Source organism: Rosa chinensis, chromosome 7 (genome assembly GCF_002994745.2).
Source record: "Rosa chinensis cultivar Old Blush chromosome 7, RchiOBHm-V2, whole genome shotgun sequence".
Classification (NCBI taxonomy): domain Eukaryota; kingdom Viridiplantae; phylum Streptophyta; class Magnoliopsida; order Rosales; family Rosaceae; genus Rosa; species Rosa chinensis.
The window spans coordinates 57,133,820-57,205,099 of record NC_037094.1 but is presented as its reverse complement, the minus strand read 5'-3'; the positions used below and the strand labels follow the sequence as shown (position 1 = coordinate 57,205,099).

General features: G+C 42.4%; 6 protein-coding genes, 1 long non-coding RNA gene and 1 pseudogene across 7 annotated transcripts; 4 read left to right on the top strand and 4 right to left on the bottom strand.

The window, feature by feature from the left end:
- The first annotated feature begins 23,885 nt into the window (after nt 1-23,885).
- On the top strand, nt 23,886-24,446 carry LOC112175317 (putative ripening-related protein 1). The gene has a single exon (XM_024312991.2). It carries the CDS (start codon nt 23,886-23,888, stop codon nt 24,444-24,446), a length of 561 nt encoding a protein of 186 aa, XP_024168759.1.
- Nucleotides 24,447-28,274: 3,828 nt separating this feature from the next.
- On the top strand, nt 28,275-40,960 carry LOC112178245 (putative disease resistance protein RGA3). The gene is made up of 3 exons (XM_040511530.1): nt 28,275-29,487; nt 29,620-29,819; nt 40,790-40,960. Exons 1-3 carry the CDS (start codon nt 28,275-28,277, stop codon nt 40,958-40,960), a joined length of 1,584 nt encoding a protein of 527 aa, XP_040367464.1.
- Nucleotides 40,961-47,420: 6,460 nt separating this feature from the next.
- On the top strand, nt 47,421-47,948 carry LOC121048867 (kiwellin-1-like). The gene has a single exon (XM_040511981.1). It carries the CDS (start codon nt 47,421-47,423, stop codon nt 47,946-47,948), a length of 528 nt encoding a protein of 175 aa, XP_040367915.1.
- Nucleotides 47,949-48,773: 825 nt separating this feature from the next.
- Nucleotides 48,774-50,643, bottom strand: LOC112179894. Its single transcript, XM_024318382.2, has 6 exons — nt 50,640-50,643; nt 50,358-50,531; nt 50,140-50,247; nt 49,904-49,973; nt 49,707-49,805; nt 48,774-49,566 (listed from the first exon to the last, which is right to left on the bottom strand). The coding sequence occupies exons 2-6, from the start codon at nt 50,498-50,500 to the stop codon at nt 49,474-49,476; spliced, it is 513 nt and encodes a 170-aa protein (XP_024174150.1). The 5' UTR covers nt 50,501-50,531; nt 50,640-50,643; the 3' UTR covers nt 48,774-49,473.
- LOC112179893 lies at nt 50,512-53,191 on the bottom strand. The gene is made up of 9 exons (XM_040511529.1): nt 52,974-53,191; nt 52,616-52,828; nt 52,437-52,528; nt 52,244-52,357; nt 51,712-52,158; nt 51,440-51,613; nt 51,049-51,318; nt 50,640-50,931; nt 50,512-50,531 (listed from the first exon to the last, which is right to left on the bottom strand). Exons 3-9 carry the CDS (start codon nt 52,524-52,526, stop codon nt 50,512-50,514), a joined length of 1,407 nt encoding a protein of 468 aa, XP_040367463.1. The 5' UTR covers nt 52,527-52,528; nt 52,616-52,828; nt 52,974-53,191.
- Nucleotides 53,192-54,186: 995 nt separating this feature from the next.
- LOC121050802 lies at nt 54,187-54,784 on the bottom strand. Its single transcript, XR_005803937.1, has 3 exons — nt 54,628-54,784; nt 54,420-54,525; nt 54,187-54,299 (listed from the first exon to the last, which is right to left on the bottom strand). It is a non-coding gene; the product is annotated as an uncharacterized LOC121050802 (long non-coding RNA).
- A 704-nt stretch (nt 54,785-55,488) lies between these two features.
- LOC121050682 lies at nt 55,489-57,135 on the bottom strand. Its single transcript, XM_040511528.1, has one exon. The coding sequence runs from the start codon at nt 57,133-57,135 to the stop codon at nt 55,489-55,491; it is 1,647 nt and encodes a 548-aa protein (XP_040367462.1).
- A 4,950-nt stretch (nt 57,136-62,085) lies between these two features.
- LOC112179892 lies at nt 62,086-62,631 on the top strand (annotated as a pseudogene).
- Nucleotides 62,632-71,280: the final 8,649 nt, after the last annotated feature.

Genomic DNA, 71,280 nt, shown 5'->3' with positions numbered 1-71,280 from the left:
CTTGTCTGATGCAGAAGAAGGGGTCTGAAGCTTTTGATGCCGGATCTGATCTGGAGATGATTCGGCTAAGTCAAAGAAGAAGACACTGGTCGTTCTTTGACAAACGCCTAGGATGCAGACAAACGATGATAATAACGTCGTCAAGAGGTGAAAAACCCTAACAATGGGGTTCTAACTCCTCAAATTTGGGAAAACTGAAATTAAAAACAAAGAGACAAAGTCCTTTCGGATCTTATCTCTGATACCAAGTCAAATGAACAAAGTTGAGAGAATGAATTTAAGATATTTGATTCATCTCACAGTGGAGGTATATAAAGAGAATTACAAGAATACAAATGACTTACGTCTCTATTGTCTACCACACATAGAACAGGCAAGTACTAACTACAATACAATCAATATAATTACAATATATTTCATCCCTAATATTGTACCATGACTCACGCTAACAAAAGTGTGCACTGTAGTCTCTCAAAGACATGTCATGCATCAGTTGTTTCTAGTTCTAGCTCTACTTTGATCCCTGAAGCCTTGTGTAAAGCAAAGAGATTGCATACCCTCAATTTCCTGTCGTCAAGAGACAATTATGTGGAAGCCATTCCAAACATACTAGCAACTTTTAAACACCTCAGAATGCTGAACTTCAGTGATTATGGAATTAAGAGGCTCCATCGAGAGATTGGTGGGCTAATATCTTTATCTTTCAAATACTCTCCTAGAGACGATGCCAGCGACTATCTGTGATCTTTGCAATCTGTAGACACTGAATCTATCAAGTTGTAGTGAGCTCAAGGAGTTACCAAGAGGTACTACCAAGTTGAGAAATCTGAGACATCTTAACATAGATGATTGTCCAAGACTTGCTGGCATGCCTCCATCAATGGGAATTTTACAACAACTTCAAACTTTGCCAGTATATATCGTCGGCCGCAACTTTGAAACTTTTATTTTTCAGCTCTCATCAATGAATCTACGAGGGAAGTTAAAAATCAAATGTCTGGAGGTGGCTAAAATTCCATTTGGGAACAACATGATTAAAGTGTGGATGAAAACTAAAGAGTTTTATTCATTGGAACTGTTGTGGCAAAATGATTATGGGGGCAAGCTAGATCAAAACAGATCTAGGCAAGCTGGTAGGCAAGTTGATGATAAAACTGATTTTACTCTGGTAGATTCTTTAACTGTATCTCTATTTGTAAGGATGTTGTCAATAAATGGTTATTCAGGAACAAAGTTCCCAGATGAGATGAGTTGGTCTCAGAAACTTGACTGAGCTAAACATAATCAACTGCAGAAGATGTGGAAGTCTACCTCCACTCTGCCAACTTCCTGTTCTCAAGATCCTCAACATCCAAGGAATGTATAATGTAGTCCACATTGTTATTGAATTATTAGGTCAAAGTGACAGACCCTTTGCTTCTCTTAAAGAGCTATCCCTCATAGATTTTCTTGAGTTTACTACTTGGAATAACGTGGATTCTACATAAGCATTTATAGGCCTTGGCAAAGCAACCATAAGAAATTGTCCATTGTTAAAAGCCATGTCATGGCTTCCATGCGTTCAATACTTGGAGCTAAAGAAATGCCATGAATTGGAAATGAGGTCAGCATAAGAGCTTAAGTCACTGTCCACTCTTGTTATTGACTTCTTTCAAGAGTTGAGATTTACACTAAAGAAGTTGCTGTAGAACAATTCAAGTTTGATGTCATTGATAGTTACATCTTGTCCAGTGCTTCGTTATATTCCTGAAGATCTGGAGTACCTCACTGCTCTCAAATCACTGAAAATTGGGTGGTGCAATGATCTAGATACTTTGCCAGGAGGATTGAAGAACCTGACTTCATTGGAGAACTTGGAAATCATCGAGTGTCCTAACTTAATCTGTTTCCCGGAGGAAGGCTTCGGTGGCTTGTACTTACTTCGTTCCTTCTCAATTAGAATTCTCCTCGCTTAACTTGTTTGCCTATGGGGATGAAAAACCTCACAGCTCTTGAGAGCCTCACCATTATGTATTTGGATCTAGTTCATCTGCTAGATTCCATTGAAAGCCTCTCAGCACTTAGAAGCCTGACCATTTTTAGCTGTCAAGAGCTTACATCACTACCAGAGGGACTGCAATATAGCCACAACTTACAAATCCTGGAAATTCATAGCTGTTCAAAACTCATGGAATTTCCAGAGTGGGTGGAGCATATTGTTTCAATCTTGTCTTTGGCAATTTCGGATTGTCTAGAGATAAAATTGTTGCCTAAAGGTCTACAATGTTTCAGAGCGCTCCACCACCTATCTATCAGAGACTGTCCTAACCTTAAGAAGCGCTGCGAGAGGGGAACTGGTGAGGACTGGCACAAGATATGTCATATCCCCTATGCATATATTGGATCATCAGCATTGCAGCAGAGGCAAGACATTGCATCCAGCTCCCAAAATCCTTAGGTAGAAAAATCTCATTGCCAATTTAATTGAATATTCTCATCCTTGAGAACATTGTAATTCAGAAGCTAACAAATCTTTCTTCTGTTTGTTTTCTTGTGGCTTTTGCAGTCATCTAGAGAAGCGTGAAGCCTAGCTACATCAAGAAAACAAAATCTTGGATTCCAATTGATCTTTTTTTTTTCCCTAATGGTCAGCTCAGAGGAACCAATTCAGATAAGTATCAGATTGGTTTTGCATGATCTGGTTTTGCCAGGTGGTTACCCATCTATGTTCCATAGTGAAACTTTTATGCTTGCATTGCTATGACTATTGACTTCCACAACTGTGCTAGTCATCTGCTCAAGCTATCTTGCATCTTTAAGATTCCTTAGTTTGGTTTATATTTTCAGTTGATTTTGGCTGTTTTTCTGGCTTTGTGTTAGTCAGTATACGTTTTGTTTAACAAAGCACTTAATGGTTTTCTGTTGCCTGTTTAGTTGTTTTTTGTGTTGGGAGATCTGCCTCTTTTTTTTTTAGGTGAATGAGGTCAACATTTTATTGAAGTAAAGCAAAATTAAGAAGTACAAAGTTCAGCTGCTATTACAGCAGTAAGAAAAGAAGGAACATGATTGAAATCCAAGGATACTCCTAAAGTACTAGCTTGAGCAGCCACCAAATGTGCTGCCATGTTGCCTTTTCTATTGACATGAGTAATGTGTACATTAGGTAAGTCAGCCAATTGTACTAGTAAATCCTCATAAACACGTCCCAACAAAGAAGAATTAGAGTCCCCTGCAGTAGTCAAGTGTTGTTGCACAACCAATGAATCTGTTTCCAAAATCACAGGCTGAGTAACTTGCTCCATAATAAACTCCACTATACATTTACAGGCAAGCAGCTCAACGTGCTCTGCTGACAATAACCCAACAAGTGGTCTACCAATTCCAGTTAACAAATGTCCAGTAGCATCCCTGAACACCAAACCGGTGCCCCCTGTTTTGGTCTGCGAGTTGAATGGCCATCCACATTTTTTTTACGCAACCACTCGGATGACACCTCCATTTTGTGACCGTTTCACTCGACCTTGCTACTGCCATCCTCTTTTGGTTATGAAAAACATAATCATGTAGTCTGGAAGTGGCTAATAACACCACATCACTAGCATTCTTGGTCTTTCCATCCCAAACTCTACAATTTCTCTCCTTCCATACACTCCATAATAAGAAAATTAAGAGTGAGAAATGAGTAGCATCTAACCTTGTCGAGCAATAATTAAGCCAATCCAAAGCTGTCAATTCATCTGTTGCCGATGTAAAACAAGTCTGCCTCAGTATTAAATTGGATCCAACGATAACCCTCGAGTAAGAACAGTTTCTACACAAATGTAGTATTGTTTCATCATTGTCATCACATAGCACACAACTTTGAGATTCAATCTGAACTTGTTTAGATGCTAGGCGATCCTTTGTGGGTAGTATATTCTGACATATTTTCCAAATGGTCACCTTAGCTATATTTGGGATCTTAGCATGCGAAATCTTTTTCCAAAAGCAAGATGTAACATTCCCCAAAACATTTGCCCTCTCTATAGAATTAGAATAAGCAAAACGGTAAGCAGTTTTAACCGTAAAATTGCCTCTACTCTCAAGATTCCAAACTAGCCTATCATCAATTGGACGAGTAGACAAAGGAATTGCAAGAATAGCTTCAGCTTCAGTCCCATTAAACAAAGCTCGAACCCTTTCCTCATGCCAAACACCTTGTGCCCTCATCAATTCGTTAACATTCAAATTGTCATTTACCTTAATCTGCGCAGCATAAGCAACAAAATTAGGCAGACCTGGTACCCAAGCATCTGACCAAACATTAACCTTAGGCCCCGATCTAATTTGCCAATAGGACCCTGACTTGAGCAACTCTCTCGTAGCAAAGATACTCTTCCAAGAGTAAGAAGGAGCAGTAGCTGACCAAAAAGAGCCCTTTGGAAAATACTTGGCCTTGTAGACTCTAGCTATAAGTGAAGCCGGAGTTGAAATAATGCGCCAAGCCTATTTTTCCAACATTGCCAAGTTAAACTTAGTCAAGGTTCGAAAACCTAAACCTCCTTCTTCTTTAGGTAGGCAAAGAGCATCCCATGCTTTCCAATGTATTTTTCTTTTATCCTCGATGCTTCCCCACCAAAACCTAGCACACATTTGTTCTAAATCTTCACAAAAAGTCTTTGTCAGTTGGAAAGCACTCATAGCATAAGTGGGCAAAGCTTGAGCGACCACTCTGATTAATATGTCCTTCCCCACACCGCTCAGCATCTTTCCTTGCTAACCTTTTAGTTTCTTGGCCAAATTGTCTTTGATATATTGAAAAGTTGCCGTTTTCTTTCTGGCAACATAAGTCGGCAACCCCAAATATCGTTCATGTGACTCTACAACTTCCACTCCCAACAAAGAAGTCACTTCTTCTTGCAAGGAACATTTTTTGCTAAAAATAACATAACTTTTATTAAAGTTCACCAGCTGCCCTGAAGCCCTCCCATATGTTTCAATGACATCCTGAATCTCATAACTAGCTTCAAGGGATGCCTGAGTATATAGCATACTGTCATCCGCAAATAATAAGTGATTAACTGCAGGGGCATCATTACAAACCTCAATACCAGAGAGTAATCCTAACTCTTGCTTATTTTGCAGAAGTGCCGAAAAGCCTTCAGCACCAATTAAAAAGAGATAGGGTGATAAGGGATCTCCCTATCTCAATCCTCTACTAGGTAACACATAACCTCTAGGCTTGCCCCTGATCAAGAAGGAAAATCTGACTGAACAGACGCACTGCATTAGCAACTCAATCCAAACTCTACCAAAACCAAATCTTTCCATTACTTTCCTAAGAAATAACCACTCCATCCTGTCATATGCCTTGCTTAAATCTAACTTCAAGGCCATAACTCCCTCTGCACCCTCTCTTTTATTGTGTACAAAATGTGCAACTTCATTTGCCACTAGAATATTGTCAGTGATTAAACACCTCGGCACAAAAGCATATTGAAATGGAGATATAATTGAAGGTAGAATTCTTAAGCCTATTTGCAATAGCCTTTGAGCAAATCTTATATATCACATTGCAAAGAGCTATGGGTCTCAAATCTGCCATTCTTTCCGGATTGCTCACTTTGAGCAAATCTTATATATCACATTGCAAAGAGCTATGGGTCTCAAATCTGCCATTCTTTCCGGATTGCTCACTTTCAGAATTAAACAAATATGGGTAAAGTTCACTTGCTTCAAAAGATTACCAGTATGTAAAAAATTCTGAACAGCTTTTGTTACATCCTTGACAATAGTATCCCAATAATGTTGAAAAAACAATGGAGGCATTCCATCTCGTCCTGGGGACTTTGTAGGTTACATTTGGAATAGTGCTTCACGTATTTCTTCTTCTGTATAATTCCTACAAAGTTGAAGGTTCATTTCCTCTGAAACACAGGGCTGAATGGCTTCCAAAGTATGGTGCATGGCTTCCATATCAATTGGAGATACAATGAACATCTGTGTAAAATAAGAGGTCACAATTTGTTCCATTCCCTCATCATCATCACGCCAAACCCCATTCTCATCATATAGGCCGTGTATCACGGTGGAAAAATCCTATGTTGTTGTCACCTTCCTTCAACCACTGGATCTTTGCTTTCTGTCTCCAAAAAGCTTCCTCCTCAGAGAGCAGAACACGTAGCTTATCCATTAGGGTTTTCTTCTCCTCCTGGATAGTCACTGTAACTGTTGCATCCATCAATTCTTCTAGACGGGTTCTCACCCCATCATTTATTGCTGTCTCACTCTGAAGGTTTCTCTTTGCCATTTATCTAAGGCCATTCGTGTATTGGTAATCTTCTTGGTTACTTGGAACATAGGTGCCCCAGAAAAGTCAGCCTACCATTTCTCCTTAACCAAAGAATCACAATCAGCATGTTGAAGCCAGAATGATTCAAATTTAAATCAATGACGTCGAGGTCGTTTTGGTATTGGGGCTGTACTCACATGGAGTAATATTGGAACATGATCTGACTCAGAAGGAGGCAGCTGAATAACTTTTGCATAACCAAAAACATCACACCAAGAGGGCGTACAAACAGCCCTGTCTAACCATAGATGTGTCTCAGAATTCCACCATGTTGCCCTAGAACCCTGAAACCCAAGATCCAACAACTCACAATAACTTAAAGCCTCTCTGAAACCTCTCATCTGCCGTTCAGCTCTTGAAGGCCCATCAATCTTCTCTCCATTGTTGAGTATTTCATTGAAGTCCCCGATTATAACCCAAGGGATAGAGTCGAGATCACTGAGATCCTTCAACAGCTGCCATGATTTGTCACGCTCAACCGTGCGCGCATACGTACCCATAGAAACCAGATAATCTCCATCGCGGCTCACCTGGTCCACCGCGCACCTCCGCATCAATATGATGCGCAGAATTTGTAAGGGGTTGAATATCCACCTCCGCACACCAAAACAACGCCAACCCTCCTGACTGACCATCACTGAGGACCTCTACAGAATGAGGAAACCCTAGCGACAACTGCAACGCTTGGAAGTCTTCCTTCCTACTGATCTTTGTCTCGCATAGAAACACAATTTGGGGACAAGTCTGGGTAATCAGATCCTTCAACGCCCTTACAGTCACATCATTGCAGATTCCCATGCAATTCCAGCTAATAATATCCATGGTAATGGCACTCGTGACTTTCTCTTTAGAACCCTAGAAAGCAAACCCTAGCAGAGCAGCTAGGTCAGGATAAAAAAAAAAGTGATACTCAACCGATTATTGATGGATACCTACCTCTTTGGTTCAATAAATCTGATTTACCAAAAGAGCAGCTTGAACGAGACGGCAAAATAGTGTCTTGCTATGGTGACTAATTTCTTATCCCTGGGTAGCCTGGACTAGCTTTTATTTCTTTAACACAGAGCTTTCCACTAAGGGTTTTTTTTCCCCCTTGTTTGGTCAACTACCTAGTATTCTCTCAGCTTAATTTCTTTTGCCACATTTATAAGATAATCTAATTTCATTCATATATATATATATATATATATATATATTTCTGTGTTCGTTTATTAATTTTATGAAAAAAAACTCTCCCATCACCCCTTCCCCCTTCCCACCTTTTTTTTTTTAAAAAAAAAAAAACCCCACCCCATTCCCACCCTTGATGGGGCTCGAACTCTTGACCTCTTATATATGAGACCAAAGCCTTACCACCCCACCAAACACACACACCCTCCCCCTTCCCACCTAGGTCATGGCAGCTCACATGCCAGACTGACTGGATAGTGAATAACTAAATATGAGCTGTTGTACAACGGAACCAACACTATTCAGATGTCACAGTCAGTTTCCACATTTTACTTGCAACTCCAGTAGCTCACTGGAAACTTCAAAGATTTGGTGTCTGCAAATGTCAGAGATCCCATATTGAGGCTGGCATGGTCTCAATAAGAATTACTCAACTGAGATTCGCTTATCATTCGGCACATCATAAGTTAGGAAAAAGTTCATAATGATTCCATCAAGTTAGACGTGGTATTGGCAAGGAGCTTCAGTTACCTTTGTGACATAACCCAATTTTTTGTATGGAACTTGTTGCACTGGAATTTGAATTTATCATTTAATGAACCATACCCGAAATTTAAAATGCCTTGTGACATTGGGGTCTTCATAGACAAACTAAGAAAGTGGTACCACGCTTTCAATCTTAAAAGTACATATTAAAATGAGTATATACAACACGTAGATTAGGTTTGAAAACTTAAATGGACCATACCTGGAGTTAATTAAGCAAACCTGCACACCTTGTCAACACAGTTCATCTGTTTTCGGTGACAACTTAGAAGTAAATGTCAAAAAGATTGAATATATTACCTGTTTGAGCCCAAAAGTAAGTTTGGCAAAATCCTTTAGTGGGTCTGAGCCAGTGGGCCGATACTTGCGGCCCAAAATGGGATTACATGGACTTGGGTCGTGATGCTGCTTATCCCGTATCTCATAAGGAGATATCATCATTAATTGCATGAAGATTTGAGCGCTCAGAAGGGCGCGAAGATATATTTGCACTTAATACGTGCGTATCCTACTGCTCGCATCCAGCGATCACGTCTAGGATTCTAAAAGGCAAAATGTTTCTCTGGCCGATACTTGCCTACATTCTAGCGGCGACAGAGGCGGATAACATTAATTATCGCTTACGATAGATATCAAAACTATTAAGAGTTTGGATTTGATTCAAGGCCAATAACTGTGGCCTAAAATATAGTATTTCATTCCTATTTGGACAATGAATCTGCAATAGCCTATATATAGAGGCTAAAGACGATACAGAAAGGGACCGATCTCTCTCAAATCAATCAATCCCAGCGATTACAAAGCCTCCCCGGAGCAAACCCCAACCTCGTTGAAACCCGGTGACCGTCTGCCAGTCCTAGTCTCCTTGCGAGCCGACTGTCAGCCTCACCAGTTCAACCCGGCGACCGTACTTCCAGTCCCAGTCTCCCCAGGAACCGACTGCGAGCACAACCGCCACTGTTACTTCCAGCGAAGCAAGGGTAACGCCCTCGCACCCAGCGAAGCTAAGGTCACGCTTTAGCGAACCCGTGTTCCTCTCAAACTTCCCAGTGATTGCTCTGCTCGGCTTTCAAGTTGAGTATCGATTCAGTGAACGCAAAGAGACCACAACCAAAGCCCTTACCCGCGTAAGGCAAGAAGTCCTTCTCCGGAAGGCAAGAAAAGAACCCTGTGACGAGGTTGGTGCTCTCCTCGTCCACAGCGCTTGAAGAAGAAGTCAGGTCACGGGACTACCCCAACGACTGCACCCCGCGGTGCTGGCACGCCTGCGCAACCACTCGCCCAAAAGAGACTGTTTGCACACCAGCTGGTTTTGGAGCCAAACATTTTGGCACGCCCAGTGGGACAACAAACTAGGGTTTCTTTCTGAACGCAACCATTGGGAAGCCCAGCAATAACCCTTATCAAAAAGGCTACGCTAGCTGCCCAAAGCATAAGACCTCCAGCTACAGATCGCATTCTCGTGCGGACTGTCGTGGTCTATCTGAGGAACAAGTAACGCAACGATTCTCTCTTCAGACTCAATCATCCGGTATGTCAACTTCTCAAGGTGAGAATCGCTTGACCGCAACTGAAGGTCAGAGCGTCAACACTAATCAGGCTAGCGAGCCTGTTAATCCATCCACTGTCCACGCTGTAGTGGAAGCGGAAGAGGCTTTTGTTTCGAAGCCTATCCCGGAGGGAGCAACCGTCGATGAGACTATCGCGATCCTTATGGAGAATGTCGATAACCATCGCAAGAAGATGGACGCGGATCTAGCCAGAGAAACCGCGAAATCAGAAAAGCTCCTCCGCGAGTTTGAACAGCGCATGACTCTTTATGCGGAGAATACCAGGCAGCAGGTCACACAGACAGAGAGCGCCTTGAAAGCGCAAGCTATAACTATCGCTGCCGCACAAGATGAGCGTCATAAGACAATTCTGAATGCTATAGCGGATCATTCCAAGCAAACCACATCGAACATTGCTGATCTCCGCAAGGAAGGGGCCAACTTGGCAACTGAAGTGGCTATGCAGAGAGCTGAATTGAACCATGCGAAGGAGGTGATGCACACGGCTTTAGGAGACCCTAATACCATCCTTGGTTCTCTTGGCCAGTCGTCCGGTTCAGGCAAGTACGTGCCACCAAATCAGCGCGACAAGGCCAACCAGAATGTCGGTTCTTCGTCGACGATGGCTGCTACTACTCCATCGAAGAACAAGGAGCAGGCCTTGGTTATTCCTGGCGGTAAGGAAAAGGTTGCTTCATCAGGTGGACAGGCTGCCAGGAAGCATCAAGCCTCGAAAGGTACAGGAGCTGCGTCAGAACCTGTGACTTTAGTCCAGTATGACAGTGACGGAGCGGAAATAACATATCAAGAACTGCCAGGAAGCTATTATGCGCTCGACCAAACTGGCACTCCGGTCAAGATAACCGCTCTGTCAAAGGAAGAAATTCTTCCTGCAGTGACTCTCCCGCCAAAAACGGCTACCCGCACTGTACATGGCGGGGAAGGACCAACAATAGTAAACCAGGTAGCCCCTGAACAAACTGCTCACCGAGCTTTGGTGATACCCCCTCCACCTCCGGGTCCGGATTACGTGAGACGGGACGAGGTGGAGGAGATGATCAGAATGGCAAACCCTAGGGCCCAGCCAGATGGAGTGTACGAAGGACCTTTCCCGCCAAACATCATGCTCGCACCTTTCCCTCGAGGTTATAAGAACATTATTTTTACTACTTTTTCAGGGGAAGACACGGAAGATGCGGCCACTCATCTGGCCAGATTTAGGGTGCAATGCGGCCAATATCAGAACGATGACGTCCTCAAGTGCAGGATCTTTGGTACCTCCCTATCCGGCGCTGCCTTCAGATGGTTCTCTAAACTTAGGCCAGGGACAGTGGCAGATTGGCCGGCGATGGAACTACTTTTCCGGGCAACTTTTGGGAATATTGAGCCTGAGGTAGATCTGGCCTCTCTTACTCAGATGGCCCAACAGCCCGCAGAATCAGCAGTCTCTTATCTTCAGCGCTTTCAAATCCAGAAAGCCAAACTGAACGTCATTCTGCCCGAGAAGGAGTTGGTCAAGTTGGCGGTTAAAGGCTTGGAACCCCGGCAAAGAAAGAAGCAGCATGGCAGCATGATACAATCGATGGGGGAACTCATCACAGAAGTGGGCAGTTTTGAGCATCTCCTTCGAGAAACAGATGCAAGGAAGAACGCTTCTAAAGGAACATATGTGCCCGGTAAACACCGTACGGTAGCGGCCCTGAGCTACCAGCCGACCACTTACGACCCTTATTATCACCGCGGTACGCCAGAGATGAGCCAGGACGATGAAGAGGATGAGGATAATGATATAGCTGCCTATGAACTGACTGGGAAGAAAAGCTCGTCTTTGAAACAGTTGAAGATGTCCAAGGAGCCTGTTAAGCTCAAGTCGATGGCTTTCACTAAGCCGGAGTTCACGGCATATACCTACGATGCCAACAAAGCGCACGAGATTCTCGACGAAATGATTGCTGCGAAGATGGTAAAAACTGATTTTGGGCCGTTTCCGCGGCCAGAGCAGTTGAAAGGAAAGAAATACTGCAAGTTCCATAACCTGTGGAACCACAACACTGCGGACTGCGTAAAACTTAAGGACCAAATTCAGGTATGGCTTAATAACGGTAACTTGCAGGTCGAAGCTCCAGTCACCGCGACGGCACTAGTGGATGTGGACCCCTTCCCTAATACTGGGGTTAATATGGTCAACATAGACTGGAACAGAAAGCAGCAACAGAAACCGACACTGGATTTGGCCACAAGCGAACAGGGTTATAAATCCGCCGCAGGTGAGGCACCTGTTAAGGATAAAATTGCGACAACCAACCAGGCCTCACCTGTGTTTCTTTGTTCGCGATGTAAAGAGGAATGTGGTATCCAAACGCCACATGAGGAAGTTGAGCAGACATTTCGCTTTGGTTCTCTACCACCAGTCAAGTGGACTTCCCCATCGCGGAACTATCAGCCTACCAGCCCGAGGGAACGGGGGAAAGTGACACCACCTCCTCCCAGAGATTCCAATTTATTCCTGAAACTAAAAGCAACCGCGAAAGAACCAGAGCGGGAAAAGGTCAGAAGTGACTGCAAGGATGTTTTGACCAAGCCCTATATACCACCTGCAGCAGCTAATCCCATCAAAGAAGGTAGATGGTACACCAGGGAAAAGGGGAAGGCAGTGGAGATTAGCCCGTCCAGAAAGAGGAAGCTGCAGCGCCGTTTCGGTGAAGCCAAGCGCACTCTAGAGGCCTTAGACCAAGGCCTAATCAAACCTTCCCAATTGGTCAAGTCGCCTGAACGATACCAGAAAGAGCTTGAGGCACTGGCCGCTAAACCACTGAGACCTCTCCGTGGTCTTGACAAGCAAACAGATTCGCTAATGGGAGCTTCAAAGCCCAGTGTGTTTTGCAGGATTACTAAAGAGATCTCACCGCCGCCTACCCAAAGGAACAGCACGCCAACTCGGCGACCGCACGTTCGGCGCAGACTCTCTCATGAAGCACCGGCGGTCAAAGCTTCAGTCTTCGACAGACTGGGGGGCAAGGACAGAGTGGTTAGCACTTTGCAATGGCGACCTAAGAAAGTCCAAAGTGTGGTCATTTCCGCCCCAGAAGAATGTAGGGAACCGGAAAACCCTAAGCCGTTGGTAATTGAGCAAGAACTCGAATCACAAGGGCCTGAACACTGTCAGGTAAAAGGCCTTACAGAAGAGTCGCTGGTAGATCGCTTGGCTCGGCAGTTCCAGACTGATATCCCATTGGAAGAACCCAAGATTGATCTGGATGTCAACATGGAGGGGACTGAACCAGATAATTTTTCTTGCAACATGGTTTATGTGCTCCCCGCGAGATATGCCTTGCCGGTCGCTGCCCAGTGTTGCGTGGAGGAGACAGAAGAAGAGGGTGCGCAACCATTGCAGGTCGCGTCCGCAGCCGCAACTCCGGTAGAAGACGGAGATTTACCAGAACCAGCGGGGGTTCCAGACAAAAGGTTGCTCATGCATTTCTCTAAGCCAACACCAGCCATGGTCCAACACATGCGGCCGCTATACATTACGGCAGATATCGGTGGTGTCAAAGTCAGCAAAATCATGATTGACACTGGAGCGGCCGTTAATGTTGTCACTACTCGGACCATGCACTTGCTTGGAATCAAGCGGGAGAAAATCCAATCCACATCTCTTGCGCTCAAAAACTTTGCAGGAACTGTCACCAAAACCCTAGGGCTATTGTTCTTGCGTATTAAAGTCGGCCCAGCAGAGGGAGTTTATGCTTTCTTTGTGACGGATTGTTATGCGGCCTACAGCGCCATTTTGGGCAGGGATTGGATCCATCGGAGTTGCTGCGTTCCGTCGACACTTCACCAAGAGTTGGTTATGTGGAACAGAGAGACAGACACGGCAGAAGTGGTCCCAGCAGATCCCCGTCCGTTTCCAGTCTCCGCAAATTATGTAGATGCCAGATACTATTTGGAACCTATCACTCCATTGCAGGTTAGTGGCATCGACGATAAGGGCCGCCCCACAGGGGTGACGGCCTCTGAACTAGCACAGTGGGGTCTCACGCTCGCAAAAGAAGGCTTGGAGCGGCCCGGCCATGCTGTGCCCAAACCATTAACTGATTAATGGATTACGACCTCACTGAGGAGGGAATGGAAGCCTTCCACTCGATACACGAGCGGTTGTCATCATACATGGTGGAAAAAGAGGCTTACGATCGCATCGCGACCTTAGAGGTCGTCAATGAAGAACTTGCTAATCCGGAGGATGACGAGGACGTCCACATTCAGCTCGCTCCGGCAGCGCTGGACGATACACCTCCAAAGGTTAAAGACCCTACAGAGAAAGTCAACCTGGGTACGGTAAGCGAGCCTATGGAAGTTTCCATCAATGCTTACCTAGAGCCTAACGAGAAACAGAGGCTCATCGAATTATTGCTAGAGTTCAAAGATTGCTTTGCGGAGAAGTATGAGGACATGCCCGGCCTGTCACCAGACTTGGTTTGTCATCAATTACCAACTCTTGCTGAAAAGAGGCCCGTCAAGCAGGAGCCTCGACGAATGAACTCCGAGACCCAGATCTTGGTAAAGGAAGAGGTAGAGAAAATGCACAAGTCAGGCATCATACGGGTGGCCAAGTATAACCAGTGGCTATCTAATATAGTGCCTGTCCGGAAGAAAAATGGCAAGATAAGAGTCTGTGTTGACTATAGAGACTTGAATCTCGCCACACCTAAAGACGTTTACCCCATGCCGGTCGCGGATATGTTGGTGGACGCGGTGGCGGGCCATGAGCTGTTGTCCTTCATGGACGGCACTGCGGGATATCACCAGATTCCGGTCGCTGAAGAAGACAGACACAAGACTGCTTTCCGCTGCCCTGGCTTCGCGGGAGTGTTTGAATATGTAGTCATGCCTTTTGGCCTGAAGAACGCCGGTGCGACGTATCAAAGAGCCATGAACCTGATCTTCCACGACATACTTGGAAAGGTGTTAGAGGTATACATTGATGACGTAGTCGTCAAGTCTCAGAAGCGAGGGGATCACATTGCGGATCTCAGGAAAGTGTTTGAGCGCATGCGCCAACATAAACTCAAAATGAACCCGGCCAAGTGTGTGTTTGGAGTGTTAGCCGGAGACTTTCTGGGGTTTATAGTCCACCAGCGAGGAATTGAGGTCCCCGAGGACAAGGCAAGCGCAGTTATTCATGCATCTCCCCCACGGACGAAGAAGGAATTACAGCGTCTTTTGGGTAAGATTAACTTTCTACGGCGTTTCATCTCTAATTCTGCAGGGAAAATCCAGCCCTTCTCACCGTTGCTGGGACTACAAGGACAGAATGAATTTGTGTGGGAATCCAAGCATCAGGAGGCTTTCGACAGTATCAAGGCCTATCTAGCAAACCCACCAGTCTTGGTTCCACCTAGACCCGGAGTCCCGTTGAAACTGTATATCTCAGCAGCCGCCGCCTCCATTGGTAGCCTGCTCGCTCAGGACGATGAGGACGGTATCGAGCACGCTGTATTTTATCTCAGCCGTGTACTGACAGATTGCGAGACAAGGTATACCCCCATGGAAAAGCTGTGCTTAACCCTATACTTTTCGGCGTGCAAGTTGCGACATTACATGTTATCCTTTACTACTTGCATCATCGCTCAGACCGATTTGGTCAAATATATGTTGTCCCGGCCTATCTTGAGAGGCCGCATTGGCAAATGGGTATTGGCACTTTCAGAGTTTTCGCTCCAGTATGTACCCCAGAAGGCGGTCAAAGGGCAGGCGATCGCAGATTTTCTAGCACATCATCCCCAGCTAGATATACCCGTACTGAAAGAGCTAGAAATTGCCTGCAACGCCACGACTCGACCAGATAAAGCATGCATTCCTGAATACGAGGTCTAGTATCAGGCTACTATTTTTCTACAACCCTGGGTGTTATTCTTTGATGGCTCAAGGACAGATACTCTGGCCGGCGCAGGGATTGTTTTGGAGAATCCTGCCGGTGACCGTTTCTCTTATTCTTTCCAGCTCACGTTCCAATGTACTAATAATCAGGCTGAATATGAAGCTCTTATCATTGGACTCGAAGTCCTGTTGGAAATGGGCGTCCGGGACGTTCAGATTCGCGGAGATTCTCAGCTCGTGATAAATCAGCTTCTGGAAAAATATCGCTGTACGAGTTGGCTGCTCCTCCCCTACCTGAGTCGCGCCATTGAGCTTCTGGACCAATTTACAGATGTTGGTATGGAACATATACCACGCGAACGTAACTTTGCTGCCAATGAGCTCGCTCAGCTGGCTACGGGCATTAGCTTGAAATACGGAGTGCGCGAGCGCATTCTGAAAGTTGAGCGCCGCACACTACCTTCGTGGCTTGCTCGCCCTGATCCTCCAGATGATCCCGTGGTTGCGGTACTCGAGCCCATTGATGTTGATTGGCGGATCCCACTGATTGAATACCTCAAACGACCAGACTCCAGCGCTGATAGGAAAATTCTTTTCCTCGCATTGAATTACTTCCTTAGAGGTGATGAACTACGCAGACGTGGCGAAGATGGTATAGATTTTCGATGCGTCTACGGTCGCGAAGCCAAAAGATTGATGCGCGAGGTGCACACGGGGATATGTGGATCTCATCAAGCCGGACCTAAGATGCGTTGGCTCCTCCGACGTCATGGTTATTATTGGCCCAGCATTTTGAAGGATTGTATTGCATTCGCCAAAGGCTGTGCGGATTGTCAAGCACACGGTCCTGTCCAGCATGTTCCTAACATCCCTATGCAACCTATCATTAAACCTTGGCCTGCACGAGGCTGGGCGCTGGACTTGATTGGGATGATCCATCCTCATTCTTCCCTACAGCACAAGTTTATCATTGTCGCCACTGATTACTTCACGAAATGGGTTGAAGCAGAACCTCTAAAGGAGGCCTCCGGCACTACCATTCGCCAGTTTATTTTCCGTAATATTCTCTGCAGGTTTGGCATACCTGAAGTGCTGGTGTCGGACAGGGGGGCAGCATTCATGGGAGGCCCCGTTGAAGAGCTGGTGAATGACTTTGGCATTCAGTTCACACATAGTACTCCGTACTATGCTCAATCTAATGGTCAGGCGGAGGCGAGCAACAAGATAATCATCACCTTACTGAAGAAGATGTTGGTGGAGAATCCTCGACAGTGGCATGACACTTTGCACGAGACACTTTGGGCCTATCGCACTTCGAAGCGCAACCCCACCGCCACGACGCCGTACGCGCTTATGTTTGGACATGACGCTGTCTTACCATTAGAAATTAATGTGCATTCCTTACGAGTCCAAGAACAGCATCATTTGATTGGTGAGGACTATGTTCAAGCAATGTGGCAGGAGCACGAAGACTTAAGCGAGCAGCGCTTGGCCGCTTTGGACAATTTGGTGATGGACAAGCAGCGTATCGCCCGCGCCTATGACAAGAGGACGCGGGGTCGCAGTTTCAAAGAAGGTGACCTCGTTTGGAAGGCCATTTTACCCCTGGGTGAAAAGGTCACCGGTCGCGGTAAATGGATGCCGCGATGGGAGGGACTCTTTGTTATCCACCGAATATTGGAGCGCGGTGCTTTTCACCTCAAAGACATCGACGGCGCTATCCATCGCAACCCTATTAACGGTCGGTTTTTGAAAAAATATTACCCCAGTGTCTGGGAGTTTGACGATCCTCCCGACTCTGTTTTTACTCCGACTGGGGGGCAACCTTAATCTTCATCGGCTCGCAGCGTTATGGTTATTCGGCCTTTTCTCTGTGGCCTTTCTGTTTTGTTTCTGCTCCCCGCTGAACATTGGGGGGCAACATCTCAATATCTATTAGGGCCTACACAAGAGGCTTCATTTTAAGAACCTATACAAGAGGTTTTGTTTATGATTATAGTCCATGTTATCAGTTACTAGGTTGTTATTCATGATCTTGACAAAACATGTTAAGAATAAATACAAGGGCCTATACAAGAGGCTTTCATTTTGGATTATTTTTGCTTTTGCGTTTGTACAGATTTTTGAGTAAATCGAGCATTTTTATTCATAAAGTGGCTTCGCGGCCAGAAGCATACAACAGAATAGAGCAATACAGGTTCACATGCGAGCTACAGACATGAAAGTTTAAAGTGTTCGCCGTGGCCGTGTGGAGAAGGATCTAGACACTACCACCTCAGAGCATTCTTCCCCCTATGATCAGATCCTCCTCCCATCTAAGTCGCCGCTGCTGTCATCGATGCTGGAGGAAGAGGGAAAAAGAGGGCCTTCACTCCCCTGCTGGGGCCTCTCCTCCAGGCAAGAGTTGGGCTCCAGAGCAGGCGCGACTCACAACCACATCTACCTCCTGGGGTAAATCAGAAAGTGCGTGCCCAGGCCCCAGAGATAGACCGCGGAGGAAGACAGGTTAGCCTCAAAATGGCCTTCCTCCCTTCCTCCGTTTGCTCCGCGCAGGCAATCTGAAAAGTTGGACTCCTCAGAATTTGGTTATGCCGCGTTAGGAGCGCGGCGTGTTCTTCGGTTTAACTGAGACTGGCAAGTTCATCCAGATTTTCAGTAACCAAAGACACGCCGCTGGACCTGAGATTAGGCCATGAAGCCTAACCAGGTCTTGAGATTAAGCCATGAAGCCTAAGAATCTGTGGCTAAGGGTGAGACCACGGTGGGAAGATTTTAGAAAATGGAGGAAAAGCAACAGGGCTGGCGAGTTCATCTTTGGAAGAAATATGGTGGTTGGGTTATCGCTCTTCTTTGGCAGCTGGTATTTATAGGGTTGATCTCACACCGTGCGGTAGGCAGTTGGGACGGCTTCAACGCCATCAATAAGAGAATCAATGCGGTTGAATGCGATTATCTCGGAAATGGAAGATATTGAAAACGCGTGGGAAGCAGGACGGTCTCCAAGAAGGCAACCGCCCAAATTAGGATTATCTTTTCAACGGTCTTGCTGTTCATTAATTGGCAAACCTTAAATGATATTTGGGCCGAACAAAGCGGGCTGAATATTGTATATATTAAACATATCCTTGTACAAAGTAAAATGGGCCTAAAACAGGAGGCCTAAAGTTTTCGACCCGCATGGGTCAAGCGAAGCAAGTGCTCATCCAGACGAAAGCTAGCGTCGGCAGCAGCGTGCTCTGCTTGTCGAACTGCTTCGCGCGCTTGAGCCAAGTTCTGAGACATTGCTTCTAGCGCCGTTAGGGGTTGTTCTATCTGAGGCTCCTCCTGTGCCAGTTGGGCCGTGACCGTCACTAGTTGGGCCTGGGCTTCGATTAGTTGGGTTTGGAGATCCTGAATGTGGGTCCGAAGGTGGTTCTGTGAGATTCTCAGATCCCTAACGCGAATCGCTTGATCGCTTAGAGAGTCGCGAGATACTTCTGCTTGTTGTGCAAGGCCGTGATAGTGAACCTGAACCTGCCTGGCCTGCGCGGCCGCGGTCGTCCTATCTTTGATCCTTGCAGGAAGATTTTGCAAGAGCTCATATATTTCAACGAATTCATCTTCAGCGATGGCGCGTTCGCTGCGAAGTACCATCAGATACTCTTGAGCTCTGGCAGCTGCGCCCGGCAGTAAGATGTCAGGACCCAGGAGTCGCTGCAGATTGTCCCTCGCTTCATCCGCGACCCGCGGGGGAGCCACTTCGAGTACGCGAACAAGTCTTTCCAGCCTATTAGGAGGCTCAGGAGGAGGAACTTCAGCGATGATGTCTGCGTCAGCGGTAGCAGCAGCAGGGCCTACTTGAGGTTCGATGGTCGGGGCCGCAACTTGTTCTGGTACTGCATCCATATCAGCAACTATCTCTGGAATCTGGGGGGCAGGTTCTTGATTCGCCATGCCGTCATCAGCAGGCTCAGCAGGGTCAGGGACAGCGACCTCCTCAACAGGGACGTCACTCTGCAATAAGGAAAAACGGTCAGGTGTACAAGAAGAATAAGAACTAAGGCACCAATTTTCAATTAAGAATACCTCTGCCACAGGACCCTCGCATGAGACGTTTACTGGCGCGGATTCTTGAGCTTCCTCATCAGGATTGCGATCAGGTGATGCGAGTGCTGGTGGTTGTGTAGCGAGCAGTTCCTCAGTTGATGCGTCCGGAAGGGGCGCATTCTCTTCCGTTTCATCGGAACTATCTTCTATGATCTGCACAGGGATAGAGGCTAAGCCGCCATCAGCGCTGACGGGAGGTGGAAGATTTTCAGGTCCCACGGATGTTGGCGCTCGCGAAGCGTTTGTCCCTTGAGCGACGGCTGAAGAGCCTTCCCCGGCATGGTTGGATGGTCTGCGACGAACCTGTAAAGGAGAAGGGTGTGAAACTTGGGCAGAGACAGGGATAATTTCTAACATAGGCTCTTTGTTTCTTACCAGCCGGTCGGCCATCGGTTCATCTTCTTCCCAGGTGCCAGTATGAGCATCTGAGCGACTACGCTTGCGGGCTATAGCAGCCACGACCTGGGAGAAGCGAGAGATTAGCATTCAAATCACAAAGTTGGTCCTGAAGACAAAGGGTGCTTACGGTTTGTAGATCGTCGTCATCAGAAGAGGAAGAAGAGCCTTCAGCTGTAGCTTCAGCAAGTACTGCTTTTTGTTTTCCAGTCTGTCCAGCGGCCGGTGAAGCATGGTTTGTGCAGCGGCCAGGGCGCGGCGCACTCCCCTAATACAAACAAGAATGAGTAAATGAAACAAAGAAGGAGTCTGCAGAAATTAGAGTTGCAGTACTTACTTCTGGAGGTGGTTCACGAATTACGATGCCAGCCTGGGCCGGGCGAGGAGCTCGCGTAGGCCTGACCACTTGGAGGGGTCGAGGCCTGTTGGCGTCTTCAGAAAAGCGAGCGAGCACTTCAATATCAGTGGGGTATGGGTTCCTGAGCTCGCCAAAGAGAGTAGCGAAGAGTTCGTCATCTGGTTGAGTCCAGCAGTTGACAGAGACTTCTTTCCACCAAATCTCATACCCTTCTTCAGTTCCGTCGACAGCCTCTAGGTTTTGGGCCCAATCGGGAAGGTCGACCAGCACGAGCATACTTTGTGCCGGTGGGGGCCCGGAAGGTGGACCGAATCTTCTCCAGGAGGTGTTGTAGTTCCAGGCATCATACGGAGGGATTGGTACCAATTGGACAAGGCCAAATTGGCGGGCGAAATGGTTAGGAGCGTAGAGCTCATAGCTGAGTTCCTCGGTAGCGAGCCGAATGTCTGAACAAGAGATGGCGCGGCGGAACGCCAGGCGAGCGCGGTCGGGATAACGAGGATCGCCAGGGAGGAATCCATATTGTAACACAGAAGGGAATCGTCTCCCCAGAATTAAATCACAGTATGGCATGTCGTCTAGCAAGTACAGATAAGAAAAGCACTCAGAGTAGGGGGGAGATGAGTACTTGTCCTCGCAACAAAACCATCGACCTAACAGTTGATCGACCGGCGGAGATAGCAGGATATCTTCGCGGTGGAAGAATGGGAAGTAGGTCTGGATCCAGAAGTCCAAGATCCAGAAGGGTCCGGAAATGTTGGTCTCAAAGGGGTGCATCGTCGCTTGGTACAGCATGCGATAAATAGCGCCCAAGACCGGTTGTCCGAGCCCGATGTTGCGGCCGTTGTAGAGGGCCGTTGCTAAATAGGTCCAGGTACCAGTGGGCTTGCAGGAGGAGGTGCAGAATACGAATTTACAGAGCCAATATTCAAGGAAAGCGATTCCTCCGGTCGCATTGTGTTCCCGGCTGTAATATGCCAGCCATCTTGGGTATGAACCACTATGAGCACTGCGGCCTTGCTGGGCCATGGTCAAAGTGAAATCGGTCGAGTCAAATTGACCATGCACATACGGCTCGCCATCGATGGGAAGGCCAGTGATGGTAAGGATGTCCAACAAGGTAATGCTCATTTGACCAAATCTGAAGTCAAATGTGTTGGTGGAGGTATTCCAGAAACAGAGGAAAGCAGCGAGTGGCGAGCGATTACCACCGCGAGGAAGGTGGAAGCACAAATCAATAGCATGGGTGATACCCGCAGCATTCCAACGACCTAGATCTCGCGCCCGCGCCTCGCGATACCAAGAGGTTTCCTGCGCGCTAATGGAGGATGGCCAATTCCCTATCTTGGCTCGATGGTTTTGGACACCCCAACCGCTAAAGTCTCCGGGAGTCCTTCGGAGGACTAGAATGGGCCGTCGGACAGGAAGACCGTACATAGCGATGGCATCATTTGGGATAACACCTTGCGGTGCTGGGCCTAATCCGGTGTGGAGATTGGAAAAACGAAGGAGTAGGGGTTGGTGAATAGTGGTCTCTAGATGAATGCGAGCCCCGATACTGGTGCCCCAGGTCCGAGCAGCCATTTCGTTCAATTCTTCTTCCTGATCGACGACAATTTTCTTAGGGGGAGCCATTTCTGGATCGTTTGCAAAGAAGATGGAGCAGAGATGAGTGCGGCTGTGAGTTTAAATAAAGAATTTTGTGAGGGAAACGATGCGACAGAAAGCGTTTCACAAATGAGGGGACGCGACCCTTATTAATGGCATCGTTTCAAGCGACCGACGCTTCTTTCTAAGTCCCCTTCAATCAGTTGCATTTTAGCAGGCCTGATTTCAGGGCCTGGGGGGCAATGTTTGAGCTCAAAAGTAAGTTTGGCAAAATCCTTTAGTGGGTCTGAGCCAGTGGGCCGATACTTGCGGCCCAAAATGGGATTACATGGACTTGGGTCGTGATGCTGCTTATCTCGTATCTCATAAGGAGATATCATCATTAATTGCATGAAGATTTGAGCGCTCAGAAGGGCGCGAAGATATATTTGCACTTAATACGTGCGTATCCTACTGCTCGCATCCAGCGATCACGTCTAGGATTCTAAAAGGCAAAATGTTTCTCTGGCCGATACTTGCCTACATTCTAGCGGCGACAGAGGCGGATAACATTAATTATCGCTTACAATAGATATCAAAACTATTAAGAGTTTTGATTTGATTCAAGGCCAATAACTGTGGCCTAAAATATAGTATTTCATTCCTATTTGGACAATGAATCTGCAATAGCCTATATATAGAGGCTAAAGACGATACAGAAAGGGACCGATCTCTCTCAAATCAATCAATCCCAGCGATTACAAAGCCTCCCCGGAGCAAACCCCCAACCTCGTTGAAACCCGGTGACCGTCCGCCAGTCCTAGTCTCCTCGCGAGCCGACTGTCAGCCTCACCAGTTCAACCCGGCGACCGTACTTCCAGTCCCAGTCTCCCCAGGAGCCGACTGCGAGCACAACCGCCACTGTTACTTCCAGCGAAGCAAGGGTAACGCCCTCGCACCCAGCGAAGCTAAGGTCACGCTTTAGCGAACCCGTGTTCCTCTCAAACTTCCCAGTGATTGCTCTGCTCGGCTTTCAAGTTGAGTATCGATTCAGTGAACGCAAAGAGACCACAACCAAAGCCCTTACCCGCGTAAGGCAAGAAGTCCTTCTCCGGAAGGCAAGAAGTCCTTCTCCGGAAGGCAAGAAAAGAACCCTGTGACGAGGTTGGTGCTCTCCTCGTCCACAGCGCTTGAAGAAGAAGTCAGGTCACGGGACTACCCCAACGACTGCACCCCGCGGTGCTGGCAAGCCTGCGCAACCACTCGCCCAAAAGAGACTGTTTGCACACCAGCTGGTTTTGGAGCCAAACATTACCGCCGATATAAATTCAAGTGATCAAAATCATTCCTATGAAGTGAGATGCTGTTAGCTGCAAGCAATAGTTGGTTGGAAATGTCTAATGTGAATAGGAACCTCAGCAATACCAGATTTTCGATCAAGTGAAAAAACCACACACCATATCTCCAAAGACCCTCAAAAGGAATTGACTGACTGGAAGGCCAAGTGGGACAAGGAATAAGTCAACAAAAACTATAACAAGGCATTTGTTTCAACTATGTTTAGATAGAAGAAAGTGCAATGAGACGACAATATAGAAGGAAAACAAAGCAGATGTCACATTTAGGTGAAAACAAAACAATAGCAATGTTTTGTTAAGTACAGAATTTCACAACAGTCCATAAGAACAATCAAAAGATGTAACAGTCCTGATGCTAAACCTCACCATCTATACGAATTAATTCTTAAGAAACAAAAGGTGAGGACACCATTGTAGCCTTAATTAGTAGAACCTGACACATTGTTTTACAACATATTTACAATTGGGGTCTTCGTTACGTTGATGCAGTGTCACTGTAACTGCGTAGCAAATGATATGCTGAACTTTTGATTGTTATCTTCTAGTACTTTCAAGCTATATAAACCTATCTTTGCTTTCATGCATTAAGCATCCCACACAATCTACAAGCAGAGAGATAAACAGAGGCAAAGGCAAACATATAGAAAATGACTTGCTTCTTCACAAAAGGGTCTATTCTAATCATTCTCCTTTTAGCAATTTGCTTGGTTAGTGAAGCACAGCAATGTCGTCCAAGCGGAAGGATTAGAGGAAAGAAGCCCCCTCCTGGACAATGTAACAAGGAGGACGACTCTGACTGCTGCAAAGCTGGAAAAATGTACCCAACATACACATGCTCACCACCAATGTCGGGTAACACCCAGGCATACCTCACTCTCAACAGCTTTGAGGCAGGCGGTGACGGAGGAGGACCATCCGAATGTGATGGCAAGTACCACAATGACAACACTCCAGTTGTGGCATTATCTACCGGATGGTACAATGGTGGATCAAGATGCCTTAACAAAATCAAGATTAACGGTAATGGGCGTAGTGTGGTGGCCATGGTGGTGGATGAGTGTGACTCGACTGAGGGATGTGATGCGGACCATGATTATCAGCCTCCTTGTCCCAACAATATTGTTGATGCCTCCAAGGCCGTCTGGAAAGCGTTGGGTGTATCTGAGGACAATTGGGGCGGTTTGGATATCACATGGTCCGACGCTTAGTTAAAATATTAGAGTTTGTCCAGGTTGTTACTTATTTTTGCTTCTTCTTTGGGGTTGATGCTGCTTAGTTTCGTTGTTTTATGTGCGTCTATGTATTTGGATTTTGAAAAGTGTCATATGTATATATTATAGAAAGTCAATATGTTAAATCTTCTGTTATCTATACTAAAAAGTTTGTTGTAAAAAATAGAACAATATCAAGCATGGACTCAATTATTTCGATCTGTGTTTTGTTTCAGTTTTGATAATCTGTTTCCCAGCCTTATACAAATGATAAGAGCATAAACATGTTACAATTCGACATGATCTCGGAACTGCAAATTTCCTAGCAGAACTTTATGGTGTTAATGATGAAGCTGCTAATGAGTTTGGTTTAATAGAGGAACCAAAATGGGGTTCCTTATGGAATTGCATACTGCAGTGAAGTTATCCTCCCGTCCTCTACTTATTTCTGGATATCAAACCTTTGTCTCTTTCGAACAGTTTCAAACCAAAATCTGAAGAATGTGCTACTTTCTTGGTGAACAATGGCCCTATAGATACCTACTCAACTCTGTGTTAATTCTGAGAATGCTGTCTCTTGTGCTTCTTGAGGTTCCTTTCTTCGGTCTTTGTGGTTTCATATATTGTGTTTTATAATTGCTGTGTGCTGGCTCTGCCCTTGATTTGAGGCGTTCTATACTTGATTATAACTTCTAATTTTAATAGAGCTGCTGTCTTTTCTTAATCTACCATGATCACCATCACATGACAGCCTAGGTTCTGAGCTGCAAAGCACATCTAGTTATTCCGCTTACACATTAGTTTTTGGTATTTTGATGCTTATAATCTGCTCAACGAAACTTCCCTAGTATTAGGAAGGTTCAGGAACATATCAATGTTTATTTCTATTTGAAAGTTCTTTTGGTAATGCATGGTTTTCCTTTTGGATAAAAAAATAAAAAAATAAAAATAAAAATAAAAATAAAAAATAAAAAATAAAAATTGGCAAACATGACAACATTACCTAAACATACGTAAAGGACCACAAATTGATCCCACCGCACTTCAAAAGTTACAACGAGCAATCCTCTCCTAATTCTTAAAGAAGTGTAAAGTACGACACTTTGCTCTACTTAACTCCAAGGCAAAATCCTTGGGGTTCATAAATTTCCTATCCTAATGAGAAAAACTGATGTATCAGTCGATCCAACATGGAAGATACTTGCATTATCAGTATTGAACCTTTAATAATACTTGATCCAAAAAAAGAAGAAGGAATCTTTAATGATGCTCAGTGTCAATATTACGATTCTCAAGTATAGGTATTCTTCCATATCGAGAGTAGAATTACGAGTTTAGAGCACTATAAAAACCAATTCTAATGTTTCGATAAGCAAAGATCAAGAGAAGAAAAATTATTAAAAGGTGAGCCATTTGTCTTGGAGTTTATTTTTCAATTTTTTGAGCACTAATTATTGAAATCTCTTCTGCAACTTTTCTGCGCATCAACAATTTATAAAATTGGTGATTGTAGGGTGTTAAAGAAGAAATGCATTTGATGTGCTTCACTAAGCAAAGGATCAATTCAAGGTATTAAACCATTTCAAACATATTGTTAATGCTCATAATACCGCCATATGATGTCGGCTTATGCATTTTCTTTTTGCTCTTTTTCCCGCTTTCTATTTGTTTTGTGCAAATCTGCCAAGGTTATCTCCAACATAGCGACGAGATCCTGGCCTTGTGCTTGACGGCTCGTGCCCGTTTGATTTTTCACGACAGATTGTGTCGGGAGCACCTCAGGGGTGTTGAGGTTTTGACCGTCAACGTTGATTGGTGTGGTGAACAATTTGCGGTTGACGGTCGTTGTTGGATTGGTAGGGTTGGGGTGAAGGTTGACGGGTTGATTTGCTTGATCTTCAAAGCCATCGCCGCTTCCGCTAGCCATGGTAGGTTATAGGGGATGACTCTTAATTCAAAGGTTCCCACAAACAGCGCCAATGTTAATGCTCAGAATACCGCCATATGATGTCAGCTTCCAATAACGTGGACGAGGGTCCAATCTTCAGATATATTAGAGAGTTCGTGAAATCCTGCTAATCGATCTATCAAGAGAAATACAACGGCGTCAAGAGGGGAGACCGCAGTTGACGATCTTCGCTCCTCTGATGCTAAAGTTAGACAATGTATTTAAATTGACAAATGTAGCGGTAAATAGCTATTAAATGCGTAATGAATGAAAAGAGAGAAGTGAACCTTTTATAGGCGAAATAGTGAGTTGCTTCACTCTTGTTTTCGATGTGGGACTGATATGCTTCAGTTTGATGAGTTTTGGTCATTTCCTCAGAGATGACTTTGGGTGGCGTGTGTCGATGCGTTGAGGCACATTTCAGCCTGGAGATGGCTTGCTGGTGAAGGTTGTCTTGCTGTGTTCCCGGGGGTCACATTGTTGAAGTTGTTCCGACAAAGTGATATGGTCAGGTATGAGTGCTGATTATGGCCAGCCGATGTCATGTATGTACACATATGTTATTGCTATCAATTTGATTAGTTACTACTTTATGTTGTATTGTTACAATTGATGTGAAAGCAATTGAAAGTTTTCTGCTCAAACTATTGAGAAATTTGGCCTACAATATGAGGAAACTTTAATGTCATTCCTCCCTTCACTAGTAACACATGCATCACATGGGTACAAGGTTAGTCTGTCTATGAACGGAAGCTTAAGTTTTTTTATTTTTTTGTAAAAAGCTGGTGCGGCTGCCCTCAAGTCTTGATTAATAAAACTGCTAAATACAAGGGGAAGACATTGACCTAAACCCCTTATTACAATAAGCATACAGAGAACGTTGTGAAATAATAACAAGAATCTCTACCAAATAAATGTATTTTACGTGGCACCAACTAGCAGAGAGTGTGCTCCACTACTCACTCTATTTGTTTTGACAAAGCAGTGGCAAAACGGAAAGATAACTCGATATATAACTCGATTACAACGTAGCATAATTACCATAAGCACAGTTTTCCTACTATATTGCTACCGGAAAGTAAATTCGACGACACTTAGTTTCATCCTGCCACTAGGAGGTTGCGACTATTTAACAATGGATCGTTGCCTCGCTAGGCCAGACAACACTTAGAGTGCATACATGCATTTAGCTCAACTAGCCCTACAAACTACGTGATGGGAAGCTTAAGTTTGGTATCAAAGGATTCACCAAATTTTGATTTTACCAAAAATACACTTTAAAATTAAAAAGAAAAATTATTCATGGTAAAATGACTAATCATATAAAATGTTTATTGCGGTAAAATAAACAAGTAGGAAAACATGAACATGAAAAATTGAGGAAGTGGATAACAAGGAAACCTTCATTTTATTCATCCATTCACCAATAACGTGCCGGTGTGATGCAGGGGTATAAGGTTAGTTGTTTAAAGAAGCCAACTCACTCCAAAACTAAGACAATTGACTAGAGAAAGTTCAGACTGATAATTCTAGTACTAGGATAAAAGAACCACAGAACCGGTTTAAACCGACCCGAATCAGTAACTTTGGTTCGGTTTTCTCTCTTCATTTTGCTGTTCGATTTGGGCTCGATTCTTGTGTAACATGTAGAGCGGTTCTGCTGGCCCAGCTCAAACTTGTAACACTGAAATTCCTTCCCTCCTTTTCAACAGCCTTTACTCTTTGAAAGTTAATTGTTATTTTGACGGATCCTCGTTGACTCATTGACAGAAAGTCATCAGTCGACGAAGTTGTCTCTGCTCGTTGTTATCTGCGCGCAGTGTAGAGTTGAGATTCTTTCACTGCTCCATTTTTACAACTTTCCCTGAATTTGGACCATGGAGTCTTTGATTGTGTCTCCGCTGGTAGAGGTGCTCTTTGGAAGGTTGGCTACCACTGTTGTTAGTGAAGTGCGAACTCGCAGAGGGGTCAAGAGAGAGATAGAGAGGATGCAGGAGATGTTACCGGTGATTCAAGCGGTGATAGAGGATGCAGAGGAGCAGCAGAGGAAAAATAAGAAGGTGAGGACTTGGCTGGCAAAGCTCAAAGACGTTGCAGTAGATGCTGATGATCTGCTTGATGAGGTTGCCACTCTAGTTCTACGCAAGAATTTCATGAAAAAGGAATTTCGCGGACCAGATGCTGCTACTAGATATGATTTCCTAATAATAAAGCTTATTGCAGCACAGGAAGAGTTTGACAGCGAAAGTATTCGAATACTGCTTCATGTGGGAATTGGAATTCTGTTTCCTTCCTCGGATAGGAGCATGGAGCTGAGGATTAGTATGATTCTGAGAGAAATGGAAGCTCTACAAAATACTTACACGGGAGAGGGCAAAATCAAGATTCTTCAGTTTATACTTTATAGCAAACTTTATGTACTTGATTCACGTCCGAATGTGAACATGAAGGACAGGATTGGTATGATACTGAGAAAGATTGGAGAGCGGACCAGATATGAGGTAAGGAAAACTAGCTTAACTCTTGAATCAATATCTACCTACCGTAAAAAGTCGCGTAAACTAAAGGAGATTTGTGGAAGATTGGATGATGTAGCCAAGGAAATGTCTACTTTCCAGTTCAAAGAAACTCAGTCGTATGGACGGTCAAGTACCATGGAGAGACCCCAAACTGGACCCTCTGTCAATGATTCAAAGGTTTATGGCAGAGAAGAGGATGTGGATAAAATTGTGGGGATGCTATTGTCTTCCAGTAGTGGTCCTGAAGTTGCAGTAATTCCCATTGTTGGTATTGGAGGGATGGGGAAAACAACACTTGCTCAGTTAGTTTATAATGATCCGAGGGTAACAAGCCAGTTTCAATCTTTAATGTGGGTGTCCGTCAATGACAATTTTAACCCGGCAAGGATCATAAATCAAATATTGAGTTATGTCGGACACGGCAGCCATGACTCATTTCAGATTGGGGTGCTGCAATCTCAATTGAGAGAATCCTTACTGGGAAAAAGATATTTGATAGTGCTCGATGATGTGTGGAATGAGGATCCAGATGAATGGGATAAAATAATGAATCCATTGAAAGGCTCCGCAGGTACAAGTAAAATTGTATTAACCACCCAGAGTGAGGCTGTTGCAGCCATATCTGGCACATTTCCCCCTTTTCATTTGGAGCCACTAACAAAAAAAGAGTGCTAGAAGTTGTTCAAGCACCGAGCCTTTGCAGATGGAACAGAGGACGGTTTTCCGAGCCTTCTGCGCATCGTTGAACAAATAGTAGACAAGTGCAAAAGTGTCCCATTGGTTGCAAATATTCTTGGAAGCATGCTGCGCTTTAAAAGAGAAGAAAGCGAGTGGTTACATGTGCAAAGGAGTGAACTATGGAGTATTGATGCAGGGGAGAACAGAATTCTGTCCATCTTAAGGGTAAGTTACAATCATTTGCCATTGCATCTGAAAGCTTGCTTTGCATATTGTTCAGTATTCCCAAAGAATTATGAGATTAATAAGGAAAAGTTGATCCATCAATAGCTCGCACATGGCTTAATTCCTCATAGTAGAAACTCTTCAGTTAGGCCGGAGGACATTGGCAATGAGTATTTTAACAATTTATTAATGATGTCTTTCTTCCAAGAAATAAGAAAATTTGATGACAGAGGTATGGCAGAATTTAAAATGCATGATCATATTAATGATCTTGCAAAATCTGTTGCTGGAGAGGAATACTTGACTCTAGGACAGGAAAATGTCCACTATGGTCTCTCAAACACATGTCATCAGTTGTATGCAGTTCTAGCTCTGCTTTGATCCCTGAAGCCTTGTGTGAAGCAAAGAGATTGCGAACCCTCAATTTCCTGTCGCCAAGAGAGGATTATATGGAAGCCATTCCAACCATACTAGCAACTTTTAAACATCTCAGAATGCTGAATTTCAGTGGATCTGGAATTAAGAGTCTCCACCAGGAGATTGGTGGGCTAATATCCTTGCGGTATCTTGATCTGTCAAATACTACCCTAGAGACGATGCCAGCGACTATCTGTGATCGCTGCCATTTGCAGACCCTGAATCTCTCAAGTTGTCGTGAGCTCAAGGAGTTACCAAGTGGTACTACCAAGTTAATAAATCTGAGACATCTTAACATAGATGATTGTCCAAGACTTGCTGGCATGCCCCCATCGATGGGAATTTTACAACAACTTCAAACTTTGCCAGTATATATCATCGGCCGCAATTTTGAAACTTCTATTTTTCAGATTATCTCAATGAATCTACGAGGGAAGTTAAAAATCAAATGTCTGGAGGAGGCTAAAATTCCATTTGGAAACAACATGATTAAAAGATGGATGCTAACGAAAGAGTTTCAGTCATTGGAACTGTTGTGGCAAAATGATGGGGGCAAGCTAGATCATAATAGATCTAGGCAAGCTGGCAGGCAAGTTGATGATAGAACTGAATTTTGTCTGGTAGATTCTTTGACTGTATCGCCCTTTATAAGAATGTTGTCAATAAATGGTTATTCAGGAACCTAGTTCCCAGATGAGATGAGTTGGTCTCAGAACTTGACTGAGCTAAACATAATAAATTGCAGAAGATGCGAAAGTCTTCCACCACTCGGTCAACTTCCTGTCCTCAAGATCCTCAACATCCAAGGAATGGATTCTGCTGTGCGCATTGGTGTCGAATTCTACAGTGAAGGTGACAGACCATTTAGTTCTCTTAAAGAGCTATCCCTCATAGACTCTCCAGAATTAAGAACTTGGAGTGGTATCGGTTCCGCAAGAAAATCAGAAGTATTTACTTGCCTGGAAAAACTTATTATCACAAATTGTCCTTCTTTGACAACCATGCCATGGTTTCCATGTCTCTGAGACTTGAAGCTGGGGAAGTGCGTGCAGCGTGATCAAATGGTAGTATGGTCAGCATCAGAGCTTACTACACTCACTACTTTTGTTATTGACTCCTTTCCACTGATGAGCTTTCTACCAAAAAAATTGCTGCAAAACAATTCACATCTGATATCATTAATTGTTACTTCCTGCCCCAAGATTAGCTCACTGCCTGAAAATCTGGGAATCCTCACTGCTCTGAAATCACTGAAAATTGGATGGTGTGACGAGCTAGATACTTTGCCAAGTGGACTAAAGTAGCTCACTTCGCTGGAGAAATTGGAAATTGTTGAATGTCCTAGTATAATCTGTTTGCCAGAGGAAGGCATGGAAGGCTTGTGCTCACTTCGGTCATTTTCAATTGAGAACTGTCCGAGCTTGACATCTTTGCCTATGGGTATGAAATACCTCACATCTCTTGAGAACCTCACAGTTATGTTTTTAAATCTGGTTCATCTACCAGAGACTTTTCAATACCTCTTGGCACTTAGAAGCCTGGCAATTATAAGCTGTCCTGTCCAGAGCTTACAAGTCTGCCAGTGGGACTGCAACATGTCCAGTGGGAAATCCATAGCTGCCCAAAACTAATGGAATTGCCAGAGTGGGTGGAGCATCTTGTTTCACTTTGATCTTTGAAAATCTCAGACTGCACAAAAATAGAGTTCTTGCCAAAAGGTCTACAATGTCGTGGTGGGCTCCAACACCTGTCCATAAGAGACTGTCCTGTCCTTGAGAAGTGCTGTGAAAGCAGGACTGGTGAGGACTGGCAGAAGATATCTCATATTCTATATAAACATGTTGGATCATCGGCAGTGCAGCACAGGCAAGACATTGCATCCACCTCACAGAATCCTTAGGTAAAGTTGAATAACTATAACAGTGGATTATACTTGAGGATGTTGCTGTTCAGAATCTGACAATGCTTACCTTCGTTTCTTCTGTTTCTAGTGGCCTTTGCATTATTGGTGGCTGACATACCTAGGAAGCCAATATGTTGCATCACTCGACAACAGAGTCATGAAGATTAGCCACATCAAGAAAAGAAAGTCTTTGTTTCCAGATACATCTTCGCCTCTTTTCTAAAAGATCATGTGTATTTTCCCTTAGCTTGGAGGAAGCAATTGAGATAAACATTGGACTTTGCTTGATCTGGTGCTGCCATGTGAAAATGAGGGAGAGTTGAAGGATTCTCATGGCCAAGTGGTTGCCATGACTTCTGTAGATCTGATTGTGGCGAAACTCACTGGTCGTTTTTATCACTTGTCAAGTCCTGGGACAAAAGTTGAAAGAAACGGAAGGTGGCCTCACTAATGGCCAAGTCATCTGCTCAAGCTGTCTTGTGCATCTCTGAGGTTACTTTGTTGGTTTATATTTTTCTGTTCTGCGTTTGTGTTGGTCAGTTCTGTTATTAAATCCCTTAGTGGTTTTTTGTTGCTTGTTTAGTTGTTTTTGTGTTGGGAAACTTGCCTCTTTGTAGCTCCTATTTGGTTCAATAAAGCCAATTTACCAGAAGAACAGCTTAAGTGACTCTGCAAAATAGTGTCTTGCTTATGCCTGGTAACGTGGACTTACCTTTTATTTGTTCAAAATAGAGCTTTGCACCAATAAGGGCTCTCTTTATCCCTTTTTTTTTTTTTTTGTCAACTACCAAGTGAACACTCCCAGCTTAGTGTCTTTTGCCACATTTTATAAGGTTATGTAATCTCATTCATATTTCTGTATTCTTTAAAGTAATTCTATGAAAAAAGACTCTTCCATCACCTGCTCAGGCGCTCATCCCGCTTCCCACACAAGGTCATGGTGGCTCACATGCCAGATTGACCGGTAATCGGACTCATGAATGTCAGACTATCTAGTGGCTGATATAGGATTGAAACATTTTAACTTCTCTTTTAAGCTTAAAGATATAAAATTTCTGTGATTTAATTTCTTTGTATTTACTTACCTTGTTGAGATGAAGATTGGATTAAATTATATCTTGTTGTGCTGCACTAGTATTAAATTTCTGTATCCTACAGTATTTTTCAAAAGTAACATTCCAGCATCTTCATCACCTGGCTAGCAATCAAAGATAGGAGTTAAATTGGTTTTTTGATATATGTAGTTTTTTAATTACAGGGGTTACTTTACCTTCTCTGTGTGGGGTTGAAAGAGGTTGCAGATGTGATAGTGAGTCTTTAAAAGTTAGATTTCACAAGTGAGTCTATAAAAGTAAGCTTTCATAATTTTCTTCCTTTTGCCAGTGGCTGATTTTGTATGTTAATGTTTATTGTATCGCTTCTGGCTTATATCACCAATCCCTTAGTATTTGTTCCTTGAGCAACAATTCTCATCCAGTGGAAATTTTAGCTTTCAACTTGGTGTCTTACTGCCACTAATCTGCAGTCTTTCTTTTGGTCTGGGTGACGATATGTAGTCTATTTGATTACTAGAGGTAATATTGGGTCGGTGTAAGATTAGTACCCTTTTCTTTTCAAAAAGAGAAACGGGTGAATACTCATCTGCCGGATGGTGTATCTCTATAGTTGCTTTGAGTCATGCCATATAATTGCTTTCTCCGATGCTTTGCCTTCGTAGCCTTCAGAGTTTCATCCGATAGTACCGTGGCTTTACGTGGTAGGGATCTTCCTACTAGTCTTCTGATTTGAAGTCTTCACCACTGCCGGTATTTCTTCAATTAGTTTTCAGCTTTAGTTTCTTTGAAAATCTTCAAGGTGAGGTATGAGCTATATTTAGTGTCTGAATAGTCAGGAAAGGCCACATTTATTGGTGTGCACTGCATTGGGTTTAATGACTGAGAAAATTTTCAAATTTATGAATATTATGAGAATTGGAGTTAAGTACACCTGCATACCTAGTCAATTCGGTTCATCTTTTTTTTCAATGACCATTTAGAAGTATTGAATACCGCCGATATAGATTCAGGTCATCAAAATCAGTTCTATGAAGTGAATTTTTCCAAACCCCAAGCTATAGTTGGTTGGAAACTTGGGATGTGTATAGGAACCTCGGCAATACCCGATTCTCATGTAAAGACTACACTCCACGTCGCCAAAGACCCTGACAAGGAACAAGTTAACAAATATGATAACAAGGAATTTGTTTCAACTGTCTTTAGATAAAATAAAGTGCATTATTTTCACAAGCATTCCCTTCCGATGTCACGTTTGGATGAAAACAAAACAAGAGCAACGCTTTGTTATGTACAGATTTTCAAAACATATTTCTAGGTTTGAAAAAAATATAAAAATGTTGAAGGATATCGACATAATGTGTGCCTCTACAAACTAGGGTTTAGAGTTGTAATAGGAATGTGTTCTAGGTATTCAATTGTAATCAGATTCTATTACCATTTTGGGTACCTTGTAACTCTCTATTTAAAGGGCTCCTATTATCAATGATAACACATAATTCTATTCTCCTACAACACGTTATCAGCACGAGTTCTAACCTTAGCCGAAAAAAAAAACCCTAAAACTATCTCTCACAAAATCTGCCGCACACCTCCTGCAGCCCCTGCTGCCTCAGCCCCCCGCAGCTCGCCCTGCACACCTACGCAGCCCGTGCTGCTGCCTGCACACCAGCCCAGCCTCCTCACCAGCCCGCTGCAACCTGCACATCTTCACCTGCAACCTCCCTGCACAACACAAAGCCTCTGCAGCCCAGCCTCCTGTAGCCCAGCCTTCAGCCAGCCTCCCTGCACAGCCCGCACTGCCCAGGTATCAACATTATCCTCTGATCGGATTTGGTTCACTTCAATATTTAGAAGTGCCTGTTGTTGCTGATTGTAAAAGAACTTTGGCGATATATGTTTGGTGTTGTCACCCTTGATGAAACCTAACTTCATTTGCTCAATGCAAGCTGCATTATCTTTATAAATGCATGTAGGTTTATCTGTGGTAGACTTCAAACCACAAGTTCCTTGAATGTGTCTAACTACAGACCTTAGCCATATGCATTCTCGCACGGCTTCATGTAGAGCAATAATCTCTGCATGATTTGAGGAAGTGGCAACAAGGGTCTGCTTTGTAGACCTCCAAGATATCGCAGTGCTTCCCATGGTAAAGACATAACCCGTTTGGGAGCGACCTATGTGCGGGTCAGAGAGATACCCTGCATCAGCAAAACCCATCAAAACATCGTTGTCATTTTGATGGAGGGGAGGAGGAGCACGGAAGGTGGCATTTTGCCTTGTGGAGTCCGATCCAACACTTCCGTTGTTTCTCTTCTCTCTGTAGGGATAAAACAAGCCCATATCAATCGTACCTCTCAGGTATCGAAAGATTGTCTTTATGCCAATCCAATGGCGGCGTGTTGGCGCAGAACTATGTCGAGCTAACAAGTTCACTGCAAATGAGATATCCGGTCTTGTGCATTGAGCTAAGTACAATAATGCGCCTATTGCACTTAGGTAGAGCACTTCAGCCTCTAATAGGTCTTCGTCCTCATCCCTTGGACGAAACGGATCTTTTTCAGGCTCAAGACTACGACCGATCATGGGAGTACTCGCAGGCTTTGCTTTATCTTCATTAAAGCGCCTTAATAACTTTTGAGTATATGCTGACTGATGGATCATAATCCCATCACTACGGTGCTCGAGTTCTAATCCGAGGCAAAACCGTGTTATCCCAAGATCTTTCATCTCAAATTCAGATTTCAAGTACTTAGCAGTTTCCTTTAACTCATCTAGAGTTCCAATTAGGTTCATGTCATCGACATAAACTGCTACAATTGCAAATCCGGAACTTGTCCTTTTTATAAACACGCACGAGCATATTTCATCATTGACATATCCCTTCCCAATCAAGTAGTCACTTAGACGGTTATACCACATCCGTCCGGATTGTTTCAATCCATATAGTGAGCGTCTCAATCTTATTGAAAACGCGCTCCGTGGTTTAGAGCCACTTGACTTGGGTAATTGAAGTCCATCTGGAACCTTCATATATATCTCTGAATTTAGATCCCCATAGAGATATGCTGTAACCACATCCATAAGCTGCATGTCAAGTTTTTCGGAAACTACCAAACTGACAAGGTAGCGGAACGTTATAACATCCATTACAGGAGAGTATGTCTCCTCGTTGTCGATTCCAGGGCGTTGTCAGAAACCTTGCGCCACAAGGCGGGCTTTGTATCTAACAACCTCATTTTTCTCATTACGCTTTCTTACAAAGACCCATTTATGGCCAACAGGCTTTATACTTGGGGGTGTCAGCGTTATAGGCCCAAATACCTGTCTCTTTTTTAGTGAATCCAATTCAACCTGGATCACATTTTTCCATTTAGGCCAGTCTGCTCTACGTTGACATTCTTCAACGGAGCGAGGTTCGATATCATCATGTTCTATAATTCCTTGAGCGATAGAATATGCAAACACATCATCAAGGATAATAGAGTCTCGACTCAACGTCTCATGTACACTAGTGTAATTTATGGAGATCTCTCTATTCTCTGGAATTGGTTCTGACATTGGAGCGTCCCCCAATGATGTCTCTTGGACATAACCATAATCTGGAATATCTTCATGAGACGGGTTATTTATGTCGATGATTAATGGATCTTTTTGTGCCAAACTCGCTTTCTTTCTCAGGCGAGAATCCATCGAACCTTTGGGCCTCCCACGTTTCCTTGCTAGGAGCCCAGCCTGAGCCACATTGCCATCACCATTAGTGATGGTGGCGCCATGCTCAATACCTCTAGAGGTGGCGCCATGTCCATTATTTTTAGGGACATCAATCCTTGCAGGCACGTTTGCAGCAAGTATATGTGATCTTGTCACTTTAGCGATATCAGAAAACGCGTCAGGCATAGAGTCTGCTACGTTCTGAAGATCGATAATTCTCCGCACTTCAATTTCGGACTGTGCGGTTCGGGGATCAAGATGAGACAAAGTGGGGACGGACCACGACAATTCCTGTCGTTCCTGTTGAACATTATTGTTCTTATCTCCCCCTAACGACGGGAAGACTGTCTCATCAAAGTGACAATCCGCAAATCTTGCGGTAAATTGATCGCCTGTCAAGGGTTCCAAATAGCGGATAATGGTTGGAGAGTCATAACCAACATAAATGCCCAATCGTCTTTGAGGACCCATTTTGGTGCGCTGTGGCGGCGCAATTGGCACATAAACTGCACACCAAAATATGCGTAAGTGTGAGACATTAGGCTCATACCCAGTAACCATCTGGGATGCAGAGAAGGGTTGAGTGGCAGTAGGCCTCAGACGAATAAGCACAGCTGCATGCAATATTGCATAGCCCCAAGCAGAAACAGGGAGATTGGTGCGCATAACCAATGCTCGAGCAACCATTTGAAGTCTTTTAATGGTGGCTTCTGCGAGACCATTTTGGGTGTGAATGTGAGGAACAGGGTGTTCAACCTCAATCCCAATGGACATGCAATAGTCATCAAAAGTTTTTGACGTAAACTCTCCAGCATTGTTAAGACGAATTGACTTAATGGGATGATCAGGGTGGTGAGCCCTTAACTTAATGATTTGTGCTAGGAGTTTAGCAAATGCAGCATTTCTGGTGAACAAAAGCATGACATGTGACCAACGTGTCGATGCATCAACCAACACCATAGAATATCTAAATGGTCTGCAAGTTAGTTGGATAGGTCCACAAATATCACTTTGGATTCGTTGCAAGAATGGAATATTTTGTTTAGTGTCCTTTGCATAGGATGGTCTCGATCCTAATTTTGCTAAAGAGCAGGCTTTGCAAAACGAAAGATGGGCGTTAGAAGCAACCATGGAAGAATCCGGTTGAGCCACGAAGTCACAATTGACTTTAGAAGTAGAGAAAGGAACCAAGGAGGCATTATTGGTGTCAATACCACTATTGGGCCGCAGGGGGTAGGCGGCTCTGGCCCTACCTTGGACTGAAATTTCGTTCTGACTTCTTTTCGTTTTGAAAAATGGATGTCCGTGTGAAGTCTTTAGTATACGGATCATCATATCACGACCTGGGTGTCCCAGACGATCGTGCCAAAGCCTATATGTGTCAGAATCCCATAAGTCATCTCTCATGATATGGTTGGATTCAATGACTCAAATAGTGGTTGCATACAACCCACTAGAGCGACACATAAGTTTCTCTAATACTCGTTTATGTCCGTAGTCATTAGAGGTGATGCAAAGGAATTCTTGTCCATTCTCACAATGTGTTTTCACATGAAAACCATTGGCTCTTATATCTTTAAAACTCAATAGGGTCCTTCCAGCCCTAGGAGCATATAGAGCTTCGGTGACATTAATACTTGTGCCATTTGGCAACATAAATTGAGCTGGTCCTCGACCATGAATCAATTGTGATGGTCCAGCCATCGTAGTCACAGAAGATCGACTAGGTGTCATGCATAGAAATAGTTGCCTATGTCGCAATATAGTATGTGTGGTGCCACTATCAACAAGGCACTCCAACTCTCCAGGAAACATACTGAGAAATAATAAAGATCGAAATTAAAAACATGTCCATGAAATTGATTAATACGATACTTTATTAATAAATGTAGCCAATGATTACATCAAATGGTCCAAAAAGGTCTAATCCAAAATAAAGAAAATCAAACTGAGACACATTGTAGTCACTCTATTCGTCTGGCAACTCCAATCGAATATGACCAGGAAAGTAGAGGGAGAGGTTGGTGGAGCGAGGCTCACTTAAGTACCAATTATCTCAATGACTTTCCTAGACATCATATTTTATTTGGGTATGCCACATAAGAAAGAGTTAACACAATTGTCATTTATTGACTATTACATGATTCTTGAAAAATAAAGAGGACTATTTCTAATCAAAGTTTGCAGCATCCTTGTGCACTTCATCTTCAGCTTTGAAATCCTCCATGGTGAGATTAACGTCTCCACCATTTCCTTCTTCTTCTGCAAGGTACACTTCTTGCTCCCTCAGGTCCCTGTATGCCCTGTATCTTGAAGCTAGTTGCTCGCTTGCCTTGCATTGCTTGAACCAATGCTCACTAGATCCACATCGATGACACATATCATTGTGGTTGCCTCCCTTCAATTGAGGTACACGTTGTGGGCGTTCCCTAGGAGGATTTGCGCCTCCACCACGACCCATGGCGCCACCACCATGGGCTATGGCTCCATTACCACGGATAGGGTTGCCACGACCCCCTCTCCCACGTGTGGCATTGCCACCACGTGTATCCTCTCCAAACTTGCGGTTTCCTTCCTGATTAGGGCGGTTATATGGACCCATACGTCCCTCATGTCCCTTATTCCTAGGGTTCCGCTCCTTGCGCCCTCTTTTGGGTGCATTATAATTCTCCTCATGAACGCTCTTAGTTCCAATGGGCCTTGAATTATAATTCCTCACGAGAATGTTATCATGTTTCTCAGCTACAGATATGATATTGATAAGCTGATGAAACCTCGTGATCCGTCCAGCATTGACTTCAGTACGGTATTGCTTTGATACCACAATGGCTGAAACGGGGAAGGTGGAGAGAGTCTTCTCAATTAGCTCTTGCTCTGTGACAGGTTGTCCACAGAATCTCAACATGGATTGTAAGCGAAGAGCCTCTGAATTATATTCAGCAACAGACTTGAAGTCAGCAAAGCGCAGATTGTTCTATTGAACCTTCAAGTCAGGGAGGAGGGAATCCTGGACATTGCCAAAACACTCTTCTAGCGCTACCCATAGCTCTCTTGCATCCTTGATCGACATATACTCCAATCTGAGTGCCTTGTCCATATGGCGTCGCATCCAGATAACTGCTTGAGCATGTTTTGTAGATGTTCGGTTGAACAAAAGATCCGGGTTAGGTGCCTGGATTATGGGTAATATTCTCTTGGAAGTGAGATGATTCTCAACATCGGTTACCCAACTGTGGTAATCCGAGCCTGTTGAGTCAAGCATGGGAAAGTCGAGTCTAGGTTCATTCGACATCCTGAAAATAAGAAGAGAAAATATATTAGTTTCGGAGTTAAACTTCCACGAAAACTAAAATAATGCGATTTCTGAGCTATGCTTCCAAGAAATCAATTTCCAAGAATCTCTTTTGGATTAGACCAAACAATAATGTTTTAATATGGTCACAATTTGATGCTTATGGACGCTCTTAGTCCAAGCATTGTGAACGCTCCTAGTTCACATGAACACTCTTAGTTCGTTTAATTATGAACACTCTTAGTTCATACGAACACTCTTAGTTCGTTAAGCGTGAATCCCCACAATTCCGCTTCTTTAAATATCAAACTCATTTGGCAACATATATTCCAATTATTTGCAGAAAATAAAATGAATTTAAATACAAGAAAGCAACAACTTTAATTATAAAAACTTACGTGATTGTTCTTTGGTTTTGAAGACACGCGCGTGTTGGAGCAGGCGTGTTAGGGCAGCAGCAGATTTTTTCTTTATTTTCTGGGCTTTCTTCCTTTTTTTTCTTTTCGGGCCGAGTCCCTCCTCCTTTTTTTCTTTCGGGTTTCTTCTTTTTTTTTTTTTCGGTCTTCCTCTGTTCTTCCTCTCTGTTCTGCAGATAGAAGATGCTGGGCTGTGGCGGGCTGGTGTGGCAGAGTCTGGGAGCGGTAGGCAGGTGCAGCGCGGACTGGGCTGCGGCGGTGCACGGCAGAGAAGGCGCGGTGAGTTGATCTGGGCTGCAGTGGGCTTGCGATGCACTGGATGGAGGCTGCGGCCGGCAGGAAGATGAGACTGTGCGGCCGGCAGGAAGATGAGACTGGTGTGCAGTGGGCTGGAGGCTAGGCTGCTGGGGTGAGGTTGGTGCTCGGAGCTACAGGGCGAGTAGCAGGGGGGCTGCAGTGGGGAGGCCGGCTGGAGTTTTTTTTTTTGTTTTGGGTTGGCGGCAGAGAAAAAGATTTTTCTTCTAGGGTTTTTTTTTCTGAAGCTAGGGTTAGAACTCGTGCTGATAACGTGTTGTAGGAGAATAGAATTGTGTTTATTATTGATAATAGGAGCCCTTTATATAGGGAGTTTACAGAGTACACAAAAGGTAACAGAATTGGAATACAATTAGTATACCTAGGGTACTTTCCTATTACAACTCTAAACCCTAGTTTGTAGAGGCACACATTATGTCGATACCTGCAGCCGCGCACGCCCCAGCCTCCTACAGCAAGCAGCCTCCTGCCACTCCCTACGCCCTGCAGCCAGCGCGCCCAGCAGCCCACCACCTGCAGCCCGTGCGCCCAACAGCACACGCTCCTCCCATCCCACCAGCCAACGCAGCCCAGCAGCCCTCAGCTCTGCAATTTCCTGCTGCACAGTCCGCGCAACACCGAACGAAGAAAACAGAGGGAGGAAACGAAGAAGAAGAAGACCGAGAAAAAAAAACAGAAAAAAGGAGGGACCCGGCCAAAGAAAAAAAAAGAAGAAAAAAAAAAAGAGGAGGAAAAGGGTTGGACCCGAAAAAAAAAAGAAAAAAAGGGGGAAGGGAGAAGGGCAGCCCACTAACTGCCAATTTCCGACCAAATTCCAGCAATCCTATTTTAGCTACACGCCTGCATCAACACGCGCGTGTATAAAGAATCGTGAAGCAAAGTTTTAAATTATCAAGTAAGTTTTTACGATTAAGGTTGCTGTTTTCTTGTATTTAAATTCCTTTTATTTCCTGTAAATATTAGAATATATGTTGCCAAATGATTTTGATATTTAACAAAGTGGAATTGTGGGGATTCACGCTTAACGAACTAAAAGTGTTCATAATTAAACGAACTAAGAGCGTTCGTGTGAACTAAGAGCGTTCACAATGCTTGGACTAAGAGCGTCCGCAAGCATCAAATTGTGACCATATTAAACATCATTGTTTGGTCTAATCCAAAAGAGATTCTTGGAAATTGATTTCTTTGTAGCATAGCTCGGAAATCTTATTATTTTAGTTTTCGTGGAAGTTTAACTCCGAAACTAATATATCTTCTCTTCTTATTTTCAGGATGTCGAATGAACCTAGACTCGACTTTCCCATGCTTGACTTAACAGGCTCGGATTACCACAGTTGGGTAACCGATGTTGAGAACCATCTCACTTCAAAGGGAATATTACCCATAATCCAGGCACCTAACCCGGATATTGAGTTCAACCGAACATCTACAAAGCATGCTCAAGCAGTTATCTTGATGCGACGCCATATGGACAAGGCACTCAGATCGGAGTATATGTCGATCAAGGATGCAAGAGAGCTATAGGTAGCGCTAGAAGAGCACTTTGGCAATGTCCAAGATTCCCTCCTCCCTGACTTGAAGGTTCAATGGAACAATCTGCGCTTTGCTGACTTCAAGTCTGTTACTGAATATAATTCAGAGGCTCTTCGCTTACAATCCATGTTGAGATTCTGTGGGCAACCTGTCACAGAGCAAGAGTTAATTGAGAAAACTCTCTCCACCTTCCCCGTTTCAGCCATTGTGGTATCAAAGCAATACCGTACTGAAGTCAATGCTGGTCGGATCACGAGGTTTCATCAGCTTATCAATATTATATCTGTAGCTGAGAAACATGATAACATACTCGTGAGGAATTATAATTCAAGGCCCATTGGAACTAAGAGCGTTCATGAGGCGAATTATAATGCACCCAAAGGAGGGCGCAAGGAGCGGTACCCTAAGAATGGGGGACAAGAGGGACGTATGGGCCCATATAACCGCCCTAACCAGGAAGGAAACCACAAGTTTGGTGTGAATACACGTGGTGGTAATGCCACACGTGGGAGAGGGGGTCGTGGTATCCCTAGCCGTAATGGTGGCTCAATGGGTCGTGGTGGTGGCACCAACCCTCCTAGGGAACACCCGCAACGTGCACAATGTGCACCTCAATTAAAGGGAGGCAACCGCAATGATGAGTGTCATCGATGTGGATCAATTGAGCATTGGTTCAAGCAATGCAAGGCAAGCGAGGAACTAGCTGCAAGCTACAAGGCATATAGAGACATAAGAGAGCAAGAAGTGTACCTTGCAGAAGAAGAAGAAGATGGTGGAGATGTCAATCTCACCATAGAGGACTTCAAAGCTGAAGATGAAGTGCACATGGATGCAACAGACTTTGATTAGATTAGTCCTTTTTATTTTTCCAAGAACTTTTGTAATGGCAATTTGCCTTAGTCAATAAATGACAATTGTATTAACTCTTTCTTATGTGGCAGACCCAATAAAATGTGATGTCTAGGAAAGTCATTAAGATTCTTGGTACTTAAGAGAGCCTCGCTCTACCAACATCTCTCTCTACTTTCCTGGTCATATTTGATTGGAGTTACCAAAAGGATAGAGTGACTACAATGTGTCTTACTTTGATTTTATTTTGGATTAGACTTTGGAAACTTTGATGTAATCATTGGCTATTAATAAAGTGTCAATTCTTTTACTTAATGTCTTGGACATACCTTAATTCGAACTTTATTATATAAGAGCCAATGGTTTTCATGTGGAAACACATTATGAGAATGGACAGAGTTCCTTTGCATCACCTCTAATGACTACGGATGTGAACGAGTATTAGAGAAACTTATGTGTCGCTCTAGTGGGTTGTATGCAACCACTATTTAGTTATTGAATCCAACTATGTCATGAGAGACGACTTATGGGATTTTGACACATATAGGCTTTGACATGATGATCCGTGTATTAAAGACTTTACACGGACATCCATTTTCAGAACGAAGAAAAGTAAGAACCAAGAATTGGTTCGAGGAGCTGCACATGTGCCTCATGGCGCCATGATTGTGCAAAGACAGACCATACATGGCCAGTGCCGCCTACCCCCTGGGCAAATACATGGCATTGACGCCATAAACTCCTCTCTCTAATTCTCAAGTCTATTGTGACATTATGGCTTAACCAAAACCTTTATTGGTTGATTATAAAGCCCATGTTTCGTTCTGTAAATCCTGTTATTTAGGACTGAGACCATCCTATGCAAAGGAGATTGAGGAAATAATTCCATTCTCACAAAGAATCTAAGGGAATTCTATGGATTTGATCAACCAACTTGCGGACCATATAGATGTTTTATGGTGTTGGTTGATACGCAAACACGCTGGTCACGTGTTGTGCCATTATCCACTCGTAATGCTGCTTATACTACACTCCTAGCACATAACATATGGCTACGGGCTCACTACCCAGATCATCCCATTCAGTCAATTTGACTTGATAATGCTAGAGAGTTTACATCGACAGTTTTCGATGACTATTGCATATCATTGGGTATTGATATCAAGTATCATATTCCCATGTACACAACCAATTGGTCTCGCGGAAAAGCCACCATTAAACGACTACAATGGTAGCCCGGACATTGGTAATGCGCACCAATATTTCCGCTTGGGTTATGCAATAACGCATGCAGCTATGCTAATTCGTCTACGACTCATAGCAGCCACTCAACTTTTATTTGCGTTACAGCTAGTGACTGGGTTCGAGTTTAATATCTCGTATTTATGCATATTTGAGTGTGCGGTTCATGTGCCAATTGCGTCGCCACAGCGCATCAACATGAGTCATTGCAACGAATGCATATATATATTTGTTGGACATGAGTCTCCAACTATAAGTTCGCTATATAGAACCCTTGACAGGCGATCTCTATTTCGCTGGATTTGCGAATTGTCACTTTGATGAGACAGTCTTCCCGTCGTTAGGGGGAGATTAGAACATCAATGTTCAACAGAATCGACAGGAATTGTCGTGGTCTGTCCCCACTATGTCTCATCTTGATCCCCTAAAAGTGACGAGATCACATATACCTGCTGCAAACATGCCTGCAAGGATTGATGTCCCCACAAGAGGACATGGTGCCACCCAGAGAAGATGGGTACTGCACCACTACCATGGATGGTAGTATGGTGACACCACAAAGGTGGCATAATGGCGTCATAGGCCATGGGTTCCGCTAGAGAGAGTAGGAGACCCATAGGTTCGATGGATTCTCGCCTTAAGAAGAAAGCGAGTTTGGCACAACTTGATCCATTGATCATTGATACTCAAAATCCATCTCATGAGAATATTTTGGATTGTGGTTATGTCCAAGAGACATCGTTGGGGGACGCCTCAATGTTAGAACCAATTCCTAAGAATATAGAGATCTCTACGAACTACACTAGTGTACATGAGGACGTGGAATTATTGAGACCAATGACATCGAACCTTACTCCGTTGAAGAATGCCAACGTAGAGAAACTTGGCCTAAATGGAAAGATGCGATCCAGGTTGAATTGGATTCACTAACGAAGAGGAAGGATTTCTGGCCTGAGATGCCAACACCTCCTAACATAAAACCTATTGACATTAACAGGTCTTCGTTAGATAGCGTGATGAGAAAAAGAGATGGCAATCTCACCTTATGGCGCAACGTTTCTCACAACGCCCTGGAATCGACTACGAGAAGACATATTCTCTCGTAATGGATGTCATTGCACTCCACTACCTTGTCAGTTTGGTAGCTTCCAAATAACTGAACATGCAGCTTACGATTGTGGTCACTACGTATCTTTATGGGGATCTAGATACGGAATATAATGAAGGTTCTTGTGGACTTCATTTACCCAAGTCAAGTGGCTCTAGACCACGGAGCATATTTGCAACGAGGTTGAAATGCTCACTAAAATGACTACTTGATTGGGAAGGGATATGATGAACTATGCCCACGCATTTCCATGACAAGTTTTGGATTTGCAATGGTCGCGGTTTATGTTGATAAACATAATTGGAACCCTTGAGAGTTAAGGGAAACCGCTGAACACCTGAAATCCGAGTTTGAGAGGAAGGACCTTGGGAGAACACGGTTTTGTCTAGATTCAGAACTTGTATACCGTGTCAATAGACATTTTTGATAAAGTCAAAGATGCACCACGGTCGTCCGTAGTCTTGGCCCTAAAAGGGATCCGTTTCGTCCCAGGGATGATGACGAAGACGTGTTAATAGCAGAAGTGCTTACGTATGTACAATAGGCGCATTATTGTACTTTGCACAATACAAGACCGGGCACCTCAATTATTATGAACTTGTTGGCTAGATATAGCCCCGCGCCAACGCAACTCCATTAGAATGGTATAAAGACAATCTTTCGATATTTGAGAGGTACGATTGATATGGGCTTGTTCTATCCCTACAGAAAAAGAGACGACGGAAGTGTGGGATCAGACCCCATAAGGCAAAATGCCACCTTCCGTACTCCTCCTCCCCTCCATCGAAATGACAACAAGCATTTCTAAATATTGAAGTGAACCATATCCAATTAGAGGATATTGTAACGGACTTATTCACTAAGTCGTTACCAAAATCCACCTTCGAGAAACATGTGAAGAGCATCGGATAGAGAAAGTTATCCGAACTCCCATGATTGTAGCAATCAGGGGGAGATATTGACATCAGGGGGAGGCATGATGTCTACATGTTCGATCTCGAAGAGTGAAGGACGTGTTGTGCTCTTTTTGTCCTTCGACCAGGGTTATTTTTGTCCCACAGGGTTTTTGTTACCTGGCAAGGTTTTTAACGAGGCAACAATCAAAGCGTCATCACCAAGTTTGAGCGGCACAAGGGGGAGTGTTGAAGGATATCGACATAATGTGTGCCTCTACAAACTAGGGTTTAGAATTGTAATAGGAATGTGTTGTAGGTATTCAATTGTAATCAGATTCTATTACCTTTTTGGGTACCTTGTAACTCCCTATTTAAAGGGCTCCTAATATCAATGATAACACACAATTCTATTCTCCTACAACAACAAAAAGGAAAGAGCTTCTATTACAATATTCAAAACATATGATGTTTCTCCCTTCGATATGCCTCCATTACAATAGCTTCAGGTACAATGTGTTTCTCCATTAGCAATGCTTTGAAAAAACAATAGCTTCCATTTCAATATTCAAAACATGCAACAGCCATCGAAACCTATCTATACAAACTCTTATTAAACAAAGCTAAGGACGCCATTGTGGTGTTAAGTGGCAGCTGCATAGTCTTACAGCATATTTACAATTGGGGTCTCTAATAACTTGACGTGTAATCCCAACTGTGTAGAAAAAGATGTGTTGAACCCTTGATTGGTATCTTCTGCTATTCTGATAGCTATAAATACCCATCCTCAAATGCTTATATGCATCAAGTATCCCACACGATATACAGGCAGAGAAAGAAATAGAGGCAAAGGCATACAGATAGAAAATGACTTGCTTCTTTTCAAAAGGGTCTATTCTAGTCATTCTCCTTTTAGCAATCTGCTTGGTTAGTGAAGCTCAGCAATGTCGTCCAAGTGGAAGGATTAGAGGAAAGAAGCCCCCTCTTGGACAATGTAACCAGGAGGATGACTCTGACTGCTGCAAAGCTGGAAAAATGTACCCAACATACACATGCTCACCCACAATGTCAGGTAACACTCAGGCATACCTGACTCTCAACAGCTTTGAGGCAGGCGGTGATGGAGGAGGCCCATCTGAATGTGATGGCAAGTATCACAATGACAACACTCCAGTTGTGGCATTATCCACCGGATGGTACAACGGTGGATCAAGATGTCATAACAACATCAGAATTAATGGTAATGGGTGCAGTGTAGTGGCCATGGTAGTGGATGAGTGTGACTCAACTGAGGGATGTGATGCAGACCATGATTATCAGCCTCCTTGTCCTAACAACATTGTTGATGCTTCCAAGGCTGTCTGGAAAGCCTTAGGTGTATCTGAGGACAATTAGGGTGGCTTAGATATCACATGGTCCGACGCATAGGTGAATTAGAATTTATTTGCTTCTTTTTCAGGGTTTGATGTTGCTTGATTTTGTTGTTTTATGTCATCTATGTAAATGGAATCTGTTATATAAGTAAATTATATATAAAAAGTCAATATGGAATAGACTTCTTTGTTTATATGAACAATGCTAAAGCTTTTGTTATCTTATGATTTGTTTCTTCCCAACCTTAATACATCTGATAAAAGAGATACATGTAATCTGACGCAAGAAATTTGTAACCAAGAAAGAAGAAAAAATTGACAAAGAAATAGCTCTGAAAACTGGAATTGTGTTCCACCCTTCTGGCCATTATTGAGTTGAATTCACCTTGATATCAAGTTAGCGGATCAGTAATGTCAAATTCTTAACCACAACTAGAAGTCCAGAATAGTATAATGGCTTGAAGAGAGCAAATAATATTATAGATAAGATTCAAGTTAGCAAAATCAGTTTTAACAAGATAACCACTACTACAAAAACTGCATCACACAACGGTGGAAATCTGTTGTGTGATGTGCACCATGTCTGTCGTCTATCTCGATGTTGTGTGATGAGTACACTCACACAACGGTGAAACACCGTTATCTGAATATCATAGACACAACGCATTGCTTATAACCGTTGCACCAGTTCTGCGCATGCCAATGCCAGAAATTGGATGCGGCGCATTTTCGATGGTGATCAGACAACAGAATTAAGTACATGCTGTTGTTGGTTAACTTCTCACACAACAGAAACATAACACTCAGACAACAGTAGTAAGTACACACTGTTGTTGGTTAACTTATCACACAACAGAAAAATATGGCGACTGTTGTTGGTTGTTCCTTCACACAACAGGTATCATAAGTAATTGTTGTATGTGTGAGGCTCACTGTTGAATTCTTCACAAGTCATACAACATCTTATTTCTATACCGTTATGTGATTTAACATTGGACAACGGATATGTATTCGTTCTGTTGTGTGAGTTTTAATTGGACAACAGATATGTATTCGTTCTGTTGTGTGAGTTTTAATGAGACAACAAAATTTGGTTGGTACCGTTGTGTGATTAAAATTGATTTGTTGTGTGATTAACGCTATATACGTATTCATACAACGTAATGTAATTGACTGTTGTCTGATTATTTTCAATTCTTTACCTGAAATATTTCCACAAAAATAATGCACAATATATAAGATTTAGGCATTCAAATACTCTAATTCAACAATCTAATGTACCAAAAGAGGTAGCATTCATATATATATATATATATAATATATATATATATATATATATCCATCCATTCCATAAAACCACAGAAGGCATTGTAGCTAATTACATTGAAAGAAAGCAAAAGCTAATTACATTGAAAGAAAGCAAAAGCTGATACAACATGTAAGTTCCAAAAACATGCACATATGCTGCATGTGAATATATGTATCAGCATATATATATAACTGAACAAACTGCCCTCGATCTCCTTCAACCAATTACTTGATGGCTCCTACATATATGACTTGACGACAAATTTTGCCCACTCATTCCGGATTACATCAATGTCCTCTTGGCTATACATGTAGTTGCTTCTCCTCTCCCACTGAAACAGTTTTAAGTTAACAACCCAACATTACCATACAGATCATTCAAACAAATAGAGAATATCAACTTTAGTAACACAAGTATATATATATATATATATATATATATATATATATACAGCTCATTCCTAGCGCGTACCTTACGAACAAACGATAGATCCTTATCTTCAATTATATCTCGCATGTATCTCATCACGAAGTAGCCACACTCCGTAGAGCTAGGTTGGGGAGGAATACCCTAAGCAAGGCAGATACATTTAACAACAAAAGAACATAATCAAAATCTGCAATAGTTTAAAAGGTAATTCAATTCCAACCTAGCTCAAACATACTTACCGCTAAATTCTTCCACAAAACTGAACTCCTGCCTTTCTTACCTCTGTGTGCATTATACATAGCAATGGCACTAAAGAAAAAAACAAGCACATTATCACTTGCACACATGATTTTTCCCAACACCATGCAAACAGTGATGTATATATTGGTTCAAGTATAAATAAATTTTGGAGACTATAAACATGAATTTGAAATAAGCAGGTACTATATATATATGGAGACTAGCTATGACTTACGTATCAACAATTGATCTCCATTCTCCAGTGGGTAACCGCCTCTTCAACGGATCCATGAAATAGACAGTGTTTTCCTCCGGATTCACAACAGTAAGCATCCAATGATTACTACATATAATGAAATAATCAGATTTGTATTCTCCACCCATGTTTATCAATACTTACACACAAATGCAAAGTTTTACGTATATAACAAAGAACCTTAATGAATCACTTACTCTGCGTTATAAGGCAGCAAGAAAATCTGGTTTGGTTTTGCCGTTAAAAGCCTATCCTTGATATGCTGGGACTGGGCATGACCATCCCCGTACCGGATTGCACCGATCATTGAAGGGTCAACAAAAGCAACCATATCCAGCATTTTATATCGAGTCAATAAATCAAGAAGGTACCTAACATTCCAATATACCAAGTTTGAATTCAGCAACAAGAAATTCACATCTATACAACTAAGGAAATAGCTTATATTACAAAGAATATAAACATCAGTTTCTATTTACCTCTGGTATACACTATGCAGTTTCCAGTAACTTCCCTCATGCTAGCAATTCTTTCAACATCTGATCCTAGTATAAACGTCTTTCGTTGATACCCAAATACTTCAGACTCCATTTCGAACGTGATAGCACGCCCATCTTTAAATGCCTCTTCACCCCAATTGCAAAGTATCTTCAATGGAGCTGGCAAGGAAGGTGCTAAAGACTTTAAGCTAATTAGTACCTTAGCATTTTCGTCTTCTTCCAGTACCAATTTTTTTCTCTTCCTCTTCTCAGCTTTATCCTTGGTAAATTTCTACAAAACAAATTGAACTCAACTGATGTAAGATTTTCAAATCTTTATAGCTACACAATTGAGCAAATAGGGTTCAAAAATGAAACCTATTTGTTATCAATTATAATGAGAAATTACCTTGTCATGTGACATTATGACCAGCTCTTTTGGCCATGCTACCCAGCTCCCCATGGCTTGCCTAACAGTTAGTATTTCATCGGCCACAGGAAATGGAACTAAGGCTTTCTCATCTACAACACAATAGACTGAAACTCGCACATTATTATCCCCTAGTGGATAACCATGACAAGTTTGAGAGGAGTCATCGCATTCCATAATAGTAGCTAAAGCTACAATATGGTCAATTGACCCTAATGCCAACTTGGCATCAATCTCAACTCCCATCACCTGAAACAAACAACAATACACTCGGTTATAACAAACAACTCACACCATATATTCATTCATAATTTCCAAGTCATATATAACTATACTACTTTGCACTAGTTTCATATACCAACATATATACCTTTGATTTTTCTTGCTTTGTTGTCAAATCTATATACCCTATAGGGTCATCATGCACCTGAGCTTGATCTTCTTCCAGTTTTGCATTATCTACCACCTCAGCCAACTTGCCCTGGTCATTATGTTTGTGGTTAATGGGGACAGATTTGGCATCCTTCTCCTTCTTCTTGGAAACCTTTTTAAGCACCAGCTTTCCTTCCAATGCAGCTAGAACTTTTGAACTGATTTCCCATCAAAACGAGTCGCTGCTTCTTCCATCACATCACATCTCACTTCACCAACACCGGGAATATCGGTTTGTGAACAACTACCCACAGAACCATGCAGATTACTTTTGTTGCTTGTCCCACTACGCCTTCCATCTACCTTTGCTTCTAGCTCTGCAAATTTAGCAATCCAAAATGCCCTTTCTTCTGCAATTATCTGCTCCTTAGCATTTTCAATGATCTTCTCTTTGTGCTCTTGTAAAATCTGCTCCTTGGCCTCTTCAATGATCTTCTCTTTTTGCTCTTGTAGAATTTTCTGCACACTCACTTTCACCGCCTCTTGGATGCTCTCCTTTCTACGTTTAGGGAAGTGGAAGTAAATGGAGGGGTTCACATAACCTCCCACGCCTCTCACTCTTCCAGGATGCTCAGGAGTCCCCAAAGCCAACGTCAATACATCATCACTTCCGCTAGTGTTTAGTTCTCCAATAGCAACCTTCTCCTTCAAGGTAACCTGACACATTTATAGTATAGAACTTAAGCGGCTCAGCAACATAACATTACATATAGGCATTGATCTGAATCTTGATTGCACTCACAATTTTTTCAGCGCACTGCTTTGTCTCTTCATCCTTGAAGGTCCCCTGCTTGGTCTGACGTGCTTTAATCCATAGTGTTGCTCTATCAATTTCTTCCTCCTCCATTGATTCAGACTACCAAAAAGAATAGTTAATAACAATCGAAGCTCAAAATAATCAAGTACCTAACTTGGGAGAAATATTGTTAACTAACCAGCTCATCCTCCAACCCAGCATATCCCTTACGGGACATTCGATGCGGATATTTGTTCTTGCGGCGCCGCAATTGTTGGGTCTTACGCATTTCCTGCAAAACAAATGCACTTAACTAAATATCTTTTCATATTCATCCATTACAAAATTAGGCTATAACAACTATAATGTAAAACATACCAGAAACTTTTCGTTTGTCCGTTCGGCCACAAATGCAGTCCAATGATCTGCATTAATAAATCTGTAATCATCTGGAGGATACTTTAAGGATTCTGGGTCATCCAAGAAAGGGATAATGTAATTTGTAGTGAGTCGAGACTTGAACTCCCTCCATTTTGATGCAGCAGATTCAATTACCATTTTTCTGTTTTCAGGACCAAGCACAAATGGCACCTGTTTACACAAAGCATACAACAAAAGTCCCTATAAGTTTCAGCTCTTCCTTCAATATATAATGAATCACTGACTGGTCTTACGCATAAGGAGAGACCAATTTTAATAAGCACCGCATAAACATCACATATCCAACACTATATACCTGCACACGTTGCCATATTTTCTCCTTCTCCTCGGGTGTCACTTCTCTCCATGTTTTCCTTATTAATGGTATCTTTCTGCGAGCTAACACACCGATGTACGATTGCATTTCCTTTGCCACTTTCCCACATGGAGTCCCTTTTCTGTTAAAGAGAACTATTTTCTTTTGTCTTAAGCTTTTGCGCTTTGAAATACGAGACATTGTGACACAATGCCGCTTCAGAAGTTTCAATCCCCCCGTCTCTTGATCATCCTTCTTCTTAGATTTCCTCTTCTTCGAAATAGATGCTTCAGAGGATCTTGATGATGAAAAGTCCCCTAACTTGGACTTTGTCTTTGTCTTCTTTGGTTTCAATGTCTTATCCTTGGACTTGCTTGGTAATGGGGCAGATTTAGATGGCGCCATTTTCTGCACAAACATGAAGCACATTAGGGACTTATAACAAAAGCAATTCATCAATTACCAATGATCATAAAAAAAACACAAATATACCTGGACAGAGTTATTTAAGGCACACAACATATTCAAGAAAGGTAAAGCAAGTACAAGATCTGCTAAGCAACATGCACTATAATATATGAAGCTTAAGTTTCATTCAATGAAGTTTAAACACAGATCAGAATTCATTACGAAATAAATAAATAAAACAGCACTATAATAAAAGCAACTGCCATATTATCCATCGACAACTATATCTTCTTTTCCAACTCGCAGGTAGCCCATTTCTTCCTCATCAGCTAAGTGACCAGAGAAGTCAATAGATGGCATCGCAGCAGCGACGGGATGGTGATCAATTAAAATGTTACCAATCTCATCATCAGTTTCAAAGTCATAGTAATCTCTTGTTGGGATTCTAATAACAACTGACCACAATGGATCAACAGGGTCTTCAACATAGAAGATCTGCTCAATAAATCTTCCCAAAACAAAAGTGTCATTTAGGTGACCCTTCCTATTCAAATTCACCAGTGTAAATCCAAGATCATCTACTTGAACACCCTTTCCATTCTCTGCCCAATCACACTTAAATATAGGGATCCTAAATTTTTCATAGTCAAGCTCCCATATTTCATTGATCACCCCATAGAAGCTCATGTCATCAGTAACTAGCCTTTTATCCCTAGCACTTGCAACTTGTGGTGTCTCAGCAAGCAAGTATACACCACTGTTTTGTGTCGATCAAAGATCATCACGAGCCTTTGTGTTATACTGAACTCCCCTTATTTTGTAACCACTAAACTTTGGAATTTCATTGCTTGGTTTATCTGCAAGCCACCTCACAATCTCGGGGATGTCACAACCTGGTTCACTGAGTTGACCAGCAACCTGCATAATTAGCAACATAACAGTTAATGTCTTATAATTAGCAATTTATATGAGGTAATGTAAAAACAAAAAAAAAGGGTGATTTAAGGTAAAGCTGATTGAACTACTGAAAACATTTACCCTGTCTTTCAACCAATCAGCAAATGTTTTGTTTTGCTTGTCCGTAAGCCACTTTTTATTATTTCCGAATCTTGGAAACTCATTCTTCAAATATTCCATGTGTTCACTGCAACAACGAACAAACAGGGTATAGTTAGTGAATATAGTGTCCACTTTACTTAAAATTTTAACATAAATCATAATATTAGATAGAGGGACAGTAAATTACCTAAAGTAGCTTCTGATTTCATCTGTGTTTTGAAGCACACAGAGATGAGCTTGGTCAAACAACTTGCCATAGACACTGACAACCGTAGCTCCTGAGGTCGGCTTGTCTTCTCTGTTTGGGGCAGCTGGGATGCCAACAGTATTATCATTGAAAAAAGTTTCTGCTATAAATTCAACCGCCTCTTCCGCAATGTAACACTCGGCAATACAACCTTCCGGCCGATTTCTATTGCGAACATATCCTTTACACACCTTCATATACCTCTCGAATGGATACATCCATCGAAAGAAAACTGGTCCACATAACTCCACCTCTCTAACTAGGTGGACCGTTAGATGAACCATTATGTCAAAAAAGGATGGGGGAAAGTACTTTCCAGCTCACACAATGTTTCAACAAGATCGCTTTGGATTTTTGGCGGCCTTGACACATCGATAGTCTTGCTGCAGATTTCGTTGAAAAACAGGCATAACCTGATCACAGCAATTCTCACCGGCTTTTCAAGCACACCTCGGATGGCAATAGGGAGGAGTTGCTGCATTAAAGCATGACAATCATGGGATTTAAGTCCACTAAGCCTTAAATCATCCATGGAAACCAGATTTGATATGTTGGAAGAATAGTCTTCAGGAACCTTCATATTAAAAAAAGACCCACACATACATGTTTTTTCATCTAGAGTTAAGTTCCAGCTTGCCAATGGCAAGCGGTGTTTTTTGGGACCTTCAAAATTAGGCTGCAGTCCTAATCTAATACCCAGTTCCACTAAATCCAACCGAGTTTTCACCCCATCCTTTGTTTTTCCAGGAATATTTAGCAAGGTCCCTATTAGGCTATCACATACATTTTTTTCGATATGCATCACATCAAGGCAGTGCCGAACCGGTAGAAATTTCCAATATTCAAGTTCAAAAAATATAGACTTTTCTTCCAACAAGGCCTATTTTCATCCTCGGCACCCTTATACGGAGGTTGAGGATATTTCTTCCCAAAAGGCCACTTCAAAACTTCCTCCTCTACCCTACACAATACCTCTTCACCAGTCAAAGGCACAGGAGGAGGTGAATGCTCAAGGAAGTTGTTGAAGGTAGCCTTTTGCTTTCGATACGGATGGTTTCTTCCCAAAAATCTTCGATGCCCAATGTAGGCCATTTTCTTTCCATTAACTAGCCTTGTAGGTTCGGTTTTTTCAAGGAAAATAGGGCATGCATTATACCCCTTAACAATACTCCCAGAAAGGTTACCATAAGCTAGAAAATCATTTATTGTCCAAAATAGTAAACCCCTAAGAGTAAAGTATTCACTTTGTCTTGCATCATAAACTCCCCTAACTCCTTCCCACAACATTTTTAAGTCATCTATTAGAGGTTCCAAGTAGACATCGATGTCATTTCCTGGTTGTTTTGGCCCCGATATCAATAATGTTAACATCATATGTTTCCTCTTCATTATTAACCATGGAGGCAGATTGTAGGTCACAAGAATTACCGGCCAACAACTGTACTTGCTACTTAATGAACTATGGGGATTGAACCCATCAGATGACAATGCAAGTCTAAGGTTTCTAGGATCAGAACCAAAGTCCGGCCATTTTTCATCTACTAACTTCCACGAAGCAGCATCTGCCGGATGACGCATCAAGCCATCATGTTTTCTATCAATAGCATGCCAAGTCAAACTCTTACATGTTTCACTTGATTGAAACATTTTTTTGAACCTAGGAATAGGGGGAAAGTACCATAATACCTTTGCAGGCACACTGTCCCTCTCTTTCGAGTTTTTACCTATTTTCCACCTTGAAAGACCACATCTAGGGCATTCAGTTTCATCAACATACTCTTTTCTATACAGAATACAATCATTTGGGCAAGCATGAATTTTAGTGTAATCCATTCCTAGAGCACTCAAGGTCTTCTTTGCGTCATACACAGAGGCAGGTATCTCATTGCCTACTGGAAGAAACTCTGCAAAGGCAATCAACCAATCAGAGTAAGCGATATCACTCATACCATGCTTGGCTTTCAAGTTGTAAAGTCTTACAAGGACATTTAGCTTTGTGTGCCTATCACAACCCGGGTATAACGGTTTATTGGCATCATCAACAAACTGTCTAAACTCATTACACTCATTTGAAAGCCCTTCATCCTCATCATCTTCCAACTCCACGTCACTACCTAATTCTACTTCATATTCTACCCCCTCATTACACTGCACAGAATCAGATTGATCTGAATCTGTTTCCATGCTATTGGTATCTTCATCTGTTCCTGAATCCACGATAGCCTCCCCATGATCAGTCCATTTATCATAACTCTCATCAATTCCATTTACAAATAAATGGTCCCTAATTACCGAAATCGAAAAATATTCTACATTTCCACACTTCGTGCAAGGACAGCTAATGTGATTTGGGTCTCTAGCATTATCCAAGGCAAACTTACAGAATTGAATCACCCCTAACTTATAATCACGAGATCTCCTATCTGCAACTATCCATGTTCTATCCATCTTTACTACGCACAAACAAAAAAACAAACATGAAGACAAGCTTAATCAATGCTATATCAAGAAAACACAAAAGCAAATTGTACCTATTATAAGCCTTGTACTAGAACCAGTTTTACTCATACCTTCCGGAACAGTTCCTATTATAATTAACAAGTGATTCGCAACAATTATACAATATTACATGACTTAACTATGTTTTAACAGGCCAACACACTGCACAATTACAAAAGTAAGAAAGAGATGCAGACAAAATTATTTCACATCAAACAATACACTTAGAATTAATGATCATACTATATCATAGTAATGAAACTAGAAGCACAACATGTTAAAGCAACTGTAACAACAGATGATTAAGACAAGCTATATACAACAATAGTCCAATAAATTTAAACCAAACAAATCAATCAAAAACATTGATGTTCACCTGCAGCAATAGTCAACACCTTCTCTAATAGTCCGAAACACCCTCCAATTAAGAAATCCCTGTGACAGAAAGACATTCATTATATAGGAGTGCATGTACCTTCAAACCCTTAAAGCTATCAAGCTGAAAGACAAACAAACACCATGACTCAAAGTTTCTATCTCTAAAACAAAAAGGAAAACAGAAAGGAAAACAAAAAAGCAAAGTACAAAATTGTAAAACCTTAAATCTGTAGCAAGTACCAAGCATTAGTAACTAGCAATATTTGGTCTTTGAAATGAATATACTTCCACAAGTACAGTAGGCCAAAACATTTTCATATTCATGAATGGAGAAGTTATGATGTTTAAAACAATAACCATGAAATACATAGAGACAATTCATGAAGCACTTATCAGGGCACACAAGCCATAACATACATAGAAAGTACTGTAGCAGATGACGAACAATTATAGGAATCAAAGCCATTAAGAAAACCAGACACTTGATTCAGACTTCAGAGTATGAACAAAATAGTCCAGAGGAAAAGGAATTTTACACAAACAAACATGAAAATGAAGAAATAGAGAGCTTAAAACCAAACATGAAAATGACAAATAAAAAGAGCAATGAACAAATACTAGAAAGAACATATAATAATCCAATATTCAAGAAAAAGAGAAGGAGAACGTACTAGGTATTATCTCTAATGTGAAACATCAAAAATTCAATGTTCAAAACTATATATAGCTACATATAAACCAAAAACCCCTATCTTCTTTCTATCATACAAATTAATCCCCCAACATAACCCCAAATCAAGCAAGCAATATAAGTAGTTAAGATTTTAAGTCCAAGAACTATAATTAAACATTTAAACTACAATTTGTATAAAGGACAAGCCTTTAAAATTTCGTATGGGAAGCAAGCATGTATAATTGGAATACTATATCCAACCATTATTACCATTTTTCACGGATCTAGCACAAGTTTAATAATTTACTATGAAGTTGACAAATATTCATCAACAAATATCTTGTAATTAAGAACTACATTGTTAGAATTTCATTTTCTAACCCTTTCCTGATCTTAACTCCTATCTGAAGAGATCTCCCAACAACACAATTTCAGTATTTTCTAAAATGGTCAAGGTGTCCTACAGCATTACAAACAATTAGCTTTACTAATCAAGCCTTGGGCTTATTCCAGTCCAAATAAGTCTACAGCATAAATTCAGTGCCTAATCCAACAAAGCATATTCAATACCGGTACCTTTCAAAGATTATAACTTTCAATACCAAATTTAAATCCATATAATGAAAGCAATAACTAATAGTCTTCACGATAGATAATCAATATCATTCACCACTAAAAGCACATCAAAGATCTTTGTAAGAACAACACACCTTTATTCTTTGGTAGACGTAAGCAAACTGTTATAATAACACAAAATAAAAAACCCAGAAATGGAAAACAATATCAAGCAGCTAAAAAGAACCTCAAAAATCCAACAATTAGCTCAGATAATTGCTATTGTCTGTATCACTACAAAATGAAAGTAGCCTAGAATGACCAAAACTCAAATTTGACATCCACCCATCTTAATTGCTATTGTCTGTCTCTGAGCTAAATATTCTCAGTAGTAATCTGACACAAGTGTAAAAACAAACAACAATTATATAATCAATGTGCCCATACTTGACATTCAAATCACTAATCAAGTATAAACTCGTCTACTCAACCAAATCAGCAATTCACCATCCAATTGTCAATCTTTTAGGAAAAAATCCAAAATGAAAGTAGCCTAGAATGACCAAAACTCGCAGAGAAACTTAATCAAACACTTAATCAAACACTCAAGAAGAAAAGAATGGGCTGAAAATTAAGAAAGCATACCACAAATCAAACACTCAAACAAACAGAAATTGAGTCGCCTAGACTTGTCAATCGTCAGTTTCTATAATCCAATCTCTCTTCTGTATGTAAAGCTTTGAGATTTCCCTATAATCAACAAACCCAGTAAACAAAATTTCAGATTAAAGAATCGATAGAGGGATCGAATTTAATAAACAAACCCAGTAAACTAACCCAATGGCGTAGCGACACCCTCCACCACGCCGGAGTCGGCGTCCTTGAGCCTTTGGTGAGATGGGTGGATGTCAAATCGGTGTAGACTCAAAGACTGTTTCTTGACTGCGGGTTTGGGGTCGCCGAAGGCATCGTAGAGGCAGTTGAGGATGACCGGGAGGACGTCGGCGGCGAGGGTCTGGATTGTTTTCTTGAGATCTTCGACTGCAATTTGGTAACAGAAGTCAGACTAGAAACCCGATATCTGGGTTTGGAGAGCGATTGAGAGTGTTCTGACTCGGGCTAGAAAACCGGGTATCTAGGTTTTGAGAACGATTGAGAGTGATTGACAGTGTTCGGACTCGGGATAGAAAGATTTGATAGTGATGGAGAGTTCTGATAGAGTGATAGTGATCGAGAGGGGAAAGAAAGTTTCGAGAGGGAGAGTTCTGATAGTGGATTAGTGGGTTCTTTTTTTCTTTCTCTCGACAGTTTGCTTGGTAGGTTTGGCTGGTGAGAATATTTGCTTGGTTTGGTAATAAGACTTGAATACTTCAATAAATTTGTCATAGAAGAATTAAGTTCATCACACAACAGATAATGAAACAACTGTCGTACAAGAGTATATAATGTCAAAGTAGAGAGGGAAATTTGGCTGCCTAGCTAGCTCGGTTTGGAGGGAGCAATTCAAATAGATTTGAGCCTTCACACAACAGAATGTCTACATTCTGTTGTACCATTTGTTATATCATTCACTAGATATACCTAGTAGAAGGTGCCAACTTTTTACAACATTGGCGCCTAGTCGAAATTTGGAGCAAAATTTGGCGCCCAGCTCTAATCATACAACAAATATAGCAATACTGTTGTATCTTGCAATATTCACACAACAGAACATGCATAATTGTGTTGTGTGATTAAATTGGTGAACTTGTCTTGGGTGGGAATTTTGAGCTCAGTGATGGCGAGATATATGCCGCTAAATTTTGTGTCATTCAGATAACGGAACATGCATAATTGTGTTGTGTGATAGAACTCTGAAGAAAAAGTTCTTAATTTAGTAGTATTCCCACAACAGAACTTCATTAATAGCGTTGTAGGATGGAATTCACGTTATCAGACGACGGTCAATTTTTAATCTCTTGTCTGATAGGTGTTGTGTGATGCATATTTTGTAGTAGTGAACATATACTTTGTTATGGTAATTTTATCTTTTGTGTTACACAGAATTTATGACAATTAAGCTTTGGACTTTCTGTCTAATCTAATGGTCCTTACCACTAACACATCACTCTCCCATCAATTTTTTAATTTTCATCTAAACCCTACCTTGCCATTAACTCTAGAAAAAAAATTAGGGATTTCTCTGTCATGTTTCTTCTCCGCGTCAAGTTCCTTCTATCTGCTTCTTTCTCTATTTCTCTTTACTTTCCAAACGTCTCTGCTTACGATTTATCACATATTCAATCCATGTCTTAGATAAGTTAATTGAAGTTTCAAAGCTACAAATCGGTGACTGACCAAGCTGGCTTCATCCAGGTGTGACAGGATGAAGCAATGATCACAGACTCATCAATAATCATTTAGTCAAATGAATTCACCATGCACATTACCTCAATGCTTTAGGAACTTAGATTCTTCATTGGTCCTTTGATACCGACGGAGAGATGACAAACCATTGTTTCCAATTTTCAATGTTAAATAAAGGGGTAGGAATCATGTTCTACCAAATACTCTCTGCTAATACGATATGATGCACATGTAACCAATGGATTTTATCACTCACAGAAATCCCCAATTTTGTTTTGTTTTTTTTTTTTTTAGAGTTAACCACAAGTTAACTAGAGTTTAGATGAAAAACTAAAAATTGATAGAAGAGTGATGTGTTAATTATGAGGACCCTTAGATTAGACAGAGAGTCTAGATTTTATGAAATTGAAGTAAATTCACACTCTCCTCACTTTAGAGGAGCCGGATCCGTAAATTACTACATGAAACATAGAGGAACAGCATTTAGAATTTGCGATGACTAGATACGGTAATGAAGCGACTCTTGATGACTACAGTTTAATAAAAGGAACCAAAATGCGGAGCTTCTTCCACCCACCCAAGTGGGTGCTCACCTGGGGTGTTTAACAGCGCGTGTATACACGCTTTGTTATGATTTATGTTTCCGTTAATCGTTTGGGCGTTTGGTGAGGAACACCAAAAAGATGTTGACCTCAGTAAAATCAGATTTACTTGAATCAAATGGTCTGCACGTGCTATACAACTGAAAAAATGGGAGAAATTCCCAATCTAATGTTTCCCTTGGTCTGCAAGTGATGTCATATAAGAGATCTGATGCGCTGAACTTTTGATTGTTATCTTCTACTACTCTAAAGCTATAAATACCTATCCTCAATTGCTTCCTTGCATCAAGCATCCTGCACATCTACAAGCAAAGAGATAAATAGAGGCCAAGGCAAATAGAGAAAATGACTTGCTTCTTCTCAAAAGGGTCTATTCTAGTCATTCTCCTTTTAGCAATTTGCTTTGTTAGTGAAGCTCAGCAATGTCGTCCAAGTGGAAGGATTAGAGGAAAGAAGCCCCCTCTTGAATAATGTAACCAAGAGGATGACTCTGACTGCTGCAAAGCTAGAAAACTGTACCCAACATACACATGCTCACCGCCAATGTCGTATAACACCCAGGCATACCTCACTCTCAACAGCTTTGAGGCAGAAGGTGATGGAGGAGGCCCATCCGAATGTGATGGCAAATATCACAAGTACATGTTGTGGCACTATCCACTGGTTGTTACGTACAATGGTGGATCAATATGCCTTAACAACATCAGAATTAATGGTGATGGGCGGAGTGTGGTAGCCATGGTGGTAGATGAGTGTGACTCTACTGAGGGATGTGATGCTTATCAGCCTCCTTCTCCCAACAACATTGATGCCTCCAAGGCTGCCTGGAAAGCCTTCGGTATATCTGAGGACAACTGGGGTGGTTTGGATATTACATGGTCCGATGCTTAGTTATATTAGAGTATGTCCAAGTTGTTACTTACTTTTGTTTCTTCTATAGGGTTTGATGATGCTTAGTTTTGTCGTTTTATGTGTGTCTATGTATTTGGAAGTATTTATAGAAAGTTAATATGTTAAATCTTTCTGTTATATATACATAAAAAGTTTGTTGTGAAATATAGAACAATATCCAACATGGACTCAATTATTTCTGTGTTTTGTTCAGTTTTTATAATCTGTTTCCCAGCCTTATACATATGATAAGGGCGTAAACATATTACATTTTGAAATGAAGAAGTGCAAATTGCCTAGCGGAACTGTATCTTGCATGTCAATGATGAAGCTGCTCTTATGAGTATACATGGTTTAAAAGAGGAACCAAAATGGGGTCACCTTATGGAATTGCATACTGCAGTGAAGTTATCCTACGGTCCTCTACTTATTGCTGGAGATCAAACCATTGTCTCTTTTGTACAATTTCAAACTGCCACTTATGTCTTCATGTATAGCAGAATCTGGAGAATGTGCTACATTCTTGGTGAACAATGGCCCTGAAGATTCCACTTCAACTCTATGTGCTAATTCTGAGAACTTTTTCTCTTATGCTTTGAGCTTCCTTTGTTCGGTCTTGGTGGTTTCATATGTTGTGCTTTATAGTTGCTCTCTATTGGCTCTGTCGTTAATTTGATCGGGGCTTTCTATACTTTGTTGAGAAAAATGAGACCTTACTTGTGGGTTTATAAGGGTTTGGGCCACTCCATCCATTGCCAATTGGTTTTGGATGTAAACCCTAGATTACTTTATCATGGTATCAAAGCGAGTTATCTCACGTGTGCATGCCTAACGGTCACACGTGCGGGGGCGTGTTAAGAATATATACATCCCACATGAGAAAAATGAGACCTTACTTGTGGACCTTTGGGTCACTTCATCCATTGCCAATTGGTTTTGGATGTGAACCTCAAATGGCCACATGGGCTCCATGTGTGGGGGCGTGTTGAGAATATATACATCCCACATGGGAAAAATGGGACCTTACTTGTATGTTTATAAGGGTTTGGGTCATTCTATCCATTGCCAATTGGTTTTGGATGTGAACCTCATATTACTTTATCAGCTAGCGCCAATCCTGCTAGCTACTCTTGAAAAGTTACCACCACCAATCCTCCTAGCTACCATCAGAAAAAGAAACTGAAACCAATCTTTGGAGATGAATCTAGCTAGAGCAAAGAACATACTTTCTTTCTGGGTTGATCGAATAATCAAAAGCACTTGAAAAATGCAGATCAAACACGTGGCGACCCTTGGCTGGTCGTTGAAAGCTTGATTGTGATTTATTTAGAAAGATTTACGTCAGTTACCCCAATATTAATAGAAAACTATTCCATTATTGTAGATGTTTGATGCTAGCATCTTGGGTGTTAGGAAGATGATTCAGTAGTGGGTGGGGCTACATGCTAACGACTTTAGCAACTCAACCAATGAATGACTGACACATCATTTAATCCTCAGCTTTTCAACTTCGGCGGACGTCCGCTCCTAATCGGCTCCGACACTTGAACATCCTTCATTCTCCGGCAAGGACAAGTTACCACAGACGGGTTGTCCTACTGAGAAGACAGTGTCAGCCAGTTAAGAGTCCGACCAATGAACGAGAAAATTAGGGTAATTTTAGAATTTCACTTAAATGCAAGGGCGTTTGGGGTATTGGGGAATGAGAAGCTGCAGATGAAAGTTGTGACAATGTGACCCACAGAGAGGCCCACCCCCTGAAATTTGCACCCTACTGCGCTTTCTTTAGGTCACTATCCCCTCATTGTTTAAATGTTAATAGCTGTTGAAGTCCTCGGCACCAAGTACCACGCACCAGGCACCAGCAGGTCAACTCAAGAGATCTGGAATACAATGGCTGCAACTCACGCAACCAACGGACGTTATAATGGAGGGGCAATATTGATAATTCCACGCGTTGTTATTTATTAGCCTATTAGGGTAAAAAAAAAAAAATTCATCGTCCTCTCCTTGCTCGCCTATCATCAACCACAAACCACTTTCTCTAGAGGCATAAAAACTGAATGAATTCTAGAAATGCTCCTCGTGAACCCGATCGTTAGTACTATCGCGTTAATGGATTAGGCCGTTGTTTTCAGTAGTTTTCACCTTATTCAGTATTCCATCGATTGAAAGATCCGTCGAGATCCAGATCTTCTTTTATTGTTGACTATAATCAAGTATTGGATTACCACGACCTCTGCACTATTCTATAACCCAGATCTTTTGTTGATGGTCCGGACCTAGATATAACCATCAATTATAATTGAATATTGTATTTTTAACTGAGGAACTTCTGACGATCAAGAACAAGAAATTTTAGGATTTGTAGCGGAGTTATAGAAATTTATCGAATACACAAGATCACCACCATCCCCACCATTTGGATTCTCTTTCTTTACCCAAATTCAATCACTTTCAGAACAAGCTAAGTATTAGAGTGCATGATCTTTATTGAAATTGGGGCTCAGTTGCAGTTGACGAAGGCGTGGGATAACTAGTCAATAAAATGGAATGTTTTTCAATAATATTCAAAGTGTTTTAGAGAAACTGAATTTGAGAGGAATTTGCTGTGTCTTCTCATTGATAATAGGGGCCTCTTTATATAGAGGATTACAATACATAGAATCTCAATCGTACAAGGAAAGTAATCGTACATTGAATAGGAATCTAGATCCTTCTAATTTAACCCTATTACCACTAGGTCAAGTAACCTAGAGTTTGGGCCAAACACAAATAGAGATATCCTTAAACACTCCCCCTTGTGTTGTCCAAACGTGGTGCTTCTCTCGTTGCCTCGTTAAAAACCTTGCCGAGTAACAAAAACCCAGTGGGACAAAAATAACCTTGGTCGAAGGGGAAAAAGAGCACAACACACCCTTCACGTTTCGAGCTGAACATGTAGACATCCCCCCCTGATGTCTGCGCCTCCCCCTGATGACTACGATCATGGGAATTCAGATAATTTCCGCAAGCCAATTCTTGCCACATGTTTCTCGAATGTGGATTTGGGCAATGACTTAGTAAACAAGTCTGCCTCATTGTCCTCAGATCGAACCTAGTTCACTTTGATCTTGAGGAGCTTCTGTTGTTGCTGATTGTAGAAGAATTTAGGCGATATATGCTTGGTGTTGTCGCCTTTGATGTAGCCTTGCTTCATTTGTTCAATGCAAGCAGCATTATCCTCATAAATGCTCGTTGGCTCATTTGTGGTAGACTTCAAACCACAATTGCTTCGAATATGCGTAACTATGGATCGAAGCCATATACATTCACGAACTGCTTCGTGAAGAGCAATAATCTCTGCATGATTCGAAGAAGTAGCGACTAAGGTCTGCTTTGTAGACCTCCAAGATATCGCGGTTTTTCCCATGGTGAAAACATAACCAGTTTGGGAGCGACCTTTGTGTGGGTCAGAGAGGTACCCAGCATCAGCAAAACCTTCCAAAACACTTATATCGTTTTGGGATGGGGAGAGGGGACGCAGTCCACCATGTGTGGCGTCCCTGGCACTTGATGGGTCCGAATCCATCTTCTCTCTGTAGGGATAGAACAAGCCCATATCGATCGTACCACTTAGGTATTGAAAGATATCTTTAACACCAGTCCAATGGCGTCGTGTAGGCGCAGAGCTATATCTAGCTAGCAAGTTCACAGCGAATGAGATATACGGTCTTGTGCATTATGCTAAGTACAATAATGCACCTATTGCACTTAGGTAGGGCACTTCTGCCTCTAGCACTTCTTCATCGTCATCTTTTGGGCGAAATTGATCTTTCTTTGGATCAAGACTACGGACGACCATTGGGGTGCTTGAAGGCTTAATCTTATCAGTGTTGAAACGCCTAAGCATCTTTTGGGTATAAGCTGATTGATGAATCAGGATACCATCTCTACGGTGCTCGAGTTCTAAACCGAGGCAAAACCGTGTTTTCCCAAGATCTTTCATCTCAAACTCGGATTTCAAGTGTTCAGCGGTTTCCCTTAACTCTTTAAGGGTGCCAATTATGTTCATGTCATCGACATAAACCGCTACTATTGCAAATCCGGAACTTGTCCCTTTTATGAACACACATGGGCATAGTTCATTGTTGACATATCCCTTTCCAATCAAGTAGTCACTTAGACGGTTATACCACATTCGTCCGGATTGTTTCAATCCATATAGTGAGCGTTTCAATCTAATTGCAACCGCTCTCCGTGGTTTAGAGCCACTTGATTTGGGTAACTGAATTCCGTCTGGAATCTTCATGTATATCTCTGTATCTAGATCCCCATATAGATACGCAGTAACCACATCCATAAGCTGCATGTTCAGTTTTTCGGAAACTACCAAACTGACAAGGTAGCGGAACGTTATGACGTCCATTACGGGAGAAAAGGTCTCCTCGTAGTCGATTCCAGGGCGTTGTGAGAAACCTTGCGCCACAAGGCGAGCTTTGTACCTTACAATCTCGTTTTTCTCATTACGCTTTCTAACGAATACCCATTTGTGACCAACTGGTTTGGTGTTGGACGGCATTGGCACAACTGGTCCGAATACCTTTCTTTTCGCTAGAGAATCAAGTTCTGCCTAGATCGCATCTTTCCACTTTGGCCAATCAGCTCTACGTTGGCATTCATCAACGGAGCGTGGTTCGATGTCATCGGTCTCAATAATCTCACGCGCCACTGAATACGCGAATACATCATCAATGATGATGGAGTTTCTTTCCCACATCCCATGTACACTAGTGTAATTAACAGAGATCTCTACGTTCTCAGGGATAGGTTCTGACATTGAGGCATCCCCCAATGATGTCTCTTGGACATAACCATAATCCAGAACATTATCATGGGACAGATTTTGAGTATCGATGATCAAAGGATTTGTTTGTGCCTCGTTCGCTCTCTTTCTAGGGCGAGTATCTGTGAGCCCCGGAAAATTTATCAAGCTTAATTTGAGATCGTTCGACAAATTATTTATTTACGATCTCGGTAATTGTCAAGTGTTCGAGAATAATTTCAGAATTTTACATAAGGTGAAATCCTCAATTTAGGAGGTAGATGGTAAAGTATACGGCACGACGAGTTCGTGGAAATTTTCGGGGAATTTTCCGGATACCCGAGCTATTTTTAACTATTTTCTGAAGTTGAGGAATTTTAGAAATTAAACTAAGAAATTAGGAAATAGATGGCGCGATCCTAGCCATCCACCGACTCCACCTCTTGATCCTAGCCTTTCATCCTTAATTAGATCAGTCTATATATCCATGTGTGCTCTGTTGGGAGAGCCAGAAGGATCGAGAGAGAGAGAATAGAACCTGGTGCTCTCTGCACCGGACGCCACCGACCCGAGAAAGAAAACCCGGCCAGAACGCCGTCCTCCGGCCACCTCACGACGACGCATACCCACCATTCCCTTCGCCTCTGCATCGCCTACATCCCAGTAGCTTCTGATCGCCCATGCACGGAACGAGGAGGGAGATGCGGCGGTGAGTGCAGTGACTGCTCTGGCCAGTTTCTGCAAGTTTCCTGCCACCATTCAAGGCTCATTCGGTATGGAAATTCATCCCTTCGTCATGTTATACACGATTTGATACTTAGTTTTCGGATTGGAGTGAGTTTTGATGAATTGGGTTTCTGGATTCCTTTCGGTTCCGGCTCTGTTCTTCGACGCAGGCGACTTCTCTGGCCTCTCTTGGTTCGCTCTGCATTTCGTCTCCACCTGTTGATGCTTGTCGTTCTAAACTGAAGCTAAATTTCAAAGAACTGCTAGCTGGTGTTGGACTCCCAGTTCATCATCGTCCCTGTTCAATCGAGCTTGCGCACAGTAGCTCTTGAAGGTATATTTCAACTCTCGAACCAAGTTTTGATCTTGGTATAATACTTGGGGGTTAGATGAACTGAATGGGTTGTTTGGCTGAAATTATATTATGCTTGTTCTAAGTTGGTTACTCAAGGTTGAGTTTGAAAGTGAGTGGATAACCTGTTGTTGTGGCCTTGAAATGGATAGTTGGTTGTTTGAATGTGTATAAGCTCGATTGCATGTGCAGACTGGGTTGTGTGTCGATGTGAATGGATTATGACTATCATGTCTGATTGTGGTTGTTGTTGTTACGGTGATAACAGTTTAGAATTTAGGAATGGGTTGTGGAAAAATCAAAATTTTGGTGAAGCTATAAAGCTTGGGTGTCCGTCGTAAATTCAATGGAGTTACTATGTGGCTAAACGGTTAAGTAAATTTGAGATCTTTCGTTAGTGACGTCGTTATTGGTTTGTTTGTGTATTTCGTGGTGTGATAATAAGTAAAGAAAGAAATTAATGTTTATACATGTATTGGGTGGCCATGATAATCGGATACACTCAATATATGTTTGGCCGATAACGTAACTTCAAGTCAATGCTCGATAATTTAGGTAATTATCGAGTCTACCTCGATTGGTCAAACATGGTCAAATGGTCAAGGTGGTCAACCCTTGGTCAACTCCTGGTCAAACCAGGAAAAGTAGATTTAGACGATTTATTAATCGTCGAGATTTCGTTTAGTTGTTCAAAAGATATTGACTATCTAAATGTCAGAATTTAGGATTCCAGTTACCCGAGGAACAGAAGGTTCGCAACTCTCGGAGTACGTGAGAGAAAGCATCGGAATCCAGGTAGGGATTCAGGACTCTCCTCGGTTAGTTGTTTCTTTATATCTTGTGTTAAAATATACATGATGGGTGGTACGGTTTGGTTATGTTAAAATACAATGCATACTAACCAAATTGTGAGAGATGTGATGGCTTGAGAGCGAAAGGGGCACTGACTTCCTTGGGTTCGATCCCCTAAACCTCCGGAGGGTTAGCTATACCGGTCGTCCGAGTATCTGCAATCACGGACTCGGTACGTGTGTATAGCTAGGTAGTGGACGTTCTCGCTACGCTTACCTGGTGATAAATGAATTTGAGGTAAGGTCGTGTAGTGGGTCTATGGGACCGGCCATCAGGTAACACTTGGAATTGGCGCCGTATTTATTTAAGCATCATGCATCAGTTTTCAAGTTGAAAATATTAAAGTTTGTCGTTCATTTTTAATTACTTGGTTTAAGCCTATTTTCACACTGGAGCTCCAAAATCTATTTATTGGTTTCATGCCTAGTCGAGTTAGAGTTCCTGTTGAGCAGCGAGGACGAAAGCTCACCCCTACAACAGTATGAATGCAGGTACTGTGCACTGGTGACGGGACATTAGCGGACGGAGCTGGGTGTGCATAACAAGTTCGGTAAACCCTTGTCTGGAGTTGCGCTAACTTTTATTTCTCAAAACTGTCCACTCGAAATGCTGCTTATGCTAAACTCCTCCCCCAGATTATCCGTCTATGGGCTCACTACCCTGACCATCCTATTAAGTCAATTCGACTTGATAATGCTGGGGAGTTTACATCGAAAACATTCGATGACTATTACATGTCACTGGGGATTGATGTAGAGCATCCTGTTCCCCATTTTCATACCCAAAATGGTCTCGCAGAAGGTGCTATCAAACGACTACAGATGATAGCACGGGGTACGAATTGTAGTAACATAAAGTCCACTAGATTGACACATAAGCTTCTCTAAGATGCGCTTTCTTCCGCAATCATTAGAGGTAATGCAAAGGAATTCTATTCCGTTCTCACTATGCGTTTCCGCATGGAATCCGTTGGCTCTAATATCTTTAAAGCTCAATAAGGTTCGATTCGCCTTATGAGCGTAGAGAGCTTCAGTGACTTTAATCAAGGTGCCATTGGGCAAAAGGAATTGGGCCATTCCATGTCCTTGAACTAAACTTGATGGCCCATCCATCGTAGTCACAGATGAATATGTAGGCAACATCTCTAAGAATAATTGCCTATGTCGTAGAATGGTGTGCGTAGTCACACTATCCGCAAGACATTGAAGTTCATCCATTCCTAAAAGAAAGAGCTCGTAATTAAAAAAAAGAGTCATAAAGAAAAGAACTCAACTTTTATTAATAAGCCAAACGGAATTACATCATCGTTTCTTGAACCAAAGGAAATCTAATCCAATAAACTAGTTAATGCAAAACAATGGTAGTCGTCTAACTCCTTTCGATAATTCCAATGTAAATGTGACCAGGTGAGTAGAGAGATGTCGGTGGAGCGAGGCTCACTTAAGTACCACTAATCTCAAAACCTTCCTAGACATCACACCCACATTGCATGCGCCTACTTTGAAGAAAGACTAATAGCAGTGGCATCTACTACAAAAATAATATGGCAATTGCCTACATCTCTTGGAAATAGAAAGACTTAATCAAAATCGCCAGTTTCTGGGTCTTGATCCTTATAGTCTTCCACCCTTAGATCGAGATCTCCATCTTGATCTTCTTGTTCCATGTAATTTGCCTCCCTTGCTTCACGATACATCTTGTATGCGTTTGCAACGTTCTGGGATGCAGTACACTTCTTTGCCCAATGTCCACTTAATCCACATCTGAGACAAGCATCATTATGGTCAGATTCCCTTGATCGAGGCGCTCGGGGGGCGTTTTGTAGACGGTTATTGCCTTTGGTGGCGTTACCACCATAACCGGAGGCTTGGCCTCTCTCTCTCTTCACACGTTTACCTCCACGGTTCCGTGCACG

What these genes read in the sequence shown, in the direction of transcription:
- LOC112179893 (XM_040511529.1), bottom strand. Translation starts at nt 52,526, where the DNA reads ATGCGTAAGACCCAACAATTGCGGCGCCGCAAGAACAAATATCCGCAT. An exon ending in CTGGGTTGGAGGATGAGCTG is followed by an intron (nt 52,358 to 52,436) that starts GTTAGTTAACAA and finishes TCTTTTTGGTAG; the next exon opens with TCTGAATCAATGGAGGAGGA. An exon ending in CAAAGCAAGAAAAATCAAAG is followed by an intron (nt 51,319 to 51,439) that starts GTATATATGTTG and finishes TGTTTGTTTCAG; the next exon opens with GTGATGGGAGTTGAGATTGA.
- LOC121050682 (XM_040511528.1), bottom strand. Translation starts at nt 57,135, where the DNA reads ATGGATAGAACATGGATAGTTGCAGATAGGAGATCTCGTGATTATAAG.
- LOC112175317 (XM_024312991.2), top strand. Translation starts at nt 23,886, where the DNA reads ATGACTTGCTTCTTCACAAAAGGGTCTATTCTAATCATTCTCCTTTTA.
- LOC112178245 (XM_040511530.1), top strand. Translation starts at nt 28,275, where the DNA reads ATGGAGTCTTTGATTGTGTCTCCGCTGGTAGAGGTGCTCTTTGGAAGG. An exon ending in TCCATTGAAAGGCTCCGCAG is followed by an intron (nt 29,488 to 29,619) that starts GTACAAGTAAAA and finishes GAGCCTTTGCAG; the next exon opens with ATGGAACAGAGGACGGTTTT. An exon ending in GAATTCTGTCCATCTTAAGG is followed by an intron (nt 29,820 to 40,789) that starts GTAAGTTACAAT and finishes TCTGTTCTGCAG; the next exon opens with ATAGAAGATGCTGGGCTGTG.
- LOC121048867 (XM_040511981.1), top strand. Translation starts at nt 47,421, where the DNA reads ATGACTTGCTTCTTTTCAAAAGGGTCTATTCTAGTCATTCTCCTTTTA.
- LOC112179894 (XM_024318382.2), bottom strand. Translation starts at nt 50,500, where the DNA reads ATGCTGGATATGGTTGCTTTTGTTGACCCTTCAATGATCGGTGCAATC. An exon ending in TTTTGTGGAAGAATTTAGCG is followed by an intron (nt 49,806 to 49,903) that starts GTAAGTATGTTT and finishes TGCCTTGCTTAG; the next exon opens with GGTATTCCTCCCCAACCTAG. An exon ending in ATCTATCGTTTGTTCGTAAG is followed by an intron (nt 49,567 to 49,706) that starts GTACGCGCTAGG and finishes AAACTGTTTCAG; the next exon opens with TGGGAGAGGAGAAGCAACTA.